The sequence below is a fragment of the Spea bombifrons genome, chromosome 4, assembly GCF_027358695.1.
Source record: "Spea bombifrons isolate aSpeBom1 chromosome 4, aSpeBom1.2.pri, whole genome shotgun sequence".
NCBI classification, from domain to species: Eukaryota; Metazoa; Chordata; class Amphibia; order Anura; family Pelobatidae; genus Spea; species Spea bombifrons.
Window position 1 is genome coordinate 96,201,113 of NC_071090.1, and position 72,089 is coordinate 96,273,201.

The window sequence follows — 72,089 nt, forward strand, 5'->3', positions numbered from 1 at the left end:
GTATGAGCGATTGTGTAGACTCTTGGTCCAAGATATATTTCTAGGTTACAAAACTGTACATATGTGACATAAACGTCTAGAAATGTGTAGTTAAACTGTGAGCTTGTTAGACTACTGTCTTGTAAAAAGTGATCATGCATGAAATGTGCACATCTGGACAGCAAATTTCCATATAGACGGCCGCATCACAGAGCAAATACAGTGTGACATATCTGGAACAGTACATTAGCTAAGTGAGGTCTATTTCATTATGTATTAGATGGCCTCCTATTAACCATTTCCTTCCCTGGTAACTGAATAGATCATCTTTTGTTAAGAGATGTTGAGTGAAACGCTCTGTAGGATGGTCTTTCAAGGAAGATACATGGGAATTTGAAGCAGGTAGGGATGAACATTTTCCAGATATAGTAGAAAACACTCAAGAAGTCTCTAAGCACAGATATAGGGCCCTCTGGCACGTTTGTTTGCAGTGCTGGGAAAGTGATGATGGTGACCTTCCAGGATGGACTAGGTGCCTCCTCTAGCTGGAGGGCCGCAGGTTGGACGCCCCTGCTCTAGTATATCCTTGCCGGCAGCTGTCTGGCATGGTTCCTGTTTACCTCTAGACAAATACCTATATCCAAGTAAAAACAATGGGGCATACGTTGGCTCAGTTATTGTTGAAGACACAGAAATGTATACAGCATGGAAATGGTGGAGTTGTCTATCATTAGACATTGTCTTATTCTAATATTTCTACTGCTTGGGTACGTCACTTCCTGGGCAATGGATTTAGCAAGATCAGCCGCTTCCACAGACTTCACATTGTAATGTCTTACCTCGGCTCACAGAAATCCTACCTCAACCTTCTACCCTTCTACAGCATCTACCAGTCACATTTCCAACCATGGTCCTTCTTGGATTCAAAAATGGCATCTTCACTTTAACCACAGGGAGTATCAAACAACAATATTTGTATTTTAACGTATTATTTGTGGAAGATTTCATAGATATTAGCAGATACATATTTGCTGGTAATGGGGGAAAATGATTCCTCTTCATACATACAACCTGATTGACAAGTCAAATAAAATAAATGTGTGACCAGTGTGAATGATATCCCTATATACTGTATATATAGAACACGGGGAACTCTATACTAATCTCACACATCATATTCTCTGACGGAGCATCTCCTCTCCTCGTTTGTCAACAAAGATATCACAAGGCATTGCTTGTTACCTGAAGGAAAAGATTATTTTTAATGAAAAAGGTTTATTCATTAAAGGGAGAGTTTACAGGAGAGCTGTGGTTTCAACTCTCACTTCACGATTCATTATAAAGGGAAAGCGGTGCATGTTTGTATAACGGCTTAATGCTTATTTCATCTATGCTAAACATGAGACTATTTAAATCTCAACACTCCATCACACAAATTATATTGCCGTTTCTCACTGATGGTGGCAACCAATTGGTTAGAGAGAGAAAATTATTCTGAACTAAATGACTTGTATTCAAGCAGGTGTTTTAAGCTGTGATACAACATAACTGGGATGCTCAGATATTGGTACGGGTATATCTTCATAGATTTTAGAATCCATTCTGTAAATTCATTTATTGAAACTTGTTCTAGTTTTTGATTGCCAATAAATGTTATTGTTATGGAGAGTCAGTATTACCCCATGAATTTCCCGTCCCAACGTTCTCTTCCTTCTCCCGTACAAAGGCTGCCTGAACCAATCAACAACAGTCAGCAACTTGAAAAGAGTGCAGAGATTGCTTAGTGATGAGGAACTATTCTGTACGTTCTGGAATCTTAAATTAAGACAATGTATTTTATACAGAAACAACATTGCATATGTTCATTTAGTCTGCAAAATGTAGGATAAGGGAAGCGGGACAGATGCTTTCTAAATCAGAGTAGCATTTGAGAAAGTCAGCTTCAGACCTGCTTCTTCATCTTCTGACCCAGAGATTAGTGAAAAGAAACCCTGAGACTTCCCAGATATGTTAATGGACAGATGCAAAAAAAAGAAAAACTATTTATTTATTTATTATTAACACATATAGGGAAACACTGTTGTGTTTGCACTAACAATGGCATATAGTACAAATGTTATATATGTACACTACATATACTGTTGGCTAAATGCAAAGTAAATTTATTGTATCCTCCCTATCCCTTGGAATAGATAACGTAGCAGACCCTCTCCTTGTCTCCAGTCCTTAAATCCCTTAAGACCTACTTCTTTAGGCTAGGTTTCCACTTGGGTATTTTTCCTGCGTTATTTTCTTGATGAAAAATGCGTTTTTTCTGGAGTTTTTTCCGGCATTTCTGTGGAAATTGCTTTTTTGACCTTTTTTGCCAGCCTTTACACGTTAGAATTTTCACCCAGCTAAAAGGGATTAGGATAAATGGCAAGTATCTGCCCTCTCCTGATGTCATTTCCTTGGTAGAGTTCTACTTAAACGCCCCGGCGGACCCTTTTTTCTCTTTTCTGTGGTTTGTAAGGCATGCTTTATTCCGAATGTCTGCTCCTCTAGGAAGATTGGCCCCAAATGATGGTGCAAATTGCAAGGGATACTCACTAGTTGAATAAGCTTGGACACATCAAAGACAATTCTGGGTGCCATGCTGCTAATAAATTACACAGAGACAGCACACAAGCAGATAAAAGTTTTACCACAGTACTGGGAAAATGGCAGCTCTTCCTCTTCCTGGGTCCTGCCCCTTTTTTGTAACTGTGGTAAAAACGCCATAAAAAACCCCAAGGCAAAACCCACATGGCGTTTTCATGGTTTTTTCTCTCTCCCATAGACTTCTATTGGAGAAAAACGCCAAGATTTCCTTGCAAAAAACGCCAGAGTGTCAACATGCTGCAAAAAACAGAGCCCCAAAAACGCCAGAGTGTCAACATGCTGCAAACCACAGAGCCCCAAAAAACAGTAAAACGCCAAAGAGGACTGAAAAAACGCCACACAGAAAAACGCCATGTGGATATGGCATTTCACTAATAAAACGCTGTGTGGCTGAATTGGCGTTATTATGGGCGTTTTTGCAAAAAATACCCAAGTGGAAACCTGGCCTTAGGAAAGCCTCTCAACTGACACGTTATCTACCCTGCTCCCACCTACCTCTGTCTCACCTTTCCCAGCCTCACTCCTGCTGTCAAGTGTCAACAATATTTAAGCTGAGATGCACTTGCCTGGCTGGTCCACCTCAAACAGTTGCACTGTGTAGTATACCCCAACCCCCTACTAGATTGTAAGCTCATTTGAGCAGATCCCTTTCACCTTTAAGTACAAGTTGTTGTGTGATGCACTACTTATGTTCTCTATCTGGATACTAGACGTCTGAATAGCATGTGACTTGACAAAATGTTATGTTATGCCAATGGAGCACTCTTTATCGGTTCACCATCACCAAAAAAGATAATCATATGTTTTGATCAATACATTTGGCTGGACTACGTATGGATGAAATGCTACATATCACACTAGGACAGCATTTAAACAGAGCTTTGGCTCTGTCCCTTTAAAACTGTTCGATGCTGTGTGAAATAAGAGAATATACCTGGTGCAAATTTGTAAACCGATACTGTTGTATAGCATTAATTCATTTTAATCGGTGAACCAGTTCTTGTGTGTATGCGTTTTTTTTATGCCTGTATATATATAGTATATATTTGTATGGTGGCATTAGATACAGACAGCCCTCTGTATGGATGTGGCTTTGACTCACAGATCTCAAGCAGGGCAAAGGAAGGACAGACTGGTGTAATCTCCGACATGTGAGTCTCAGCCTAAACCCAAGAGATGTGTTCTTCATAATCCTTGTGCCTGCAGAACAGTATGGCACTGTGTGCCCGAGCCAACTTGCCGCCGTGTCTGGGGACCTAAAGGGCCGGCTGTAGACTTCATAAGGTCCATCAAAGGGCTGTTGAGTTGAGCATGCAGTGTTTGATCATTCAACAGAAATCTGAGTTTAAATAAAAACAGCCAAGAACCCTTTGAATGGAAACAGAACAGCTCAAAGAGTTATAATAGCTTTTTGGTTGACATTCAAATTCCTGCTTATTAATTTACAGATTGCCGCTTCACTCTTTCAGTGTCTTACCACCCTATAACGAATGAAATATTGAAATATTAGCAAAAGAAGGGTGTTCAATTAGGAAAATAGCATGGCCTAATTGTGTCTCACTTGATTAAACAGCCTACAGAGGCTAAAACAAATTCCAGTTTCATTAAACAGGCACATTTGTATGAATCCATAACATTCTCAACAGGCTGACTATTTAAGCAACACAAGCATTATATCGCACTGATCTGCTCAAGGTATGTCTATTACCGCCAACACATTCTGCTACCGTAACATTCTAAACAGTTCTTTACAGTCAGGGCCTGTATTCTAAATATTTTTGTCCCTCAATACTGTTGATTCATCTAATATCCAAGGGGTGATGATGTCTTAAGTGTCCTTGGCATGCCTGGACTGCCCACTGGCCCATAGGAGTCCATACTTACCCGATCTGCCACTCACATTCCGTGAGTATATGAATGTAAGGTGTGACCATGTGTATCAAGCCTGTCGGCTGCACATATATCAGTTGAGGGTCGATGGCCTTATGGTGCCAGGGCCGCCTACTCATCCTCAAGCTGGGCCTGGGGCTACTATCTTTGGTTGTCCAGTGACAGTAGTCTTGATGCCACTATCTACTGGTTAGCAGTAGGGGATCTGTTCTACACATAGACCTTTATTCTTAGGCTCTTAGCTGGTCCACGCTTTGCTACAGACTCAGGGGCCGAGTTAAAGAAGCTTGTTCCAGTTACACAGAACATAAATTACACTCTCTTCCATGTTTAACAAAAAAACTATAGGAGATCTGTCATTTTATTTTAATCTTTATGGTTTAATAACATAAAAAAGCACAGGAACTTTTTCTGTTGCAGCAACCAGTGGCTGTTTCTGTGTAATCCTAGCAAAAATTAAGAATGAGACACATTTTTACAAGATTAAAGCGAGGTGGGGTTCCTTCTGGGAATGGTTTGGGTATTCAGCAGTAATAGGAGTGATGTTTCTAATGCTACATTCAGTGATAAAAGTGTTAACTTCGGCAGAGTAGGACACAAAGGAAGCAAAACCTTTGATTTGGTTGCTATACATTAACACGAATGGCTGTCAGACGGCAATAGAAGACAGATGTGTATACAGGGTGATAAATGGGACACTGGGGTGGCCCCAGGGCTTGGTTGTAGTCACTCTCTTGGCTTTCCTTATTGTTTGACACTTCAAGCACTGCCATTTTGCAGTTTTCATCAAGTCTCAAGGGATGACCTTGTGTCCTCTTCAGCACTGTAAATGGAAAGGTCTCCAAACATTTCTTGATGTTGACCTTGAATGTGTTTGTAGAAGGTTATAAATTTCCAGAGTAAACACGCCTAATTTGGCCAGCTTTTCTTCATAACTAAAGCCTTCCATTCATGTTATTAATTCTGTTGCCTGTCTTTGAACTTCTTCCAGCTTCATAATGCCTTTTTGTTAGCCGGTGCCCAGATGGCTCTGCATATTTAAAATGAGGTCTTTATGAAGAATCAAAAATATACTTTATTTCAGTAAGCCTATAACTCTTTAATTTTTTACGTCCTGGCTTTTACTGCCATTCAGTAGCATAAATAGGCAGTGGTGAGTTCTGGAAAATTTCCATTTACTTTTCCTTTTCAAAACAAAGTATAATAAATACATTTCTTCTTACCTTTGCCCTGCTGTTTCCATAACTTTACTGTTACCATGGACGTCCAAGGGGCAAATAAGCAGTCTAGATCCACATACCTGATTCTGCCTAAAGAAGAGACCTCCGAGATCCTGAAAGCTTGTGTAACTTTACATATTTTTCAACTTTGACTAAAGACACCCATTTTAAGTCATACGCTACACTTCTACATCTAATAAACTGTAGGGTGCTGTTGCGTGTATCTGGCAGTTGGCCAAACACTTTCTGGACGTATTCCTAGTCTGCTCCTTTATCCAAACATGTCACTGTTCATGTAATAAAATATATGTGCCAGCTTGGGCTCCAGATGATCTGGGAGTAGCCCTGAAACGCAGTGGTTGCACGGCCCTACGTTACTTTAAGTTTTCCTCTGGCTAAGTTCACTAGGACAGGACCTGCAAATGTAATTTTCCTATTTATCTCTGATTCTTTACCTTGTAGATAGACAATGAGGAACATTCAATTGTAAATTTTCTTATTTTCCTCCTTTTTTAGCCTATTATTTTCAGTATATTAGTTTCTCAAGATACTTTCATGACTTCACAGCAGAGAGCTATCTGTTTTATAGACTGCTAGACAGTAGTAAACAATTATTAAAATAAGGACTAAGAGCTGGTCTTCATGAAAACCATGTGGCAATACAAAAAAAAATGGATTCTTGGACCATTTGCCACTGCATCCCAAAATTTAGTTAGGCTGCCACAGCATAAAAGCCCAAAATAGCTAAATGCAGAACCAGTTGCTGAACCCCGATACTGAGAGGTGAGCTTGCAACTCTCCCATAACCTAAAACGTAAAAACCTTGAAGACACTGCATCAGAGAAAAGGGGAATATAATCATGGCCAACTTATACGTTTATGGAGTTCTGAGCAGGAGTATGTAGCTGTCTCATCTAGTGTAAGTTAAAAGTTGGCCTTGCATAGCATACCAAAAAAAAAAAAGTATCTCCAGAAATAGATGGAACGGGACCAGAACTTGATACCTCTGGCAACCTTAAACAAGGCCTAATATTCTTTAATGACACAATACCTAAAGTAAGTTATACATCAAAAGGTGGCAAAACTAGGATAGCCAATTCATTTCCTGCCCTCCCATCGTCTCATCAGACACGGTTTGTCTGAACAAAAAATCCAGGGGTATTTTTTAACCTAATCTTCCCTACATACAGAAGACAGAACAATTGTTAGCGTAAGCAATGTAAACTCCAAATGGAATTTGTGAACTGGGTCTGTGGACCATGTGGTTGTCCTTCAAATGGGGCAGGCTAGGTGGACCAGTTGGTTCTTTACCGTGATCATCACCTAACGTATGTGTCTGTGTATTGTAGACTGCTTGATCAGACCAGTGAATATTCTGTGTCCATACAGCTCAACGGCCACAAGTTGTGCTCTTCTTTCCACAAGCTGAAATTCTAATCCGGCAGCTGCAATGACCATTACGATAATAGATACCTAAGTCACTATTGCTCAAAGTACCAACTGGATCCCCAGAGACATTCTGACTCAAGAAATAAAGTCACAAACAAAACCAGGACTGAGCGACTGCAGAGTCACAGAATGAATTTCAGTTATGATGAAGGGTCAGGGACAGGAATCTTACCCCCCCCCTCCACATTAGCCACCAGCGGTATTTTAAACCTTTAATTGAATGAAGGTGATTTAGAAATTACACAGTAGATCATACTTGACATCAGTGTAACATTTCATACTGTCTTGAGCATTAGATGAGTGAGTGAGCATGCAACACATGATATGTCTGGTATGAGCTGAGAGGTTTTAATTAGTTAAATAGAAATACTTAAAATTGTTTTGTATTTAAAAAAGCAGACCCAGATTTTATATCTCAGCTTCTGGATTTTCATACAAGGTCACTGTACTTGTGGCCTGTTGGATGTGTCCTCCTTTAAACTGGCAAAGCTTCCGACACTCACCTCTTGAAAAGGGATCTGTTACGTTCCGGATTATACGCCATTGCGTTTCTCACGTCTGTTAAATGGCTGCCATGATATATTTGTGATAATGGCTTCACTGAGGAGATGAATTGATTTAAATAATGTATTCAAGAAACTCGTTATCTGTTAAAACAATGCAGGTAGAATCCAGGAAGCATGTTACTTCCTACGTGGACTAAAAGTAGGATTCCAGGGCAATTCATTCTGAGGGATCTTGGGAAATTAGATAACGATTGCATGAAAATGGAAAATATAATTCTGATGAACTGAAATATTAAAGGCAAGAATAATAATAATCTGAGAAGATTTAGCGAGGTGGTTGTGAGGGCAAGTCTAGCTACGTGGGTCAGTAATACTGCAGCCCAACACACATTTGCCACACAGCACATTTAGTATATTGTTATCCAGTCCTGTCTAAAACAACAGAACAGGAAAAAGAAAACATAAAACTCATAGAAAGCACAGGGTAAGTCCAATCACAATGTAACTGCTGACTAAAGTCCTTGTTGTTCTAGACACCCTAGTGGCTATACTTCATACTGCAAGTAAAACATGAAGAAGGGCTTGAGTGGTGCTCCAAAATCTTTAACTCAGGATAGTCCAAGGGACAATTGTCTCCCTTTGTTATCCCTCCTCTGCAAGTGACAGAGATTTTTGCAGCACTAGATTTAGACAGTTCTCTTTAAAGCCATTGACAAAATCACCCAGCTTTACTGAAGACAAAAGAAAGTCAAGAATCTACGTCCTACAGTAGCAAGGCAAAGGAAATGCACCCAACATTCAGAAGGCTAATAATGGCCAGACGTTGACCTTTAGAGAGAAGGACTGATCAGAGTCAGTGATTGTACCAGCGACACTCTCCTCTTTGTTAGAAGAACGAGGTGTGCGTCTGTATCCAAGTGCCTGACATACAGTTGTGAATGGGAGTCGTGGGTAGCAGGGAGATGTCGACTCGCTTAAGCTTCTTGTCTGACTGGGTTCGGCCCTTATTGTTCACATTGGCCGTGGGAAAGAAAATGAAGCCTGGCCAGAGACCGGAGACACATGGCATTATAAAGGTCATGCACGTCTTGGCAATAATGTAGCAAAAGGGAGTCTTCAGGGTGTCTGCAAATATACTCAAATATTGGTAATGCCACCCAACTAAGTCTCACTCAAGGAAAATAGTGTCCCCTACATTAGGAGACTGTGTCACTCCTAAGGTGTCTCACTGGACTGAAAACAGGCTCACTAGGGTATATAGTCAGTGCATAAAAGAGTTCCTCGGCCTTAAAAGTGACCAGAAAAGGTGTTTATGAATTGAATTGTGTATGTAAAATTATGGTTTACATAAATAGGTATCAATATATCTCATGTAATAGTCCCAGCCCTGCCCTAGTCACCACTCAAGCCACGCGACTAAAAAAGTGTCAATCTTTGGCCACATTAAATGATGGGTGATCTGCTCATCAATGGATGTGGGGTCTCTCTCCCACTCAGACAGACCAGACAGACGGACGTTTTTGGGGAAAAGTTGAAAACAGTCTTTCTCTTACAGAGTGGTATAGGAAATGTTTTGTTATCTAGCTGGATCATTTATGTGCTCCTTCTATTACAGTAAATGGTAATGTGTTTTCAGAGGGTTAATATATGTCAAATTCATTTTCATATTCAGAACATAAAAAGCGCTGGGGCGTTTGGCAGGACATGCCCTTCTCTGTACAAAAACATAAAAGCGAAGATTGTTCCTTAATAAAGAAACATTTTTTAAAGAATATTTCATAGATTACACGAGTCCCACTGTGTGCTATCTTTATGCCACTATCCCTTTAAAAACAAAATAGTATAGGCTTCCAGATTCCCAGACACTGTATGATGTCATTTAAGTTTAACTAAGCGGGACCAAGGAAGAATTAAATTTGACAAAAAAAACAGCAAAACAATAAAATGCGAAGAGTTTGAAGGGATGGCGTCTTTAATCCTTTTAATGTCAGGCTGACGCTCAGTGTTTCACCTGTAAAAATGATTGCTGACCAATGATGAAGATTAATTTGCCTGGATGTTCAGCTGACGAGAGAATTTTAGGAATTTTTCAGTTCTGATGCCAGAGATTTAATTTTTATTGTATGCTAATATGTTTTACCAGCTTAGTTGGCACAAGAATTTAAGCAGCCAGATCTGATAGCTACAATGAATATTTATAACCTCGGAGTCAAAAAAAAAAATGTAAGCAGAAAGTGAGCAATTAATTAACCTAAACAGTCCAGATAAATAAATTCCATTTTAAGGGTGAAATAAATTACTTTGATGTTAAACTATATTTAACCATTCTGAGGCTGGGGTAACCAATGTACTATTTAAAGTAGTACACAAGGAGTCTCCCTTCCGAATTTCTGCTCTGTGGTTCCTTAATGCTATTATCTGGGCTTTGGGGTCTTTGTAGAGGGTAGTCCTATGCAGTCTGTTGATGAGGAGTGACTGAGGATTTGGGAGGTTCAAGATCAAGTAATGTCCTGGGGCAATATTGTTCCAAAGGGCCCCATCCAATATATATAACATACCAATGCCAAGATAGAGTATTTGTTACTCAATAGGGTAACTACTTTTTTCTTCTGGAATGTTATGTATTAGTCACACAATTATTAATCACATCCTTGTATTCCTCAGTAGTTATATTTAAGAGGACATGAAGGGGACAAGAAGCTATTCGGGTTTTTGTTCCAGCAAATCTCCATTAAAGTTAGATTTCGCTAACTGAATGTCTAAACAAAATTAATCTTTCCATATGCCATGACACATATTGCTTCTTTCCTTGTGCTGCATAATCCTATCAGGAAACTTCCCAGGGTAGGTTAACCAGAGTTTCCAGAAGGATAGGGGCTAGCCATACACAGCCCCAGGCAGCCTTTTGTGGGTTAGTGGGGAGATGCAAGGAGTGGACATGGCCAAATACTGCTCCCATGCCCAGAGAAAGAAGAAATTGACCCAAAGACCCTGGAAAGCATGGCTTCATCCAGAGACTCCAAGTCAAACCAGGGGAGATCCCAGGTACGGGCATAATGCATATACACATACACATACGTACACAAGCATGCTACTGCTCAAGAGCAACAACCGCCTGCATTCATACAAAGACATCCCCACAAAAATACATATAAACATGCATATTCCCTGACTTCATACACATTGATTTGACCTCCTACCTCCCCAGGGTATCTCTGCTCCTGTGACTGTAGGCTGCTGGCTGTAGGAACATGACACAGTAACTTTTAGCCTTGTCTTTCCTCAAGTTAAAACCATTGACTTTCCATGCTTACTGACTGTAGCACGTGACTAAAAAAGCCTTCTAGTCATTGATTTCCTAATGTGTATCAAAAAAACCTTTTAATGTGGGTTATGTACAAGGGGCAATTTGTGAGCTAAACAAAAACAGTAGAGCAACCAACATGGCAACCAATGAAATGTCTTGCTGGTTCTTCAACTTTTTCCTCTAAAGTTGCATTGTAAACCTCATTTTTATTGTGTATATAGTTTAATTAACTATCCCTTCAACATTCCCACATTAAGGGAAATAAAACATTTCATTCCTACTACTGGCTCTATTTCTTTATTACAATATCTAGGGCTGCCATTTTGTTTTTTCAAAAATACTCCACTGTTATTTTAATAAAGTCCATAGTATAGCCAAGTTCAATTTATCAGTCTGCTGGTATTTATTTGGGAGCTCAGAACATTTGTGTAAGTACATCATAGGGGTCTGTAGCAATAAAACTAGTGTTAATAGAAATTAATGTGCATACGTAAAATACTTTGGCCTGGTTATAAATAACGTAAATCGCTATAAATAGCTACTTATGTCATCTAGAGATGTTTGATAAGGCCTCTGTCCCTAGTTTCTTCATCTTCAAAAAATGTTTCCCTCTTTAGCCATTTGAAATATTAAGTGGGATCATGTGTGTTTTATAGCTTACAAAAACTGGATTTTTTTTCTCACAAGCAATACACAATCCAGAATAAAAGGATATCAGAGTTAAAAGAAAATTCAAATATTTGAACACCATCTCTAAATAAATAAAAAAAAATGGATTTTTGTGGCAACCTCCAGAGGCATATACTGTACATATATATATATATATATAAAAATAAAACAGTATAGTGTAAAAAGCAAAATATTGCTTTTTACACTAGAAGATAATATTACTAGCCAGTGAAAAGAATTTACTACTCCACCTAGTATTAGTTAAATGGTATTATTCTCAAGCTGTCTCTTGGAATTCCAGTTCTACTTAAAACCTTCCCTGGGTCCCATTCAAAAATACATTTCCAAAAACACAAATATACCATAAACAGGATTATGGAAAGAAGGAAATTGCAGTTCAGTCCTCTTCTGGTACCATGACTCCATTGTCACCCAGAATGATCTGTTTGCTACTTCATTGGAAAGAATATGTTTAAAACCCTACACCTCTGCACAGATTTCCTTGATACAATGTGACACTATAACGCGGCCAAGACAATTAAACCATAAAAGCTATCAGGGCTAGGAAGCCATCATTGGAGAACAGTTAGTCACGCTGATTTCTCGCCACTCATCTTGGATTTATCACAGCTACACTGCAGATTCGAAGGGAAGGTGGCGGTCTGTGATTTCGCTTTTGGGATTTAAAGGGACTTATTGTACTTATTAAACGGGAAAATCTTTAAGGAAAAAATGAAATTAGACTGATAAAATCCTCTTCGACCAGGATATCACACTAGCCAAGACAGACCTGAATTGAAAAGGAAAATGCAAAATACGAATGCTTCCCACCATTACATGTTCTGTCTCTTTTTTTCAATAACCTGTAGCAACTGATATTGGCCTCTTTCTGTTTTTTTTTCCCCATTGCCACTGAAATAACCCTTATTTCTCACCTAAATCCCAGTACAAAGCCAGGAATCATACCAGGTAATGCCAATGTTGAGCCATTATCGAGAATGGGAGAGACTAAAAAGAATTCTCTTGAATAGGAACAAAAGAGAGGTAAGATGATACAGTGATAGTGGAACGACAGATAGACTTAATGTTAAATGAATGGATGTTAACAGGATGGCCTCATGGGATCCTAGAAAGAGAGGTCTCCGCATTGATCTAGTTAGACATCAGGGCGTGTGAAGTTGTTGAGTAGGGAACCAGATTCTCCTGTGATGTACAAAGCCTCATGGATCATTTACAGACCCTGCTTTGTATCGGTACAAACCGTTTATCACCATCCTGGACATTCCTGTCTGTCGGAGGTAACTTTATTACAAGCAGACATTCTCTTTGGTTGTAGCGTCAAATTATCAACAAGTGCAACACAGGACCTTTCTCTGGTAACTTCAAAAAAGGAACCTTTTTTATTGTAAAATATATTCATTCGCTTATAAAATTATTATATGATCAAACACACATCGATTTAATCAGTAATTGTTGGACTTACTATTGTATGGGGGTATGAAATCCCTGACATCCGATATTATGACTTTTCCTATTATGACTATCCCAGTAGCTCCAGAGAGATGTTTTATTATTCTTATTTATTAATGTATATAGCACAGTCATATTCCAGATTTGTACAATGGCTAAATAGGGCATAGCAAGCAGATTATTTATAAAAAAAAAAAAATAATAAAGAGAAAGAGAAAGGGGAGAGATAAAGAGAAAAGGGAAGAAAAGGAGAACGATGAGCAGAAACAGCAAAGGTAATGAGAAAGGAAAGTGATGAGGAGAAAGGAGAGAGATAATTGGAAAGGGGAGAGAGAAAATGTGTTTGTATTTTGAAAGTGTTTGTACATTAGGGCAATAGTGTAAGAGGGCAACTAAGTCTATGGCTGCAAGGGTAAGTATAAGACAGGATGTATGTGTGTAAGGGTAAGCATGAATGTGCGTTTAAATGTATGTGTGCATGGGCAGGCACATGTATTACATTACCTTTGTATGTGTTTGGACAAGCATTTAGATGTGTTTGTGTGTGTATCTGTGGCTGTTAGTGTGAATGCCTGGGTACCTTAGCATGTGTGTGGTTATGTAAGTGTTTGTGTCTGAGTATGTTAAATGCGTGTGCCTGGGTTTGTGTGTTAGATTTTGTGTCTGAGTGTGTGTTAGTGTTTGTGTTGGTGTGGCATGTGTGTGTTAGTGTGATTGCCTGGGTGTGTGAGTATCTGTGCATGTGTGTCTTGGTGTGTGGATAAGTGACTGTGTGTGTTAATATCTAGGTGTGTTTGTGTGAGTGTCTGGTTGTGTTAATATGAGTTTATTGGTGTGTGCATTAATGCGACTGAGTTAGTGTGAGCGGGTGTGTAAATGTGGGTTTCTGGGTGTGTGTTAATGTGACTGCCTGTGTTAGTGTGAGTGTCTGGGTGTGTTAGGCGTGTGTCTGGGTAAGCGTGTTAGTGTGTGTCTGTGTGTGTTAGTGTGAGTGTCTGGATATGTTAATGTAATTGTCTTGGTGTGTGTTAGTGTGAGTGTCTGGATATGTTAATGTAATTGTCTTGGTGTGTGTTAGTGTGAGTGTCTGGATATGTTAATGTAATTGTCTTGGTGTGTTAGTGTGAGTGTCTGGAGTTATTAGAGTAGTGAATTTTTTAAAGAAACGTGTACTTGCACCTCATTTGTTTTACAACAAAAGCACTGGGTATTACCTTAACAAAATGTATTGTCGGCTGCACTCGCACCATGGATGGCCACCAACCTAAAAGGGCCAGCACCACCTCACCGTCATCGCCCTGACTGTGTTTCCATTTACTGCTTCAGTGCTCTGTGTTCACTTCAAAGCTTTGTAGCGGACATTTGACTAAATGTCCCTCATGACAGAACAATGTTGAAAAGCTTTATTAGAACACTAGTGTCTGCGTACGGACATTTTGCTCACTCCTGGTACAAGGTATTGTGTCCAAACATCGTGTCTCTGTACGTAACATTATATGTGTGTTACTCATGGTTATTCTTTATTCACTGCGCTTCTGGCTTTCAGTGAGACCAATACACAGGGGGAAGTGGGCAAAGGGCTTTGATGCAATTTCTACAGTCATTTTACCACAAACTTCACGGTTATGTTTATTCATGTGTTTTCCTCCTGTATGTAAACATTACTTATACCAAATATGCATCTGAAACATTTTGCTTACATGTCTTACAAAATCTGTATTACACACACACACAGAGTGTTATGGGGTTTAAATGTTTGGAGAACGGTTGCATTACCTGGAACCACTGAAACTTATTAATTAACATTATTATTAGTATGTTTTATTTAGAGCACCAGCATATTCAGTAGTGCAAGGGGGATACAGTAAGTAACAATAGCATTTATATATAATATATCTATCTATCTTTACATATATCTATATAGATATCTAGATCTATATATATATATATATATATATATATATATATATAAAATGTTATATAGCGCTACAATATTCCACAGTACAATGGGTACACAGGACAGAATAAGTTGTGCATAATACAACAATACGACTTACAGAAACAAAAGGTAATTTTTACAATCTAAATATAATGTATGTAAAATATAAAACATAATTCCTCTAACACTAACACAAGAAGACATAAGTCATGGAGGACAGTCTATGGCTGTGAAGATCACATTGTTAATTCAGTGCTTATTATGTGATCCTAGATTTCTCTGTGATCCTTGAGGGTCAGAAGTAGACAAATGACTTCTTAGCTCATAAGTGAATTAGTTGCTTCTCAAATGTATCTGCAGCCTTTAATACATCAACATGCTTTTCAGGATTTTCCTTAAGACAATAAAACCTATATCCTCTTACCATCTTGCCATCTGCTTCAAGTTTAGGGAGCTTTAACTGCACTCGATCCAGTGCCCATATATATTAGAATGTCCTCATTGCATTGCTGTGAAAGAGTTAACAACGGCACGTCGGACTGTATGAGATTTCCTAACGAATATATTTTTCTCATAGCCTAAACAGACTTTGCTCTGTAATAACGCTGTACTTTTCCATTTAATTTAGCTTGATTCGTTTAAGACGCATACTATACAGAATGTGCCATTGATTTACTGGCCCGCATTTATGGGAAGTTGCTAAGTTTAGAATGAATTATCTGTCATTCATGCAAAAAATAAAAGGCATGCTTAACCCTGGTGCTTACTTATATATCTAGGCAACAGTGTTATCAGATGATTAGATATCATGCACTTTTCCATCCAGGTGAATGCAGCGTGTGTTATAGAATCTGCTGTTCTGGTGTTTGATCAGAGGGTTGTAGGACTTTTGAAATGTACAATGATCCAAGATTACAAGTGATTCTGGAAATTAAAAGGGAGAGGGAACAGGTGCACACTAAATCTTAAAGTGGATCTTCCACCCCTTTTATTCTCTGCGTACCATATTTAAGTCTTCGGTAGAGTGCCTAGCAATGTACGCTACGTAGGTTTTTGTTACTTGGAGAAGAAGAGCATTAAAAGTTACAGAAAGTTTTTCATGGGTATTCGTTAGTTCATGGTTTTCCCAGTGTGATTTAGATGTACTGGAGTATCTGGATTAAGCACATATATTCATATGGGTTAAGAGGGGTATCTGCCCCAGTTGTACTCTGGTTACCCTTTCAGAACATAAAATCTGCCCCAGGTGTCAGAAGCGCACTGGCGTAACTTCTTCCTGCCTCCTCATTTTGGTTCAGAACTGTTTAGAAGGGGCCCTTCTGACCCGGACTGCACCGATCCAAGTCGGAAAAGCCCCTTTCTAAACTATTTTGAGCCGGCACGGGGAGACACTGTGTGAGCAGCCGGATAGCAAGCTACGGAAGCAGTGAGGGGTAAGCGGGAGCGGGATATATGTGTTTGTGTATATATATATATATATATGTATGTAAGCATGAATGTGTGTGCGTGAGAGCATAGATGTGTAATTGTGTGCGTGAGAGCATGGATGTGTAAGTGGGGTGAGATGGAGTGTGTAATTTATGTGTTTACGTATGTTGTATGTTGGAAGGGGGGGCAAGGGGCAAAGAAGGCACAGACCAATTGTGTGGAGGCAATGGTGGCAATGGGAGTTTTCACACCAGGGCCCCGTGGTTTCTAGTTACACCCCCTGTCAGAAGGTGAGGGATACACTTGAGCCACCTAGATCCAGCGCCTCTGCACTACCTTGCGCTTCCCTCTACGTCTGTTAGAATGATGCCGTAGTCTAAAACCGGAGGGTCAGATGATTAGATGTAATGGAAAGTTTTACTTTACCAAGAGGGTGATAGATAAATGGAACAACCTCCCAGCAGAAGTGGTGGATGCTAATACAGTAAGGTATAAAGCTATCCTGAGTCTAAGACAAGACCAAGGACTCATAAAGGAAAAATGGGCAGACTGGATGGGCAGAATGGTTCTTAGGTGCCACCAAATCCTACGGTTCTTAGTTTTTGTTCCTATTATTGTGTCACATCAGCCTGAGCCGCGACCTTTGACCTTGTAAGCTTCTTACAGGGTCCCAACAGAACAACTGTGTACCTGGTTATAGACACTAAAATGAATGTATATGTAGTCACAGAACAAGGTGAACTCTGGCCAAAGGGTTGGGTCAGACAGCCCCTCTATTTTAAATAATTGCCGTTCTCGGCTTCTGACGAGCTCGACGCAGAGAACTCTCTGTCCCGCATTCCTTTCCAAGGCTGGGTCTTATTACATAACGTGTTTGACAAACAGATAAGGATTCCTTCTCTAACCTGCAGTGATATGGAGCCACCTGGAACCTTTCAGACCATTTCCTGGCTCAGGTGAGAATCATCCACTCGGGAGAAGAAATGATTCAGAGTGAAGCGTGGGCACAGCGACTGATTATTCTAGATTTACGGTGACTTGTGTCTGGACACGGTTATATGTTTACTAGTGTGAAACCCTAGGTGTAGCATGCAATGCGTCCTCCCTTAGTTTCTGATAGCAGGTTGCCCTTTTTTTCAATCAATAATTACCCTATGCAAAACGCATACTTCCTTAAGGGCAACTCCCTCGATTCTTTATTACTAGTATCAGATTCCAAATAAGTTTTCAGAAAACTCTGGCCCTTTTCTGTTTTTCTTGTCTTTCTCCATGAATCTGTCGATAATATTATACATACCGGTATTATGCGTTATAATAAAGCATTATTTAATGGCTAAAACACGTACATAAATCCAATCCATCTTTCATTATTACAACAATAAGATGCTAAGTTTTTATGGACACATTTTATTTGCATATTTTTTTTCATATATTCCTCTCACAGGATGCAGTTGCTTAATTTTACTTTGAAATGGAAATGGTTTTCAGGATATCTGGTGTTTGGTAAAAGACGCCGAGAGCAACACATTGCGCATTCACTCCAGAAATCAAAAAGCCATTGTGACATCAGACTTTACCACAATGAATTGCATGAATTTTTCCCACAAAAATATAGTTAAATGTAATACGCCTGCAGAAGAGATCTAGATCGTCTCAAAAGCTTGTAGTTTTTTTGGCCCTGGCATTTTAAGGCTGGCTTCTGCTTGATGCTTGGCGCCACGTTCCAGCACCCGATCTGCCACTCCAGTGGGGGGGTGAATATCACCCGTCAGTGGTAATGTCGGCCAGTGGCCCATCGGGCATTTGCCTGGTGTGCCAGATGGCCAGTCCAGCCCTACATACAACTTATTATACTTCAGTTAGCAAATCAAGGTATCATCTTTAGCAAATTTGTTCTAAATCTGCTTTTGCTACAGCATTACCATAAAAAAGCATGATTTCAAGTTGGAGGCTGAAATATCATGAGATAACCCGCTTGATGCTGTTATTGGATTTTATCAGATTTTTATCAGTCTGTGGGAGAATTGGCATTTAATTACTAGATGGTGTAGTACAAGGTATTAGCAGAGGTGTTAGCAAGTAGATGAGAGGACCAGACAATAGCCCATGGATCTCCATCACAACGACCTTTCCGCTAGGGCTGAACACCTTGGTTTTTTGCGTCCACTGGGATTTGATGGTAACCTATCTTCCGAGGTCTTGCTAGGCACAAACACAAGCTTCAGAATATTCAACTCACCTGTAATCTCATGGTTTAGCGAATAAGCTCCTTTGCAGGGATTCTTCCACTTGCAAGTCATAAAAAAAAAGTATGAGGATATAATTAAAAGGAAATTACCAAGTACTGGGGTCTGCACTGCCCGGACACACTGGTAGAACGCTGGTGAAAGCCCCACTGTAGAAAGTATTCTTAAGGGCTTAATCCTAGCGCACCCCACCTGAAACTTTTTATTTATGGTAATATCCATCTGATTCTCTTATATGCTCCAAATGTTTAAGGGTTTCAATGAAGCCAACTATTAAGCTTTCGCCATACCACCCTTTGGGATTCAGCTGCCTTTAGATTGTAAACTGTAGTAAACAGGGACCCTTACACCTTCTCTGCTATGTGTCATCATTGTATAGAGCTGTAAAGTCTGCAATATAAATAAATATGTGCGTTACCCAACATTATGACACAGGATGTGACGGGAAGGTTTTTTGACATTTTAGTCTACCTTTGTTTACCTATTACATTACATTTATTTATATAGTGCCAGCGAGATTCCCCTTTTACATGTATAGTGTACCCATTCAATTTAGATATCGGTCTTTAATTGATGTTCAACAACATCCTCCGAGTAGAATACCGTAATACCCCACATAGAACAATGGAACAAACTGCTTCCTTATGTAAAACACAATTTTCTTAATTTTTACGAGGTATTTGGGCACCTATTTTACATTTTATTCTAATTTCCTTAATTTTTTTAAGTAATATTATTATTATTTGTATTATTTTACTGGAGATCCTTGGAGGGGGAGCTTCTCAGGGGTTAAGGAGAGTCTGGATAGACCCTTTTTACACTAAATATTATTTCTGGCGGTGTCAGGACTTGCCTGGTAAGGTGAGAGAGGGGATCAGGCTTTTCCCTTCTGCCTCCCCCCGTGATGGGTTTTAATAATACTGGATTATGTTTGGGACGTGTTTTTTCCTTTGCTTTTGTTTCTCTCGTTTGTATTGTCACAGCGGCAGTGTTTTTCCTCCCTGGCTAGCACTTGCACGGCGCGTGAGCCTAGTGCTTGCCCAAAAGGGCTTGGGGATGCCCGTCCCGAAGACGGCTGTGAACGCAGTGGATGGACTTAGGACTCTTGTTGCGTTTGGTGGAGTAACTGCCAGCTGGGCCAGATAGGCCAGTCATTTAGGGTCATGTTATGCTATGCTATGTTCTGTTCTGCTGGTCATAGGGGGTTATGAATAAAGTTGTGGCCTAATGCCCTACCCACTCTGATTGGTCTCTTTTGTTGCCTGCGTGTAAGCTTTGGGGATCCAGGAGGCTATAGGCCTAGACAGTCAAGGATCTCAATACGTATAGCTTGGAGGAAAGAAGGGAAACAGGAGATGTGATAGAAACATTTAAGAACTTAATGTGATTTAACAAAGTACAGGAGGGAATTTTATTTCAAAGGAGGAGAAATGCTAGAACAAGATGCCATAACTTTAAACAGGGTCAGAGGTTTAGATGAAATGTAAGGAAGTTTTACTTTACCAAGAGGGTGGTAGGTAAATGGAATAGCCTCCCATCAGAAGTGGCTAGTACGGTGAGGGAATTCAAACATACATGGGATGGGTATAAAGCTATCCTGAAGTCAAGGACTGATTAAGATCTGAGTCTCTCCATCAGGAAGAAATGGCAGACTAGACGGGCCGAATGGTTCTTAACATGTTAATGTTTTATGTTTCTATTAAGAAATGTCACCTTACTCGTGTGCAATACCCATTTCAAATACAGTTCATACGCACAGCGGTCATGAGATGAGGATTCCTGAGATTGGTGGGATCAAGATGGCCAGTGCTCCAACTCACTTCAATGAAATATAGATAGAAAATTCCAAACTTATGTGTATTTAAAAGCAGAAAATCTGGTGACATAAAAATAAAGCAATGGGAGAGCTTGAATTTTATGTCTGGCTTAATTTTACACGTTCATGTGATAATATTTTAATAGATCTGCTGCATTATTTTGTGGGACGGTTGCCCACGGGCAATGTCACTGAGCCACACACTAATGAGATCAATGTCCTCATTCTTCATGTTATTGATTCTCCATGATGCCAGTTCAATGCCCTGATCTATGCAGAGTTGGCAGTATCATAAAGTAACATATTCCATAAAAGACGACAATACAATACATGTTGCCAAATAACCACACATATACCAAAAGGGTATTTTATTATACTAAAATAGTGTGGGAAAGTCATGAAGCACGCAGGGGAAAGTCATGAAGCCATCCTGGAAATAAGACCAAGTCAACATCCGAGTTTACATTTCTTCAGCAGGTAGAATAAATAGAACAAATAGTTCTTTATTTGTTGTGTTTCTGCATTTTTCATGTTGCACCATCCTGAATTGGTTTTCTCCTTTCCCTCTATGCCCATGACATAGCCATGAAGTTTCTTCAGGCTACAAAAACATCGTTTGAATGACACATGCTTTGCATTTTTTCAACCATTTACGATAAGTGGTTGGAAAAAAAATACTTTAAAAGAAACAATCATGTTTTCTTCCTCCTCAATCCCCGTGCTTTCTGCCCCTGGCAGCACCCTTTTGTGGTGGGATTAAGCTGAAAGGGGGGAGGCCAATCAGCTCGACACTTAAAAGGCTGTAGACCTTAAGTATGGTAACATTGCCCTATATAATATGGCTCACAGTCTTTAATTATTCTTTTTTTTCCCCCCACCCATTGTTCTCGGCACTGGAAGAATACATTTTATCTTAGAAATCAGTTCAGCTAAGGAATAAAACATGACATTTTGTGTGAAATTTCATATTTGTGAAATTTTATAGTTGGCATTTGAAGTGAACATTATTTTATGGGGACGTTCCAGTAATATCTATCCAGCTTCTCATTTGTGAGACATACCTCTTCAGTTTTTTCTGGACGCAGAACATTAGACCTGCAAAATGATTTCCCCCGTACACGGCGTTATTAGCAGAACATACCCCTCACAATAGGTCTACAAAGAAATACAAGACTAAATGTTGAGTAAAAAAAAAAGTATTTAATATCACAGGCATTTTAAATAACTAATAACCAGCCAATCACAATGACACAAAATTGCAATTAATTTACCATACAAATAAATTAAAACTTTAAATATTACCTTTTCTTTCAGTGCAAGATATACATTTAAAAGAACAGTCTAGTCCCGAAAATAGTCATTTTTGTATTGTTTCAATGCTTGGTGGAGTCCCTTTTGCGTGGACTCCGGCGCGTTTTACTGAATGCAGATTGGAGTGTGTATTCTTCAGTTTTGGAAATTTCAATAATTAGACCTACTCCTTTCCTGGCCGCCTCTACTGAAGCCCGGAAGAATTAAATACGTAAAAAATATCTTGCACATGCTCAGAATCACTGAATTAAGTCGGAACGGAGCTTCCATTGAAATCAGTGGGGGTAGGAACAGCAAATCGCATTTATGCTAGCAAAACATCAGTGTTTAGATAGCATGCATGTGATTGGCTGCTGCTACTTCCTTTTGACTAGAATGCGGAATCTACTGAGCATGTGCAGGAAGTGTACCGAGGAATTCTTCCTGCTTCTAGTAGAGGCAGCTGGGGGCGGAGTTAAATGACACAAAAGCCAAAATTTTCCAATAACGCCAGTAACTAAAGAATGCCTTCCCTGATTGGTATGCAACAAAGCACTGTCCATGCAAAACGGACAACGTGCATTTAATATGAAAATAGGGCTGGAGTGCTCCTTTCAGTAACCACGTCTAAAAAATGTCTGGGTTAGAGTACAAAAAGAAAACATTCAACATGGTGTTAGTAACGAGTACGGGATCTGTTCCAGGTTAAAGTTTGTTGGGTTAATAACACATTATAAATAGTTCACAATAATTTTTTTTCATATAATATTTAACTGCACTTTTCTTTTTTCCTTCCATCCGTTTCCGCAACCTATTGGTTAATGCTTATTGAGGATCACAAGTGAACTGATTACATTTTTTTTTGTACACTGTCAGTCAGGATTTGTGAGAATCTATGTCAATATTTTCGGAGTATTCTCTTTTATGTTAGGGCATTATAAACTTTTCTTTTATGATTAACCATTTGGGGGATTTATACGACAAAAATATTATCTGAAGATTCCTAAATAAACTTCAATGCAACAAACGTGAATTGAAGGTATTGGGCTATGAGAATCCAAACGGTGTTTTAACAAAATGTGGTTGTATATCCTTGCAACATGGTTACCCACCCTGCTGAAAGAAAGAAAGAAAGAAAGAAAGAAAGAAAGAAAGAAAGAAAGAAAGAAAGAAAGAAAGAAAGGGAAAAATAAAAAACAGCCATTTACCAAGTATCCCTGCGTAATTCACACCCAGGCCTGGACTGGCACAACAGGCAAATGCCCAGTGGGCCACTGGTTGATTGGGTTCTGCATACACATGGCCACACACTTTGCAAATTAAAAAAATAAAAGAAGTGTGACCACGTGTATGAAGACGCAGCGGCACATGCGTGACCAAGTGCCAGGGCCCAAGTCAGGCCCTGGTCAAACCTCTGTTCTGTTCTTATGGAGCAATGGCCGTGTACTTCTGTTAAAGAAAGACGGAGTCACTTCTGGCCATTCTTATTGAACGGAATTTCTCCATAGCCAGTTTTCTGCACTGATGTGCCGTAGCCCACCGCAGACCACCAACGCCTATCCCAATTTAACGTCCGTGTCTTTTGTAACTAGCGTAATACTTTTCAGGCTTGCTTACTAAAAACAAACGCTTAACACACATTTCATCTCGCATTCCCAAACCATGATGACATAATCACACCCTTGGTTTATTTAGGTCACGTGTAACAAACAAGTATATATTTATCTATAATGAATCTAGAACTCTCATGATGCTCAGCTAGCCATAAACACTTTTAGGCAGCTATACAAGCATCTTGTTGGCACCTCCCAATTTAACCCTTTCCTGTCCACTAACGAATCAAGAGCATGGTTTGTGTATTCAAGGTGCCGGCAACAGGCGAATACTTTTATGGTCGCACTATTCAAACATTTAAAGGGCGCAGTTCTCACTCATTCAATGGTTTAACACTATACATTTTCCCTAGATAAGAAGAGCACAAGAATGAATCACATACCTCTCTGGCACATGACAGGTTAAGTGAACCAGTCTCCTCTAACCATCATTATACGTTTGCTATATCTGCTGTTTTAAGCAGTATTCTACGTGAAAAAAAAAGAAATCAAGAGCCTGAGACACTCCATTACTGCTCAACAGTAGCAACTAACCCATCATTCAGGAAGGAAGGTCATAATATTAAAAATAAACAAGCGATTAGGATGGGAAGGTCAAAACATGGGGGGCGGGGCATTACAGTAGTTCAACTAATACGGAAAGGGTTAAAGTGTTGCATGGGGCCGAATTTTCAGGAAAAAAAAAAAAGTTTACACAAATGCACTATATAGGTAATTTCTGGTTAAAAATATAACACAAAATAGAAGTCCTTCTTTTTCAGGGCCAAATGCGGCTCCTGACAAGTTACCTTAGACATTACCAGGCTGTCTAGAGTTATCGAAATGCGAGCAGCATGGCATTAAAATGGTCCTTTGCAATCCACACGTCTTCCATCTTGAAAATAAAAATAATATGTATATGCTTCTCTATTTACTATTTTGCTGCCAGACAGGTCTGCAATGCATCCATTAACCACAAGTTGTAGACCTCTCTGGCAATAGAAGTTTAAGACAACAATCTATCTCAAAAAAAGATGCTTCTGTAACAAAATAAACCCAACGTGTCGGGTCGCAAGTCTCTCGTATGCTGGACTTTCTCCATAATCCACACAGAGTGCAAGAGAATACGAATATATTTGAAGTATATATTGCAGCAAAGCTATGTCCTTCTCACGTGCTTCTCGCTGTGCATGGCACATTACATATTGTTCCCATGTCTTTGGAAAGGTATGGTCTGCAGTATTTGTCCTGTTTGGAAGATGTGGCCAACAGTCCGTCAGTACGGGGCAGAAAACAATGAATCCTGTTTGCATACGATAGTCTGAGAAGATGTTCTGCAGCCGATGTGCTGTGGATTTGGCCAGGATGCATTGTTGTCCTCTTTCAGACCACTGCAGAGAGAAAGGCCATGTTAAAGTGGTGGGGTTCTATTATTGTGGAGGACTGCATACTATTAACAAGCAACTACTATTCAATAAACTTCTGCTGTCCAGCGACAATAGTGTGGCCTCAGGGAATAAGAAAAAGACAGACCTCCAAACATAATCCGATAAGGGATGTCTCATCCATGTTCCTTGAGCACAGGAACTTATCCTCAGCACGTCTAACTTTAACCATCGATGGCGTCAGTCAGAGGCCAAAACACTAGAACCCTGACGCTTCCAGGCCTTATTTTAGATCCCCAGACACAAAGAAACTTTGTGCAAAACCCCAGCTCCCTCAGCGTTACAATGGTTGAGTTATTTCCTGCTCGGTCGTTTAACGTTCCTTTCTGCCTGTGGATACTGTAACCTTTCAGTAATGCCATTCACGGTTTGTTGGCCTCTTTTTTAATGGAATTAGGCAGGAGGCCATGATGTTTGCAGCTACCGTTGCAACCCTTAAACCTACCTATTTTCTATCCTGTGTCTCTGCTTTGAAGCAAACATTTTTTGTGGCATATCGTAAACGTGTAAAAGTCCGTATGCTGAAGAATTTAAAGTAACAAATTCGCTAATACATAAAATATGAGTTTATACTATATCAATACTTTGGTAGGGCTGGTAATGAATCGCTATGGTTTGGATTACCTGTCTCAGTTTTGCAGCAGGAAGTTCCGCTGTTCAGGAATCCCCCCGATTTCTCGTGTCGGCAGAAAAAAGCCCGACACCATTCACACCGCTTTCTCAACCTACAACAACTGCAAAAGACAATATAAAAGGTGAGACAGGAGGAACATTACAAGCTACAGCAATATTAATGGATCCCCATTATATATAATGTGCATGTCTGACGTGGCAGCCTCACCGGCATACAGCCTCGTACGGTGCAGCGGTGGACTGCAGACCTGGACCTTACTGTGAACTTGAGCTCTCCTGGCAACCCTACTGTATGTTTAGAGATGGCCATGTCAGCTAGTTAAGACTAAAACCAAGATTAAGATGCCTCTTTAAAAACTGAGACACGTGGGATGGACATTTCACTCAGTCCACTCACTACCGAGAGGGTAAATTGAACAGCCTCCCGTCAGGAGTTGTAGAAGCTAATACAGTGAGGGAAGTTAAACATGGGATAGGCATAAAGCTATCCTGAATCTAACACAAGGCCAATGACTGATTAAGGTCTCTACATCAGGGAAACGGACAGGCTAAATGGGCCGAATGGGTCTCATCTGCCTCAAACTCTATGTTTCTATGACACAAAAGACATGCAGCCTTCTCAAACCATGGGTCAACATACAGTGTGACTAGACTACAGAATCCACTGTCCCTGTGGCTCCTTGCTACCCGTACTTACTGTATTAACACGCAGGTTATAATAAGCACCACGGTCGCAACAACCGAGACCACCACAAGTGCTGTGATTGTCTGTTTCTTCTGATTCGCAGAAACAACTGCCAAGAAATCTGCGTATTCACAGCGGCTCCCCATAAAGCCAGGATGGCAGCTACATTGAGAGAGAGAAAAAGATGCAAATTATTAGACCAATATTCTTTCGGGGTTATTTGAAGCTCAAATGTATGTTGATATAATAATATGTATTGTCATGGTGTATTTATAAGTAGCCGTTTTCCCAGAGAACTCACAGGTACTTTAAATCATGCTGTTGTTTCTCACAAAGCTGGGGGAAGACATTTTGCCCTGCACGTATTTTGAAGAGCATTTTAAGCCAATGGCCAACTGTATAACACAACGAAAAATGCCCTCCCCCTACTTTCTGAAAAAAATGCATTATTATTATTAAAAAGGTATGAAAAGATGTTTTAGACATATGAAGAAACATATTGAAAAACTATCAACTTTAGATAAAAACATAACATTAATGATCTAGTTAACGTAATGCTCACACTCTACTTTTTCCACGTAAAAGTTATTTTCAATGTTGGTCCATGACTAATCTTATCTGTGAAATATTGGTCTTTCCCCTATATTATCTATTTAAATTTAGCTGCCGGCATTCCTTACAAACCAACTGCGTCAGTAACCAAGCGAGTGACCCGGAATCCTTCAATCTTATCAAATGAGGTTAGTCTTTCCTAGCTGTTTAGAAAACCAAAGGTCGCTGGTTTTATTAGGGATTTATGAAGAGGTAACAAGAGTTAAGGTCACCAGGTGCAAAGACAAACAGCGTTTGTCCATAAACGCCACAATGAAAGAATAGAAATCATGTTTACTATGTTTTTTAGAAGTTCTTTATTGTGAGGCAGAACATATACACATAGTGGTATATATTTGTGTGCCTATGTGAGTCATTAAATACCCTTTTCGGTTTTCAAGTTAACCGCCTTGTACGGTTTGATATTATTGTAGAAATATTTAATTTTATTGTAAAAAATATTTTGGTTCATTAAATTAATTTGTTACCGTAGCATTACTTAAAGGGACACCCCAGCCATCACATGCACTTTAATGCATTTGATTGCCATCTCCTTTAAAATGAATATCTATACATTTGCTCTCTATTTACATTGCTGGACGCATCTCCTGTGCAGTTGTGAACATGATCAAATACCCATTTCTAGGCAGCTCAAGAGTGCCGTGTGGTCTAATAGAACCCCTGTGCGCATGCATAGAAATGGGATCATTTCAATGGGAACATTTTCTTGCCAGAAATTAGCTGCTTTAAACAGCTAGAACTGGTGCCAAACAAAAACAGCCCAGAAGCTGCCCCTTTTTCACCAGTGATGTCTGTTCTCTTGCCCCTGCATCATAGACAAAGTACTTTACAATAGATTTGTTGGTGGGGGTTATATGAGGCTTATTATTCTGGAGTGGTGCTGAGTTCAGCGGCAGTATTTGCATATTAAATCCTCACTTTCATACCTTCAAATAACCATCATAAAACCTAGTTGCCATAAGCACTATACATTTAGGGAATGACACTCCTCTTATAGTGCACCCATAATGAAAGTTCCAACTCGAACAGGGAGCTCTATGGCCCCCCAACTGGGTGATGGACCTTTCAAAATCTTCTCCAGCTTGGTGGGTGATCATGAAAAATTGTTGGTTGCTCACAGACATAATGATTATAATAGGATGAGTTGGTCTTATTTACTGTAAAGTACAGCCACTGGAAGTGAGGTTGACTCCAAAAATAAGCAATGAAGTACCAATAGATAAGGCTTCCAGACCTACAGTGGCATTCTTTCTAGAGACATACAGTAGCATTATTTCTAGAAAAATGGTGGCAACTTACATGCAGGCAGGTGTATCCTCCTGAACCAGGAACCTGCAGGTCCCGTGGAAGCAGAAATGAGTATGGGAGTCCGGGCAATCATTAAAGTGAGATACGACTGCGGCTGCCACCGGAGGATCTATCAATAAGAAGAGTAAATATGAGAAAAAGGTTGAAACAGTGGTCATTCGCACTAAATGCTATTGGGCCATCAGGCCGCTTAATTTCTTCTAATTAATTCTGTGCAACAATTGAGTTCCTGATGGGATTTTCTAAACGGCTTAAAGATTTTCTTTGTGACCAGAGCTGAAATAATTGGCTTATGCACAGACTCCATAATACATACTAGTGGAAAGCCGAGCAGCATTCTTCTTAATGGCCATAGCGTACTGCGTGAAGTGCATTCCAGGACCACAGTAGAGTTGAGATACCCATAATGATATGTTTATGAGGGCAATTCTGGATTAAGGCCAAAGTGTATCAGTGGCAATGACTTGTTGAAATGTTAGCCCTGAACCAAAGTGCATCAGCAGCCGTTATCTATGTCATTATAATAAGTCCTTCACCTATAATTAAATTGTATTAAGCAAGTTTATATCTTGAAACCAAAGAGTATCAATGTTACACATGTTAAAAATGGATCCCGTTCAAGAACACTAAGGGCAACAAAGTGCAAATTGGGTTAGTCTGCATTAGAATGTTGTACACAAATGACACTGTCCCTTAAAGCCAACATCTACATTAAAGTTCTTGCTGCAGACCTGGATGTCCATTGTCCAAAGCCACCCTTCTACCATGATATTCATGGGGTTCAGCCACCTTCCTGCAGTGTACTTGGCTCTCTTTGATGTTTAGACATTCTGCTTCTGTGGACTATGATCTTATTTTACTCATAGTCTACGGCTCCTTTTTGGTGATTAGTAGGAGGGATACAGAACATAGTACTCAGGCGGTGGTGAACCCCAACCATTATCAAAGCTAAAGGAGTTAAGATCTGTGCTCCTGGGATTTTTCCTTTACTGCCCTCTCCTTTGTCATAATGATTTATTTTACATTTTGCCTTTCTGTGTCCAGGCTTTAGGTAAAGTTTAGCTAGAAGCCACAATCCTTGAATACACGTTTTAAATGTCTCCTAAAGGATGCAGGCTCTGGAATGCACTTCTTCAACACAAGGTAAAATTAGTAGACTTAGGCTTTAAAGAATTTAATGTCACATATAGTTACAGCATTCCTATATATAAAAAGGGTAACTTAAGACATCCATGTTGGATTAAGAAGGAAAACAATTATCTAAATGTCATCTCGGTATAGCATCATCAAGAATTGGAATCTATGGACAAGATAACAAAGAATCCTCAAAAAAGAGTAGACCTTCCCGCCGGTGACCAATATTACAATATGGTAATAAATATAGTTAAATAGTTATAGTGTACACATGCGCAATGGCAATGGAGCTCATTTCTTAACACTGGTTCCCGATTCTCTGATTTGTAGAATTCCCCTGTTCATAATCTGTGCCTACGTCTTGTGGGGCTACACAGAGATGTATCTACAGACATCTACCATTTGTGATACTGTGCTGTTTATCCTTCAACCAACCACTCCCATTGGTTTATTCTCTAACAGGGTGGCATTTGCCCATTGAACAGACCACCTAGCAGGCAGATTCTTCTCCCTGCCCCTTCAATACACACTTGGATGCCTCGACAATGAGAAGACAGTGAACTTTTTGTGACCATCTGCTATAGAACGTCTTTGAACTTTATCACAGGTGGATGGCCCTTTGAAGATGACTCTCCCTTTACAATAACATCATCTGGCAAATTCCAATCAAGCAGTTAACCTCTCTGCTCCCGGGAAAGACGAACATAACACAGACTTCAGATGTGTAACTCGTGAGCACAGAAAAACTAAAAAGCAGTAAGCCGAACTGAGCAACGGCATTACAGACGTACCAGAGAGGGTTATTATTAAAAGGGGCAGTACATGGTCATGGAATAGCAAATATACCATTAGGGGGTTATTAAGGGGCTTTAAAAAATCTTCTATACATTATGCTAGCAAATGTATAGCTTGGCAGTAAGGTCATTTCTGCCACGTCTTCCTCTGCAGACATTCCTCAAAAGCACTGCTCGAGTTGCGTACGTCATGACGGGACTTCCAATGAATGCCTAGACCTTCCTCTGTTTGGAGATGCAGTTTTATGGAACAGAGGTCTCTTTAATAAACGAGGGAGGATTAAATACAGTGTTGCAGCACTTACAAGCAATTGCATATCCAAGTAAGAAAATAGATCAAAATCCAACTGGAACTTTGTCAATAGGAATCAGCCGATGAGACGGTCTACTGGTTATCTGCTGGGTATTCGATGGTTCTAGTCATCTAGTACTTTAAGCTTTTATCATTCTAGACGGGCCCAAAAGTTCTTTTACATACACCTTAACCCTATAAACACCCCGTTCAAAAAGGGATTTTAATTTCCAACAAAGCACAAGCGCCGTTTATCAATAAACCTGCCTTCCAGAGACCACTCTGAGGCATGGGACGCCCCAAACCTAAAAGACCTGGTTATTTCTCTGCCAGCAGACATATTTGCAGACGGATCTTCCAAAAGACACAGCCTGCTTTTCAACATCACCCTGTACAAACAAGCAGGGCAGCTCATGAATCGCTCTTTGAACCTATCGGAAAACGATTCGACTACAAACAAGAAGCACACACCTTCCTTGTTTCACCCTGATGCCATCGATTCAAACGCCAGAAAAACATACATTTATTCCCCACTCCCCTCAGGGGAAGCTGCAGGAAACGTATAGATGTTTAGCCAGCTCTTTTATTTTAATCTCTTTGAATTATGCACATTCATTAAATAAGGATGGAGGTGGGGGGGTGGTGGATGCAATAACCTCCTTACTTTTAGCAGGCGCCCTATAATCGGAAACACAGGGCGGTTGGGAGTTTCAGATTTCAGCTGCTGACTTATGAGCTGCGGTTTATGAATGAAGTCTATGATCGCTCTATGCGGATGAGAAATGTCACCTGTGATTATGCCGCAAAACCCATACACAATGAATATTACATGGCTAAGGGATATGCCCTCAAATACCCCAGTAGGCATCATTAATGAGCCGTATTTATTTAATACTTGCATTCATAGAGGGGTCGTTAAGAAGAAGGCAGAAGTATGTGCCGGAAAGCGGTCCTGGCAGTACGGAAGAATGTTTAAAAGGTATATGTGATCAGCAGCAAGACAGACCCAGTTACAAGTCAATATATGGCTTTTATAGGCAAGGGGACGGTATATCCATAGATGTTCATTCTATAAAACATGCTCAAACATTTAGGAGCCACCATTTATAATTCCAGCGGCCAACTGTATCATGCAGAGAAGACAATTATTATCTAAAAGGACATCTTTTGTGACATGTAACGTTTCACCATTACCCGTAAACCTAAGAGATGAGCCCTGAACACAGCCATAATAATACACACACCGGTGAAGATACCCATGTGCTCTACATGGCTACATCTTACTAAAAGTGGCCAAGAAACCCAGACAAGAACATGTATTACGGTAAATTCCCACTACAGAGTCGCACGAGTTTGTCGTTAGTGGTCCGTGTAGTGTTTAAGGTTGAATTTGGAGTTAACAGAGAGACGTGCAAATGGAAAGAAATATTATACTAAAACACCACTTATAATATAAGTGTATTTCCCATTAACTTTCGTAACACAGACAGCCCAGTGTTTGACGTCTCCTATGTATGCGGCTACAATTCTATCCTACAAAGTAACATTTCCATGAAATTTGAAATTATTTGAATATTTGCAAATGTTATAATATTTTCAATGCAGATTATTAATCATCCTCCCTTTTAGGTTATATTTTACATATCTGAAGTCGGCATCTGCAATATACCCAAAATATGAACTACAGAAGCTACCCCGGAACAAGTGGGTGAATAAAAAATACAGACATGTGTTTGTATGCTGGACACCAGGACTGAATTGGACGGTATAAGGAAAGGGTTGGCAAGGGGGGCAGTTAATTCATGGGCAACTGTCTGAAGCTTTTTGGTTTTACTTGCAGTTCCACATAAAACCACCAGGGAGTCTAGAGTACCAAGGACTTCAGGCTGCATTTATGCGGTGACCAGATTCTTTCTATGCTCCTTCTATGTGATCCCTGTGCATGCCTATTCTGTAAGTGTTTCAGACAGTACCAAATTATCCACCAAAATGGATTGCTCCCTGGTCAGTAGTTATACGATGAAAAGCTGGCACTGCTTTGACAAAAGAAAATATCCTGTATTGAGGTTAGATTTATGTTCATAGGAAGAAGAAACAATAGCTTCCTTTGTTCTATAATAAAAATTACATTTGTCTTTATAATAGTCTGGTGCCAAGTGTTATTTTGTGGGTAACCAGGCCATACCATCTACCTTGGGCATCCTTCCTACTTTGCACCATAATGACTTTTCATACATTAACCCCTTATGCCTGGGAGAACGGACAGCGCTGGTTTAGGTCACGTCTCCCTTTCTTGAGGACTGAGGCAGCTCACGCTATTTCAGTGCTCTGTGGCACACAATCATATAGAGAATATTTACCATATCTGTGCCATTAGTGCACTTTGATCCTATGTGCAACAGGCAATCGCTTTGATGTACTGCAATTACTTCCAATAGTTTTGCTTGCCGTCACATCAAATAGCACCGTCACCATTAAAAAATGGCTGTAAAACTCAGTACAGATCTCTGCACGCACCGGTTCAGAAATGCCAGAAGGCATGGATCCGGTGAAACCACAGAATGGCAAAGCCAATAAAGCCTATTCTAAAGCTGCACCAGGTGACTATCCAACGTGGTGTGATCAAAAAACAAGGGCACCCTAGTCACAGCTCGGACAATCACCACCAGATAATAGTCATGACATACCCTCTAAAAACAGCCCTTCTGTTTCTCGATTTATCAGTGAGAATTGCAAAACAGAGTCTGTTTTGGTGAACTTGTCGGCATAATGAATTTTATCCTCTGCCAATGTGTACACAATGTATGAAAGTGTTCCTACCCTACCTCTTTAGCAAACCGACTCGTTCTTAGAAGTAGCTTAAATGAAAAGGAAGAGAGAGGACGATAACATATCCATTCTGGAGACCTTATTTCAGTGGGGCAACAATTCATTACACACTTTGCAAATAAGGGTAATTAAAACGGTATATGCAAATATTGCCAAGGAAGTATTTAGCATAGAATGACACCTTGTTGTTTTTCCTTGATGCGGTATTAGCCAGTATATCATATATACAATATCTCTAATCATATATATAATCATATACTATATCAGGTCATCTATAAGACACCTTGATTTCTGTATAGTGGTGGAAGGAGGGGCGTAAAAATCTTTCATACCTTGTTACTAAAACTGCCTACACAGCTCTATTCATAACCCTGGAAATCCCCCCGCACACCAACGGCTCACCCGTTACACTCAATCTCTCTTAATCCGTGTTCTTAACATCTCTTCTCTGCCCCCCGTAAAAGTAACTTGCAAGAGGAGCAGAAATAATTTAGAAAGAGGAGATATGATGTCTTTGGATGTTCTAGTATTCCAAGGATTTAAAAAATATAACAGGAAAGCAAAAGTTGGTACGAAAAGAGGTAGGGAGGTTCAGGTCCTAAACGATAGAATTATGAACAGCAAGAAGAATAAAGAAACAATCTGAAAATATGGCATAAGTAAGCTATATTATATACCACATTTGCTCGATTATATCTTATATTCAGGGTCATCTTATAATCAGACCTCAAATAAAGGTCGGACTATAAGACTAAGATTCAGATCCCCCGCAGAGCTGCAGGGGATATGGATCCTCAACCTCCGCTTCTGCCGGGGCTTCTGTGACAGATCTTCGGGTGCTCCATCATAGAGGCCCCGGCGGAAGTACCGGCCACAGACGTCCCCCGGCTGCCAGAGAGGAGGATCCCCCGCAGCTCTGCAGGAGACCTGGATCCTACTCTCTGGCAGCTGGTAAATGGCTGCGCGATGCGCGCAGACAACCGCCACTGCTACCTGACACTTTGCCGGGGCTTCTGTGACGGAGCACTGGCGTGACGTGACCTGCCAGCGCTCAGTCTTAGGAGCCCCAGCGGAGCCCCACTTGACATCAGGGAGTCTGGAGCATGGGGGACAAGTCAAGGGATGCATCGGTAAGTCAGGAGGGGGTTAAGTCATATACAGGGGGGGCAAAGTAGCATATCAGGGAGGCAGAGTGACATATAAGGGGTGTAGGGCATTTCAGGGGGCACAGTAGCAAGCCGTGGGGCAGATGTGCATAACTGGGGGGCAGGTTGGCAACTAAAAGGAAATAAAAACAAAAAATTTATTTTTCTCAATAATAGTTTATTATTAAATAGTAAAACTTTTTTCTTATAGTGCAGTCTTATATTCATGCTTATTCTTTTTTTTCTAAATGAATATTCAAATGTTGGGGAGTCATCTTATAGTTGAGCAAATACGGTATATACAGTGTATATATACAGTGTATATATACAGTACACACATATACATATATATATATATATATATATATATATATATAGCTAAACAGAGGAAAACCTAAAGACAATAATAAATGTCTTTCTTGTTTTGGACTAAAACTCCCATTACTCTTAACCAGTTAATAATATAGCGAATAATGTTGTATGCCCTTAGATTCCCAAATCTGACAACTGATTAGAGATGAATGGTGAATTTAACACAGAAACATAGATTATGACCGAAGAAGAACGGATTGGCCCATGTAGTCTACCCGACTCCAGCTATAATTCAGCTACAGAAGACGGCGTTCCCGGAGGAACAGAGATCTAGCTGGTTAAACACGGTGAACAAACTCACATGAGATTCCGCCTTTCATGTGAGATGTCATTATTTGCTTGGTGAACTCACAGGTGACAAACTGTACCAGTTCCAAGATTAACCCCCTCTGTTTAGCTGCAGGGATCTAGTACGGTGACATTATTAAAATGATGGGGATATATCAAAGGGCCAGATCAAAGAATCAGAAATGTACCAACACAAATGTGTAAATATTACATTATAGAGCAGAATACGGGCTGCCCATCCTAAATGTTAACTTTATCTTATTCCTGGATTTCCCAGACATTGGAACTAAAACGCTATTAATTTAGTTTCTCTAGATCCAGCACTGTATATGAGATGTGGACCGTGACCAGTGTGCCTTTTCACTGTGCCAGAAGGGGCTTTTTTCTATGACATCATTAAAGCTCATTTATGAGGCTCACACAGCGAATGGGTTGGGCAGCACTGGATTACGGAACAGTTACGTTCCACGGAATTCCTCCTGATAGGGGTCTGCATCTCATCCCCGGTACTCGCTGTTACCGTTACTCTATAATTAGCTCAACTGTGCAGCCTGGCAATCCACGAACACTGACAGCGCTGACGTTACTGCCCGGTCCTGTCTGCCGAGTACATTCTTCTGCCCACCCTCTGAACCCACTGCCATCATGCCATGTGAATCCACATTCTCTGGATAGAGGTCTTTTTTTTAATCCCTGGATTGATACCCTGTTATGGTCAGGTGACAAGCTATATAATTCATCTGCTGAAGTTACAACTCCTATCACACCTAGCCACCAATGTCTTCAGAAGTAAGGGTTCCTGAGGTAAATTAGGAGTGAATAACTCATTATTTAAATCTACAAGTAAGAGGGATGAGACAGCTAGAACAATACGATCATTCAACATTTTCAGCTAAGAATAATTGTGTTTGCATGTATATACACATATCATATTTATTTATGAAAATATATAAAAGCTCCCCCTTTCATCACACCTAGTAGATATCGTGGGTGTTAATGGGAGTTTTTATCTTATCTGGGATTACAAGATAACAGTAAATAGAAAGTGAGATGCTGAAACGAGACTTCACTTACCATTTTGAGAAGATGTTGTGTTCTCCAAAGCATTGCAAGCAGCAAACAGAAAACCTATAATACAATAAAACACATAAATATATATAAATATATACATATACACCGGCACATAGCAACCATTTACTAGAAATATAATTTTAAAGTTTTCCGTGTTTGTCCAGCAGGATATGCCGGCCGCACGCTACGCAAACATAACAACGCGGTGTGTGGACAACATGAAAAAGGGACCACTCGGCTATCCTATACATTAAAGAGCATATGATGGCGGGAGTGTCCCTTTAAGGAATAAAACTCATTTAAACCATGTCATCTCCTTATTATTATATTTTCTACAGTCCGTCCTACACCGGAGCTGGAAGTCAAATAAGGACACTACAAACATTTTTTTTTAAAGATCACTAGACACTAAACGGCAGTGGTTTGATCCCATTCCAAAAAAAGTTCTTTGAAAGTTTCCCCTTCAGGTGGAGAAAATTCCCACACAACAAATTTGATCCCATCTTAATTTGAAGGGAAATTATGATGACATTTCTAAATTGCTGTACTTCCTATTTAAACAAAACCTCCTTTAAATGGAGACCTCAGAGTTTCCAAAAGCTTAGGGAACTTTTCATCTTTTTCTATGTTGGCCCAATAAATGGCATCCACCGAAGACTCCGCTTTCTCTTGGGCGAAATACGGCTATATCAATTGGGGCTTTGGGGCTGCAGAACACCGTGACACACTCTCATCCCACAAACATTCTAGGCTTTTATAAGAGATGGTCATCAGCGGAGGAAAGAGCGGCAGCGTGCTCATTAGGCCCAAACTTGTATTGCTTGTGCAGGGAACATTTCATCATTTTACGGCAAGCTTATCCCTACTTCAAAGATAATCTAACCGGGGCTTAGCTGGTTTGAGTACATTTACACCAGTAATTGATTTTAGCATAAGGTGTATATTTTGGGAGGCTTCACTGTCCCGGGTAACCGGTATCATCTTGTTAGAAATTAGCAAATTAATGGGAGTTCTCAAAACTAACTTTTCCTTAAAAGTGTTTCTTTTTAGGTAACATTTAAACTATCAAAACCTAACCTGTTAAATTTTGTAATATTCTGATCTGAGAAAGAACAGACTTATAAATAGCAAATTATTGTTTCTCTTATAGAATTGTCCATCTGGCAATTCAATGGTTAATACAGATTTTTACCTATGTGACGAGTTTCCTTTATTCCTACTAACTGACACACAACTTAGGAATCAGGTTTCTGTGCGGCTGATGACATCAGCTGAACCAAAACCAGGGAAAAAGTCAATGACTTGCATACGCTACACATATACCATCGCTGGAGAGCTCACTGCTTTTGAAGTGGTTTCGTCTTAAGCAGTTTGCCATTCTTCATATTTTCCAAAATACATATCCCAAAGGATTAGATTGCAAGCTTAATGGTCATACCATATGCACCATGCTCAAACGATACACTTCGGAACTCTCTGGGTTTGTTTCTTCATGTCTCTGGCTCATTAGCGTACCCATTCCCCATCTACATGCCTACTCCCTGCCCAGCTTCCCCTTCTCTACACCCAGTTGCCTCCCATTAAAGGCTGTCTGGGGTCAATGCCACCTCTATGCAAATCTACTTACCCCTAAAGAGGGCATTCTTCTGTTTAACTCCTCCCCCAGTCGTATCAATGGAAAGCTGGGAGCATACCACAGTATGCTTCCGGCACATGCTCAGTAGAACTCCTTTTCTACTAATTGGGCGCTGTGCTCCAAATGAAATCAACAAGAGCGGTAGCCAATCACATGTGCCATCTCTACACTGATGTTTTCTAGCATACATGTGATTGGCTGCTGGTTCAGTGACTTCAATGGGAGTGCTACCGTGCATCCCGATTTCCCAAGTATGTTTTTCTTTTTGGCGGGGGCTAAACCCATGTGCCCCGGAACCTCTGAACCGCGGACTGAGCGAAGTGCCTGAAAAACAAAACGCTTGGTAGCTGCGGGTTCCTACCTTGTTTAACTGAACTTAAACCACCCTCTTTCATCATATCTTTTATTATGTTATTAACACTAAGCACAGCCTAAGTTGACGTTAAACAGTTTTAAAATCAATACTGATGTCACATTTAATACATTTTCACCTCCGCAGAGACTAACCTTTTATGTGCAGTATTTAAAAGATCTATAATTCCTTGCACTAACTATTTATTCCAAGTAAGGTTGGGCCTCTGTAGGGTGACTGACAGGATATATGCTCGTAATCTGCATATATAAAATTATTTGTCTAACAAGTTCGACCATCTGCTTAGTCCCGATATTTTCAAAGGTAGCAATTATTTAAGCAATTCTCACGTGCAAACACACTGCATTATAGGTGACATCATAACTGCTGTCTGAGAATAATCTTTAGACCACAAAGCCAAAAGAAGAACATTAGTAGGAAGGAGCATAAAACAACAAAGAAAGCAACGTCGGAGCTCTTTTACTTATAATGATTTAACAGCTGCAAAATAGACTATGGAATTTGTTCTCGAAACGTTCTGCTGTAATATAATACATGTCTCATTCCTGTCCATTTTTCATCTAACTTAGAATCTCTGGATAACAAGTTTGTCAGAAAAAACCTCTAACAACAGAGGGCATTTCCTCTTAGATAAAAGGAAGCCTCAAAGGAAAGGAATCCTCTATAAGTGTAAGAAAGAAAAGAAAAGCTTATGAATTAAACTAAGGTGAATGAACTATAGTTCCCCCAGCGATTAGTGATCTACGGCTCCGTATTCTTCATTCTTTTTCATCTTTGGAGTTCAAAACCAACCTGGAGAGCTACCTGTTGGCTAATACTGTAATAATGTTACTAATATTAACAATGTCTGAAACAGGACTGTTCTGGAACAACTTCAGTTTAAGAACATATAATCCTCTAATTAGTGCCCAGCTACAGTTTCTATGATTTTCAGCTTATGTGAAGGTGGTTTGAGTGGTCTCAACCCCGGCAACAGACGGTTAGCCATAATTTTGCCAATCTGCTGTTAACCTAGCTCTAGATCGGAGAATGGATTACAACCCAAGGACAATATAAACACCAGTAGGTCCAGGAAAGACCCGTTATTTTTTCAGTGTCGTTCGTTGTGGTAGCGGATGTTGACCTTTCATCCCTACCATTTATAAGGGAAGGGGTTACTAGAATTGATATCGTGAGGTTATTCTAAATGTGTTCAGCGGTGTGGAGCCTGGAGGTGGAATTCGGCTAATGGCAGTCAGTTCACGCCTACTCCGGTGAGTCAGGCCGACACACACAGCCTCCTGCTCTCATTCCCAAAGAGGGGAGTTGTCTCTAAACAATGTACCAGGTCTTCCCCTCCTCCAAGACACGTGCTGGGAAGTAAAAGAAACCTGTGAGAAATGTAGACCTCGCTATTGCAGGAATGCAGAGTGATAGGTGAGCCACCAAGCACACTTGCATGTAAAAGTATGATGTTCTCAGTCGGTAACAATGCAAATAACTGTTTATGTTAGTTAACCCATTTGTTTCCCAGACTGGTCATCTCTTTACTTTGTCCCCAAACCATTTATCTCTATACGATATAATCATTTCAAGCTGTCAAATATTTACCACCTGGACATACACCTGCAGTCAGGTGGGATCCCCAACCACCTTCTCTGGTGGTGCAGTACACGCATGCACTACTTCTCTCCGACGACACACAACACATCTTTCTTTGATGCCTTAACTGCTTTATGAGCCTTATGATGTCACTATATAACAAATATAATACGTTCTTGACACCAGGTACAGATCTACATTTGAAACATGGACTTTTTTGTTTTTATGATAGGTGCAGCAAAACCCTAAAAACTATTTTCAGGGTTGATTGAAGCAAAGTTAGGGTCACAGCTACTGGGTGATGGATCTGTTGTGTTAAATATCCATGAACACTAGGATTAACAAAAACTCACCTTTATTAAACAACACTATGTAACAATATTTTGTTTTCTTTTTAAAAATTTTTTTTTTTTACAGTTTTTAGTAATCTGTTTTTCAGGAGCATGACATAGTCATTAAATCTCTAGTCCATAAGAGTAACCGCTCCCCCTAACCTCACATCTACAGATGGTAACTTCATTGTAACATCACCCTCCACCCCACGTTATTGGCCCATTTAGACTTTAATGGCCTTCTCTTATAAAACCCTGCCTGCTCTGTGCAGTAAACATAAAATGTACCATATAAACGTCTACGAAGTCATCCCGCGGTTAACTCTCTGTGCACCATCAATACTAGGTTACATTAGGTTACGGTGACCCAAGGCTTGGAGTTGGAGAACCACCACCATGCTTTTCCTCGTATTCAGATATTATATATGACTTAAAAATAAGAAAGGTGAAATTTGACCCTAGTTATTTTAAGTAAACAGATTTGTAAATGTTCCTTAAAAGGCTATAATGTCCCTTTATGAGCAGCAATAAAAGCAAAACATTTTAATACTTTAAATATTCTACTAGTCAATGTTTAATAGAAATGAGCTTCCATCCCACTAATGACCTGCGACACTCAGGGGTGGTCACAGAGCCTACCCCTCTATATCCTGTGCGTGCACAACCATGCAAAGATCCTGTGCTTCATCCATGATGATGTCACACTGAGTTCAAGTGAGGAGAATGATGACATCACTGCATGGGCAGAAGGGGAAAACTGAAATAATAGATCCTTAAATCTATTTAGTTTACAGTCACCTGGCACTTGTGATTAAGTTACATGTTCAAAGATAAATAAAACCTTTTACATGTTTTCAGATATAAAGAAAGGATGGGAATTACTCTTTAGAGTATAAGCTCTAGTGGACAAACATGTGTTTGTTAAATATATTTAAGCCATTTACAAAAAAAAAAAAATTAACCCTGTGCCTTTTTCCCCCAAAATAGGTGGCACCAAGAATGAATCATAAAAACAAAGATCTCCAAAAATGATTTATACATCGTGCTAATCAATTCCAGCTCCTACAGTAGCTGGAGAAGAACAGAACAGAATTGGAGGAGGGTGTGTGTTACTTTTTTGCTAACAATATCTCTAGCACAATGTATAGATCGATTCTGAAGATCTTTAATATAATATGTTTATGGGACCCCCGGTTTTGGATGGATTAACAGACCAATGGCGGAGTGCAGCTAAAACATTGCACGGGTTAATGTAGCTCCATCCAGAATGATTTTGCCAGATTTAATATCACCAAATTAAAAAACAAACAGGAGAGGGCCGCACCTTAAGTGTCATCCTCCTGTGTGTGAGTCACAGGAATGGGACCAAGAATTTGTGTGTGCCAATTCGCAGAGCTTTAACCAAGACACAAAAATATTACATATGCATATTCAGTCATTTCCATTTCTGTCCCCCCCCCCCATCTTTTGCCTACCATTAAGTAAGAAATTCCATCAGGAACCTCTGCATTCTGCAACAAACCTTTTAGGAATGGTTTACTGTCCCTGACATCCCCACTAAAGTAATTTAATATGCATTCTTAAATAATGAGAAAGAAAAAAAAAAAAAAGAATTTGCCTGCGGCAATAATGATAGAATGAGAAGTAGGGTAGGGGGCAAATGCATCCGGGGGGGGGTTCATGGGGTATTATTGAGGGAGGTTACAGGGAATGGTTAGGGTTATCAGAATACACAGATGAGGCGCTAGTTTGAGGAATTAGCAAACCCCAGAACCGTCTTCTATTGAATTGTTAAATATGAGTTGGCACAGTGTTACGTTCAGTGCAAAGACCGCATCTCATCACTTGGGGGTTTTGATGAAAATCCTAGTTCCCACAGAAGCCAAGGTGCCATCTTTATCTAACTTGCCTCGTGGAATCAGTGGGGTATACTGGCGAGGCCAACTATGTGCTGAGATGTACGGCGGCAGGCCTGGCCAGGGGCAGAGCAGTTTATTGATGCATGCTGCTCATTGGGGCGCGACCCACCCGGTTAGACAGTACGGTTACCCGGCAACGCACATCACGGTGGTCAGCACAAAGGAAGGCTGTTGAGGCTGTAAGTCTCGACGGGCGGCTGGTGCTCTGCCCAGGGTTAGGCCTAGTGCAACACCTAACCTAAATATACTGCTGGATGCAGTAAGTAAAGCGCCGAATATATCATGGGGTGCCATATGAGTGAGAATTAGAACTATGAAGAATAAAGTTATACAGGAACATATATTTATAAGTATAGGATCCGGCAGTGGTAGGAGAGGACTTCTAGAGGTTACTGGAACACTCAGCGGATAACAATGCGGAGTAGGTCAGAGGAAAGTTTAGAGGTAAATGTGAAATATACATTCTGTGGGCAACTAACATAGCTATTATCCGCTATTTAAATCTATTCTACATTAAAATGTTTTACTAAAGGGAAAAAATACACCTCAGTTCAGGTATACTGCTTTCCATGTGTGCCCCCTGGGCAGAATGACTGATCAAGAGCATCCAATACAGGCTTCTGGGCGATGTCATTTCTTATACATCCTGGTATAAAGTAATCATGTAAACCGGGTATGTGACAGCAACTTGGCCTGACCACAATCTGAACCACAGCTTCACTCAGCTATGCCTCCTTGCCTGGATCCACTGACAAATGAAAGATCCACACAGAGGAGGCAAACGTGTAACCACTGAAATAACACTGATAATGTCCACGCAACACCCCGCCATGGGACGGGGATTACAAACACTTACGAAATAGAAGACATGAAACAAATCAATAATAAAAAAAATGCAATAATGTTTTTCCGGCTACTATTGCGTGAATATTCCATCACTTGCTGTGAAGTTTGCAATTCTTATCTCACCAGCCATTCATTTCTATTTTTTGCCACTTTACTGAGCTACCAATTCCCAGGAAGCCTCCATATGACACTATTTAGTGAAGATTTTTAGGAATGCTTCAGGGTAAGAAAAACAACTAATCAAAAAAATAACACACACTTTCCCAACTTTGTAGCCATTAAGAAGATGGATGTTATTAAATGAACAGGTTATAATGTAACTATAAGCAATATTTACTTTCAATAATGTTCAATTATATATATATATATATATATATCTGTGTGTGTGTTATGATCACTTTGATTAACCCTTTGGAAGTCTGTAGGAAAAAATATGGCAAAAGGTTCCAATGTGCCAAAACATCCCCAAAGTAAAACCTACTTGGCATCGGACCTGGGCTCAGCAATTTGACCCCAGGCTTAATGCCCAAGCATATAATTCCAGAGATAAAGGAAAAGTTCAAGAAGTCCACGTTTCCGCAGAAAGCAGCGATAATATCTACTTTACCCATCAAAAGTGGTATTTGTAACTAATCAAGCTGGGCAATGAGCGGAGGTAGGGCAATAACAGCCAAGGGGTTTACTGACAGGTAAAAGAGGGGGCTGTAATGGATATAAAAATATTCTGGAAATTATAGATGAGGCAGTGACTTGGATTATACAAGAGAGAGTAAATGAAATCATATCGTCACTTCCACCGACATTCTAAATCTAGGTTAGTGGGACATTTCTTTTTATAATGTTAATATTTTTTTAATGTTCTTTTTAGATCTAACAGGTATAAGATTATTAGGATCTCCTACACACAGCCTGATGGATTCATACAGCACCCAGCTCCCCTCCCCATATAATCCGATGGCAGAACTAGCAATAAGGAACCCGCACACCCGATCCGGCAATCAGATGGTTAATTAAACACTCGATCACCCGGTAATAAATGGAAGGGGTCCTCGCACAGGTGACCCCACGTACCTAAGATCAGCAGCATGGTGTCCCTTGCAGGTGAAAGCAGCATGATGTCCTTCGCTCCCGGCGGCGGCTGCTCGTTGATAGCCAGTGGCGGAGGCGGCGACAGACGAGTCCCTTCGGCTGGGGAGGTGACAGAGTGACCCTTTTGACGTTCCGGTTACCGATCTGACTTTCCAGGCGGAAATCGGACTGACTCACCTTCTTCCCACACAGCCTGTTCACTCACCGGCTTTAAAGGGACAGGCACCCTGCTCCATGGGCCAGCGCGGCAGCTCGCAGCTGGCGGCGAAAACAAGTATTGTGAAGGCTGGCGCTTTAACGCTCAGCAGTCGTCCTTCCAGGGAACGGACTCTTAGTTATCTTCTCGTACTTTGCTTGACTTCTTCTTCAGGCTGAGTCTTCTCGCAGTAAACTCTCCATCATCACACGAGAACGCCCGCTGGGGTCTATCTTTACCGTCTTTACAATATCTTAATGAGAACGAGGCGAGAGAAGTAGGTCAATGATCACACGGGTCACTTGTATAATAGCAGACTGAATGGGGCAATCTCACCCTTATTTAATTCTGAGACCCAAGATTCCAAAACCTTTAAAAGTTCTTTAAATGCCTTTTTGGGGGGTTTTGATCTCCCTCCTTCAGTTGACTCTGATGGCCCTCCTTCAGCCTGCTGTCCCCTGTGGTGGCAAGGTGCTCCTGAGTGCCTGCTCTCCCCTCCTCGTGCCCTAGGTGAGTGCTTCTTGCCTGACTGTGATCAGCAGCTGAGTTCTTCTGATCCCTCCTCCTTCCCAAGCTGCAGCCTCTTGATCTCTTAATGTTGTGACTCCACTGTGTCTCAGTCATAGGCATAGAGGCAGTATTGTTGAATGGGAGCCTTATGAGTGATGAAATAGCCTGGGTCACTGCTGGGGTGGGACATAAAACACTCACAGCTTCTATGATATTAATATTACAGGAATCCATGGTGATTTTAGATATTTATACACATAATCTATGTATAATTGTGGTATATTTTTAGAATATGAGGCTAAACCATTACAACAAATCATTATGGGAAATTATAATCTCTATTTCCATCAACATACAATAGATATTATTTTTTAGATGGTAAGAGTAAGGCTATCTTGTATGAAAGGAGGAAAAATGTTAGAACATGAGGTCATAGTCTAAAATGAGTGGGTCAGAGACTTAGATGTAAGGCAAGGAAGTCTTACTACACTGGGAGGGTGGTAGATAAGTGGAACAGGCTCCCAGAAGAGGCTCTAGACTCTAGAGGCTAATACAGTAAGACAGTTTAAACATGCGTCGGATAGGTATATGGCTATCCTGAACCTAAGACAAGACCGAGAACGAGTTGTTACATCAGAAAAAACTAGATGGCCTGAATGGGTATTATCTGATGTCAAATTCTGAGCTTCTACCATTTTTTGTCTCTTATAAATATTGCACATTTTAAGGAATTTTAACAATAAATGTAATATAATTTTGGTAAACTGGAAATCAAGATTACTTTATTATTTAATTATTACTATATTTAATGCTCAGCCACTAAAGTCACTAAATTATATATTTTTATATATATTATATTTTATATAACAGGAACATTTCTATAAACCAGTCAAATTCTACCAAAAGGAAATTTCCACTGGTTATCGAAGAATGGGTTTGGCTGAGTTATTGTTTAGGTACGGCTGGGTGAATACAGTGTTAATTTCTCATTTTGTTTCAACTTGACTTGTTTGTTATTTATTATTGCTATTATTTCTTTAAATTTGACTGAGCTGATAGGAACTTTTCTTAGCCAGTATTTCGGCAGCTCTGTATAACTACACCGTTTTGCGACGTGGTAACTTACAAGACATTAGATACAAATGAGTTCCCTCTGTAGTTTTAGACCAGCCAGTTTAATTATTGGGTTAATTTTGTATGAAGTACATAGCCACAATGCACATTCATAAACTTAGGCCAGGTCGCCAACTTGATCACAGGAGACAGATGAAGCCATTATTCTGCTTGGTATCATCATCATCATCATCATCATCTCAATGTCAGACCTAGAAATAGGTGGCATTCTACTTCTGTTTAACATCAGACATCAAGTAAGTAATACTTATTTGCCTTTCTTGTAGGAGTGAGGTTGGGGTACATGGACTTTTAGATGAACACTACGCAGGTAGCTAATTGAAAAACATCTAACAGGCATTGATGGTTTGATGGCCTTATCTAAACTGGACGCTTGCACCCCTGAAACTTTTATGTTGCCCCAAATGTTGCAGCTCCAGAGCTTAAGATAAATCACACATTGAGACACAAGACCTGATAAATTTAAAGCATTTTAAAGTTCTTGCGTGTGATGTCACCCAACAGCTCTCATGATTCTCAGTCAAGGTTTGAATGGGAGATGTTCAACGGCGCCAGAGAGCTGCCAGCCACAGGGCTGTGTGTGTGTGTGTGTGTTGAGATACATTGTACCTCCTCATTATGTTAATACATTACAAGGTTGTATGAACTGAGAATACACTTCCAGACAGCTAATAATCAAAGCCATAGGCAGAGCAGCTATGATCATAAGGCCGATATAGCTGGTGGCCTAGGGTGCTCTAAGGGACTTGTATCTGAGACTCGGCAAGCTTTCAGATTATTCCACAAGACTCTAGACACTAGAGAAAGTTATCCCAGTTCGCCCATAAATATAAATAGTTAGAAATAAGTGGGGAAGTTTACATTAGCACCCGATAGGCTAGCTCAAAAACTAGAGCTGTCCTTAAAATACACTAATATGACTACATGTCACAGAGTGTCCGTGGGGATTTGGTAATTTTAACAAACGTCCTGTGTTGCAGAATAATTTAAAGGCACAGAATGGATGTGATAAATTAAATATTCAGTTGAAATGTATAAGGCCCAGCAGATTTAAAAGTAATGCTAGCATTAAAATGTGTTTTGTTTTTTTTATGGAGGAAAATGTGTTGTTTGCTGAACTTGCCATCTTTGACACCAGACTTGGGCAACATAGCAGCTCTGACACTTTAAGGCCGCTGTACGCCTGATGATGTAATTGACCCAATCTGCCAATGGAGCAACAGGTCGCGTGAGTATTGGTCGATGTCCGCCAGAGGCCCACTGGGCAATTGCATTCCATTTGCATGTCTTTTCTTTTACTTATCTCCACATAATCTTACTTTGTTAAATCCTTTCTTGATATAATTAGTCACACTTAGCAAATATTAGTTTCATGTAAATACCCAATAAGGAGATGATATTCTCAGAGGTGAAAAGGTGGAAAAAGAATGCTAATTCTATTGCTTGCCTGCCCTCTAGTGGTGAACCTTGAGTAATGCAGACATTTGGAATTGGCCTTTTATATATCTGAGGTGTTTTTTTTTATTCACTAAACAGGGTAGAACAAGATGATACATATCATTTCACATACTTAATTATGCACCCTTCTTAAATGTATATCCCTATAATATATTATGTTCCTTAATTTATGTATAATTAGCTATTTTCAATATGTCACCCTAAATCTTTTTGCTTAAGGCCCCTAAATACCTTGAAACACCCCTGCCTAGTTAGCCCTTCATGATTAGTTGCTCAGATGATGTGAAAGAGAGAGAGAAAAAAAGTATGTTTGTTTTATGTTTACTTTTTATTCCTGATGTTTAGTGGATGTTTCAGACACCCACTAAACTCAGACGAGTTACAACGACCCCAAACATACATAGAAACATAGAAACATAGAAACATAGAAAGTGACGGCAGATAAGAGCCAGAAGGCCCATCCAGTCTGCCCAACCTCTGAGTACTCTCCTTTAGTACTTGCCCTTATCCTATATCTAGCTTGGCATTATGCCTATCCCATGCTTGCTTAAATGACTTTACTGTATTAACATCTACCACTTCCACTGGGAGGCTATTCCATGCGTCCACTACCCTTTCCGTAAAGTAATATTTTCTGATGTTACCATTAAACCTTTGCCCCTCTAGTTTATGCTTGTGTCCTCTTGTTGTGGTTTTATTTCTTCTTTTAAATAAACTTTCTTCCTTTACTTTGTTGATTCCCTTTAAGTATTTAAATGTTTCTATCATATCCCCCCTGTCCCGTCTTTTTTCCAAGCTATATAGGTTAAGATCCTTTAACCTGTCCTGGTAAGGTTTATTTTGTAATCCATAAACCATTTTAGTAGCCCTTCTCTGCACTTTCTCCAACATATCTATATCCTTCTGGAGATATGGTCTCCAGTACTGTACACAATACTCCAAGTGAGGTCTCACCAGTGATCTGTACAGCGGCATGAGCACTTCCCTCTTCCTACTGCTAATACCTCTCCCTATACAACCAAGCATTCTGCTAGCATTACCTGCTGCTCTACTGCATTGTCTACCTACCTTTAAATCCTCAGAAATAATTACCCCTAAATCCCTTTCCTCACACGTTGAGGTTAGGACAGTACCAAATAGTCTATACTCTGCCCTTGGGTTTTTATGCCCCAGGTGCATTACTTTGCATTTATCCACGTTAAATGCCAATTGCCACAGCTCTGACCATTTTTCCAGCTTACCTAGATCGTTTGCCATTTGGCTTCTTCCTCCAGGAACATCAACCCTGTTGCAAATTTTTGTGTCGTCGGCAAATAAACATACCTTTCCATCAACACCATCTGCAATATCACTAATGAAAATATTAAAGAGAATGGGTCCAAGTACAGATCCCTGAGGTATCCCACTGGTAACAAGACCTTGTTCTGAATATACGCCATTGACTACAACCCTCTGTTTTCTGTCACTCAGCCACTCCTTAATCCATTCAACAACATTGGGATCTAAACCCAGAGATTGCAGTTTATTTATAAGTCTTCTATGTGGGACAGTGTCAAAGGCCTTACTGAAATCCAGATACGCAATGTCTACTGCACCACCTTGATCAATTACTTTAGTCACCCAATCAAAAAAATCAATAAGATTTGTTTGGCAAGATCTTCCTGAGGAAAACCCATGTTGTTTTTGATCTTGAAAGCCATGTAACTTCAGATGTTCAACAATCCTTTCCTTTAACATTGTTTCCATTAATTTTCCCACTACAGATGTAAGACTAACTGGCCTGTAGTTGCCCGACTCCTCCCTACTGCCTTTTTTGTGTATAGGCACAACATTCGCTACTTTCCAATCCCCAGGGACAACTCCCGTTACCAATGATTCGTTAAATATATCAGTTAACGGTTTTGCTAGTACACCCCCAAGCTCTTTTAATAACTTGGGGTGTATCCCATCAGGCCCCATAGACTTATTTGTCTTTACCTTAGACAACTGAAGTAAAACCTCCGCCTCGATAAACTCACATATTTCAAATGATTCAGTCTTTTTTCCCAACTGAGGTCCCATTCCATCATTCTCATCTGTAAAAACTGAACAGAAATATTCATTGAGGCAGTCAGCTAAACCTTTATCCTCTTATACATATATGCCTTTTGTTTTTAGTCTAACTAATCCTTGTTTAACTTTCCTTTTCTCATTTATATATCTAAAAAATGTTTTATCTCCATTTTTTACTGATAGGGCAATTCGCTCTTCTGCCTGTGATTTGGCAGTTTTTATAACTTTCTTTGCCTCTTTCTGCCTAATTTTATAGATCTGTCTATCTTCCTCACTTTGGGTATTTTTGTATCTACTAAAGGCTAACTTCTTGTCTTTCACGATTTTGGCCACTTCTGCAGAGTACCACAGCGGTTTCCTTAATTTTTTACTCTTACTGACCAACCTAATACAATTTTCTGTTATCTTCGATAAAACAGCTTTTACAAAATCCCATTTCTCCTGAACACCATTTAAATTGTGCCAGTCTGATAATGACTCCTCTATACATTTTCTCATTTTAGAAAAGTCAGCTTTTCTAAAATCTAAAACTTTTGTTTTTGTGTGGTGTGACTCAGTCACTGTTCGTATATTAAACCACACAGACTGATGATCACTAGATCCCAAACTTTCACCTACAGAAATATCTGTTAACAAATCTCCATTTGTGAACACTAAATCCAATGTGGCCTCCTTACGAGTTGGTTCCTCAACCACCTGTTTTAAAGATAATCCCAATAAGGAGTTTAGAATATCCGCACTCCTGGTACAACCAGCTACTTTCGTTTTCCAGTTCACATCAGGGAGATTAAAGTCACCCATGATTATAACATCCCCCTTCACTGTCATTTTAGCTATTTCCTCCACTAGTAGATTATCGAGTTCTTCTACTTGTCCTGGGGGTCTATAAATCACACCTACGCGAGTTACTTTACTTTTGCCAAATTGTACTGTAACCCAAACCGACTCTAAGTTCTCTTCACCAACTTGTATTAAGTTAGATTTTATGTTATTTTTCACATATAGGGCCACCCCTCCCCCTTTCCTGCCCTTTCTATCTTCAGTGTAAAGAAGGGGTGCTGGAAGTGATGGTGTGGCCCCCACAGAGCCCGATCTCAACATCGTTGAGTCTGTCTGGGATTACATGGATAGAGAGAAGTAACTGAGGCACCTAAATCCACAGAAGAACTGAGGTTAGTTCTCCAAGATGTTTGAAACAACCTACCTGCCAAGTTCCTTTAAAAAAACGAGTGTAATTAGAAGAACGTATGCTGTTTTGAAGGCAAAGGGTGGTCACACAAAATATTGATTTGATTTAGATTTTTCTTCTGTTCACTTCATTTGGTTAAATAAAAAACAAACAAACTATAAACTTGTCTATTTGTGAAAGCATTCTTACTTTACAGGATTTTTCACACCGGCCTAAAGCGTTTGCACATATACATACATAAAAGGCCACTCTTAGCATATATATATATATATATATATATATATATATATATATACACAAAACTTCCTGTAGTTTTCCTCACAAAATATGCCATTCCCCAAAAGTATAGATATATATATGTGGAAAGTATAGATATGGGAACGTATAGATATTAGATATGATGTAATACCATTCTGCATTTTAAATATCGAAACCAACAAGACTGATTGTATTTTTACAGAACATGTATGGTTTTCTCATGTATTTGTATAAAATACGATTGATATCTTTAAATTCAAACTTTAAACTTTAACTGCTAACTGTAATCTTCTTTTTGCCAAGCCTGATAATATACAAATGGAAACTCCAGCAGGGTATATCTCCTGCCTGTTTTAATTTTGGATGCACTGTGATATATTACACTAATAAAAAGCAATTATGTTTACTCTAAAATAAATATGTCGCTTGTCTTCAGTTAAGAAATCTAATATTGCTGACAATTTATGTTTTTTCCATTAAACCTGCAAAATGATTGCGTAATTAGACTTTACTAGGTATAAATATCCCATCATAATTATGTCTGGTATGAACTTGGTAATCATTTGTCCAGATAGGAAAGCATATGGTGATATAGAATGTCACCTCTAATCCTATAAGAAAATAAAAGGAAACTCCTCAAGAGTAATATTTGGAAAAAGTTGACTCATCTCACCCTCCGATGACCTTATACGAAAGGTAGCGTGAACGGAAGCTTTGTATGTAAAAGTAGAGTTGGATACTGTTTCAATCACACCTGCAATCAAAGCGTTTTCCAAGTCCACATAGCTTCATACAATAGGGACTTGCAGGATAATACTATATCTTTTGATTTCTTACTCAAGAAAGACGGCAATTTGAGATGCTTCCACTTTAGAAACTGAGATGGGCAACCACAAGAACTACAACCATTACCAGAGGAAGATGAAAAATTAGCTGGTGAGGCTCATCTTCTGTCCCAGACATAGCAGCTAACACACTAGTGTAAGAAAGTCAATAATTTTCAACCAAAACGTGATAAACGTGAATAAAAGGAAACATGAGTAACTAAAACGCATATTTTAAAACTTAAGTCATTTATTAAGTATATTTATACAGTCCCTGTATCAAAAGTAATCAACTTTTTAGGCTCAAAACCTGGTCACCCCATCTTGAGCAGCACTTCTTGTAGTTATAGACCAGTCTCTCATAGTACCGTTGAAACATTTTGGACCATGCGTAACTGTGTTAACTCTTGTGGTTTTCTTACAGCCGCTACTTTTAGGTCATGCAGCAATTTCTCAAGGGGTTTGGGTATGGATATTGTCTAGTTCATTAAGAACTTGAACTGTTATGTTCTTAAACAATTCTAATGTAGGCTTTCTGTTGAATGACCCGGTTGTTTTTTAGCTGACAGCTAGATGGCTTAACATTTTCCTGTAGAATCCTCTGATATAAACCAGAATTCGTGGTTCCTTTTAGTAGTGGCAAGTTGTTGAGGTACTGTTGCAGCAAAGAATGAAAGTACAGTATGTGTGAATGAGTATGTATCTATTTATGTATGCATGTAGAAGAGTGTGATACCATGAATGTGGATGGAGGGGCAAATATGGCACAGGCTGGCAGGGGGCAAAAATGGCACAGGCAGGATGTTTGGGGCAAAGATGGCACAGACAGGCTGTTTGAAACAACGATGACACTTCACACGCAGAAAGGAAGTATGTACAGAGAACTACACCCCCAGAGAGCTCTTCTACAGCCGATTCCATTACTAACCGCCACCCATCATGCAAACTCAGTAATGACTCAACCTTATTGGAAGCCAAAACGGATTGGATTCATTTTTACTTGACAATGGCTTTAAGATTTTTCTTGGAAAGTCCCTCGCGAGAAAGTCTAGAATTCTATTACTCTAACATTTTCCGTTATTTGTCACTAAACTCTTCTTCTTAAAGAGACAGTAAGTTCTTATAACATGACATTAAAGGTGTTTTTTGCATATGTGTATCTAGCACACACAAAAAAAAGCTTTACACTGAGACATACTGTATATTATCCTTTTTTAAAAAAAATGTATTAGCATTGGGCAAAACTCTGAGAAAACACTCGTATGACAAACATTTTAAGTATCTATCCCCTAAACAAATTGGGGGTGACTGTTACTTTAAACCAAACCCCAACTTTTTTAAGTTGTTTCCAGTTTGCTGCTTGTATGCTTGATGTATACCCATTGTATATCCATATGCTTTCTGTTTTTGTTCTTTGACATTCATGGTTATAGTCAATACAATCTGTCTGTAAAGTGGATTCACATATAAGTGACTATCTGTCTTAAATAGGTGATGGAAATCCACATATAACCATATTTTCATATCCATATTTTCCTTATACCATAGGAGCAGTCATGAGTTCCTTCAAGATTCCGGATTCCTTCAAGGCAAGTCCAAAGTTAAATACCATCTTTGTTCAGCTTTAAAATTGGCAAAACCACTTATTATTATTATTATTATTATTATTATTTATTGATTTATAAGGCATTCGCATTGCTGTACAACGTGATGTATAATTGTGAGTTTATGTGCTCGCTTTGCCCTGGTATCTGTGGGATATGACATAATAGACACCTTTGTAACAGGTGAACCACACAAGGTAACCCTCTGCCCCCAAATCACTGTGAGAACTAGCAGGAGCAGCGCTGGTGACTAAACAAATGTATCCTTACCCTTTGTCCACTTCTTTGCAATAGTTGTTCCCCCCCTTGAAATTAGATCTTCTGAGAACCCTTTTGATGAAGATAATGCTGTGCCCCTCCTCATTCAAGTGGAGCTCTCAACCACAAGAATGAGAAGATATCCCTTGTAACAATTGTGTCTGGTATCAGGTTCTCACGTCTTTTTTTTTTTTTTTTTTTTCCTCACTATAACTCATTCCAGAAATAAAAAACCTCAAGTATCTTCTATAGGAATGCATCTGATTTCATATCTACGGCTTGTAACAAATAGCCATATCAATCCAATAGGAACTTAAAACTATTCAACCTCGAGGTCATGAGTGGGTTTTTGACGGTAAAAATCCACCCAAAAAATAACCTAGCCATGTTTATGTTTATGAATTGTGTAGGATGTCTATCCATCCTGCTAAAAAGCACTTAATGAGTTGCGGTGATCTGAAAAATCTCATCTCATTGCGTTAGCTGTGTATTATGAAGTGTCAACACCAGCAACAAAGGATTGAACATTGAGTTAGATGGCACAAGGGTTTTTGGGTAGCTACTAGGTACGTGGACACCAAGACTAAGGTGACTGATGGTGATTAAAGGAGTTGCTTTGATTCTAGATGAACCTTGAAGGGGAATTGTCACACCTTTTGGCATAATTGAATAATTTCTTTAAGTTTCCTACAGCTTGTGCTTTTTGTTTGGAATTGTTTTAGATAAATTGAGTTCAACATTTACCCAACGGAACGTGAGATTGGCATTAGCCTGCATTATCTGATTTAAGTCGTGCAGATCTTGAGAAAATAAAGTTAAGACCATGGCAATTATTAGATATTTCTTATTTGAATATGTAAGCGCAATTGCACAGTTTCATTTAATGAATAAAACGGCGATTCAGGATTTTGGAAAAGTGTCACATTCGCTTTAGAGAAAAGGGTCTCTGTTTAAAACATTTTGACTGGTGACCACATTTGTACTTATTGCTAGGATGGTCTACTTGGAGCTTTACAGTCATGCTGCCCACCCACTGGCATTAAAAGAGTAAATATTCTCTCTCTGCCAAATCTTTGCCCTCTAACTTTCCACTTAGAGACGGGGGCATAGGGTCGGCTGCTTCAATTGTTGCCTTTCTTCTCCAACCATCCCACAGAAGGATACACACTGAGCTTTATGTTTCTTCCGGACCACCAAAGGTCTTTGGGTCATATTGTCAAAACTCCAATGAGGTCATTGCAAAAATACAATAAAATTGCGGTTGTGACCCCTACGTACCCCCGATCTGGAGCGCCAACAAAAGTTCAGATACAAATGACTGTGTCCTATCTGCGTAAAGGCCCTCGAAACTGTAACTCATTCCATTCACAGAAGCGGAGCTCTAAATGGTCTGATCTCCAGTGCCGGAACTTTCAATACAGCTGCTTACTGATTTTTACATAAGAATAATTCATATTTCGCAGCGGTAAATTAAATATTTTCTGGCATATGCAGAGTTGTCCTTCAATTTTGCAAAAAATTAAATACAAGGGAAGCCATGTTTTACAGGGCAACTGTGAACTCTTTTTAGTTTAACCAGATTTTACCTGAACTTCCCCTTTAATATGAGAAAACCCTCAGTTTAGTGGAGGTTAAACTGAATCAGATCCTGAACCAGCAACGTTAAACAGACTGCCGCTATACAGTACACACATTGGGGGCTAAGCAAATTATCTACCGACCATGAATCAGAGTCTGCGTGAAAACTGAAGTAATATGTGGCTGAAAATTAGACACACACACCCCTGCTCGTCTAGCGGGACCCAACTATGACGCACAAAGCTAAGCCGTTTGCCCGTTGCAAACCATTCTTGAAGACTGCTGAGGCTCGCTCTTGTGGGACACAGCATCACGGCCATGGTCTCCACGTCATATTAGACTCAGGGCCAGACTTACATCATTACTATATTTTATTTATAACACATCAGCAGGTTTTATAGCCGTGTTACAATAAAGGATAACAGAACATGAAAAGTAACATTAAAATTGACAATATACACAAGTGACAATAGCATTTACACGTTAGGACTGGAAAAAAGAAGCAGGCCCTGATCTTGGGAGCTTACAATCACTTGGGACTCTTGAGGACCTTTTAAACAGCCAAAAAGGGGCTTTTGGGAACTTTGTGGAAATATTCACAACAGAACACAATGTGGGTAGACAGCTTCTAAAATAAGGGACTTGCATATATTTGGGTCCTCTCTCTATCTATCAGGGGTGTCCAAGTTTTTTCTGCAGTGGGCCACTTCATCAGGATTGTATACGTGCGAGGGCCGCACTCATTTTTTACTGAGAGAAAATATGGCCTTTAATAAGATGTGCAGATTAAAGTAAAGTAAATGACACAAAACCTTTACTTTTCCTCTCACTGATTTCTGGGATTTCTGGGCCTACAAATTCAGGATTCTGGATAAGTAAAAATAAATAGTTCTATTTATTTTAGGGATGCACTAAAATGAAAATTCTGGACCAAAACCGAAAATTCAGGGTTCACTTAGCCAAAACTGAAAGTGACCCCCCACACACTTTTAATAAAAGTAAGTTACACACCAAAATTGTACAAAAAATTATATATTATGATTGTTAACAGCAATCTCAGGCATACCCAAATTCCAGCATGTACTTGTTGGCTGGGCATTGTATTTTTTGTCCAATTTTAGTGTGTAACCACACTTTTATTAAAAGTAACACACCACAATTGGACAAAAAAAAAAAACAACAATACGACTTGGCATGATAGGAGTGTGATTGCTAACAGCAAACACACTCTTTTTATACCCAGGCAACCAGTGAATGCTGGAACCTAGGCATGATGGGACTGTGATTGCTGTTAGCTGTTAGCAATCACACTCCTATCATCCCAAGTCAGCCAATACATGCTGGTACAGGGTGGCTGTAAGTGCAGACCCCATACTGCTGGCAGCATCACTGAGTGATACACAAGGGGGGGGGCAGCTAGCCAGGTTTCAGAATGTACTGGCTGACTTGGCATGATAGGAGTGTGATTGCTAACAGCAATCACAGTCCCATCATGCCTAGGTTCCAGCACTTACACATCCATGCTATCACACACACAAATCCATTCATTCACAGATTCATTCCCCCAATCAGACATACTCATTCACACAACTGGAGCAGAGAATAGACCCTCCCACAAGTAAGAAGCAGGGCTCTTGTGATCCTGGCTGCCGATCTCACGCGGGCCGCACCTCGAGGTTCCGCATGTTGGACGCCCCTGCTCTATATGTAATGAAAGCAATATCTGCAGTGCTGCGTTTTTGTTACTTTCTGGCCACAATAAGAATTCTGAGTGCGCATATTTGGGAAGGATACAAATGAAACAAAAGAAGATTACAGCAATGGATGAAAATCAGTCCAAGAACCTGCATTATGTAAACCAGCCATGAAGATGAATCCGGTGTTCCGTGGAGGCGTTGGATGAGCGATAGTGGGATGAGATGCGGGCCCCGCAGACGCATAAGATACTTAAAACATTGTGTTTAGGGGAAATCCATTAAAAAAACATCCAAAATCAAAAGTGAAAAAGAAAAGATATAATTAGATTTCCTCAGAAGTCATACAGAGAGACCACATGCTCATGAAGTCATCTATCTGATGTATTTCATGCACACCGCAAACTTAATTATAGGTCTATGATTCCTCATGGCCCACATTTCCTAACGCCACTGCATCATTTGGGAAGGATGTAAACAGGGTGGTGATGAAAAGATGAAAACGGATCCTTGTAAACAGTGTCAGCCGACATCATACTTGCAGATATGCTTGTGCTTTGCACCTGTAACTCTGAGTGGGAAGTAGTTATATTTTCAGAGCCACCAATAGTCTTAACGGGTTGAAATTGGCCACCAGCTCGATGCATTTCATCCCGGTATGTCTGCTGTGTATCTTCCTGTGTCCACCGAGATTCCATTTAAATTACACAGATGCAAAGCAGGCTCTATATTGCAGGGGGCCACATATATTAGGGGTCCTGCAAGACTTATTAGAACATGAGTGAGTATAATAACATTAATAATATAAGCTGCTACTGACAGCTAGCTCCTTTAACCAGTCTTTTATAAAAAGTGCATCATGCAGTACAATATCATAGAATTAGACGGCCGATAAGAACCATTCGGCCTGTCTAGTCTGCCCATTTTTCCTGATGTAAGACGTAGGTCTTAATCAGTCCTTGGTCTTGTCTTGGAGACCATTGTAGTTTACCTTTCTGTTTGATATCAGCCATCATTTGCATATATTTCTATTGTGTTCTTGGAATTAACTTCACCAAGCTACTAATTTTGCAATAATTATCTCCCGAGCCCCCATAATAACTGATAACAGTATAATGAACCAAAACAGCATGAAGTTCTCAATATAAATTAACTTTTATTTTCAGTTTCAATAAATGAATGTCCTTGTATTTTTTTTAGTCAGCCTACAGCTCTGATTGGGCTCCATATACATTCTACAGCAACCAGACTTTAACTAACAGTTACATAGTGACCAGATCCTTTTTTGCACCTCTTGTGCATTTTCTATACAGTCCCTTTTATTAAATATGTTTCGGATAGGACGGAATAGTGCATATTAAGCTTGTATTCTGTTATATCTGTTTTGAGCAACTTGGCTGAGGTTCTCCAGGGGCTCAACGTTAGTTACCCCACCCCTGGAAATATGTACTGTAATATAAAACCTGGGTGAGCTCTGTTGCTGTGCCGTATGATATACAATGCTGATGTCCTTCACAGGGTTTGTATGGAAGGCTCAGGCTACAACAGAAACTGTGCTGTAATGTGATGTCAGTGCAGGGTGGGGTGACCACATTGCCCATTTTTTTGGACCATTTTTATAGTACATATGTCACATATAGCACATACTGCCAGATCATATTACATGAACCCACTGTGTTCCTGCTTCTGCTGGTTGGACTGGCCTTTTTGAAGAGTTTTGGACTGGCTTGCGGGGGAGGGAGTCAATTGCTCTTGACCCTGCGATATGTGGACATACTAAATAATTTAATTACTCGGTTAAACCTTACAAAACGGACAGACTTTCATCAAACTCCTTTGTTTCTGTCCCTGCTAGTTTGGGATAACTCCTGGAAGTGTAAGATACATTTTGTTCCTTTTGAACTGTTAACTAATTCAATCATAATGGTATAAGACTGCCGCCTTGTGGTGAGTATTAGGTATTACCGCATCAAAGAAATACACTGAAGCTTCGTATTATGCTTTAACATCTTTTACTACTCCCAATAGCAGCAAACCAAAAATAGACAGCAACTGAATAGTTAAAACATTTTGGCAGAGAATCTCAATTTGAACCAATAATATTACAACAGAGTATATATATATAAAGCTGCTCCCAGAAAGATAAGTAATATTATATCCTAAAACACTTCTGAGATTCCCTTAAAGAGAAATATTGCTCCAGTAATTTCCCAGACCCCTCTTCAATCAATTCCTTGGGAAAATGTTAAACATGAAATCTAATCAGGCACAGCCTTACAAAAAGGCGACAGTGTGACGGTCGTGCAGCCTCTATTAACGAAAATGTCAGACTTAAATAATTTACAGCCTCACAGGAGCAAGAATTTTAAGACAGCCATTGAACCGTATTGACAGGTGTGTTTCAAAATCACAGTAAGGCCCTTATCATGAGGAAGACTTGATTAAGGTCAAAAGCCTGTTTCCTTTTATAGCTCTTTAGACAGTGATTCGGATAAATCTTTTTTCTGTAAGACTGATAATGTTTCAGACTCTTTATCTGCAGATGATACTATTCCAGATTAAGAGCCATTCGAGAGGGAGGTTGAGACAGGGCCGGGAAAGTATATGCCAGCTTTAAGCAGAAGCTGCTGGAGCTAAACACCTTAACAATTTGATCCATGAAACAGACCCATCAAGAGGAGTTTTTTTGGAGGAACAGAGGAGGAAAAGGATCCCTGAGATCCAAGTCTTCTTCAGGTAAGATTAAAGCCTTTTTGTTTTCTGAAACCATCAATTTTTCCATCAGTGGTTAGAAATGACTGCAGATCCCTGGATACTTTACACAATTCGGGGTTTTCTAATACTTCTGGGCAACTGGATGATGAAAATAGATGTCAAGGATGCATATTTAATTTTACTGATATCTAACCTTCATCAGAAATTATTTCAGTTCCTATGCAAATGAGTAAAGTAGCGGTTCACCTGCCTGCCTTTTTTTAGACACCTGAATGATTTCAGCAATTGAAAACTCCACAAGACAAGTTTTTAATCAAGTATCTTTAATTTAGGGACTATTCCACATGGTCCTCGTTAATTCCCAATTACAGAGGTTCTTAACCTGAAGGCCAGATCCAGAAGCTCTAGCAGTTGGTGCTTTTCTCCAACGTTGGTCTCAACAAATTAATAACGCCTTCCCACCCTTCTTGAGGATCCCCACAGTTGTTTCCATGGTCAGAAGTGAGTAGCTTCAGCTCTCATAACTCTGTTTTAGCCAACTCAACGATGGTATATACTTTCCTCCAATAATCCCATCTTTCCCAGACATTCTTCTCAATCCTCTGGGAGAAAAACATCTGTTAGACCTGGACTTGTCCCTTGTCCTGCTGGCATGACTGATTTCAGAAATCCCTTGAAGGACTTTCAAAACTGGCTGTGGACTTTTTATCCGACAGTCATACACCAAGTAACAGGACTGCTTATGGAGCAACCTGGATGGCATGGTCTAGCTGGTGCTCGGAACGTAATCTGGATCCTGTTCAGGCAGCTGTGAAGAAAGTAACAGATTTCTTGGCTTCCCTTTATGACAATGGAAAGGCTTACAGGACCAGTAATTTGTACTGCTTTGCTATTTCTGTAGAACACGCTTTAGTGGATTCCTTTCCACTTGGAAAACATTCCTTAACATGTCAGGTTTTGAAAGGAATTAAAATTAAGAAACCCCCAATGCCCAAATATCTACGAACATAGGATGTTGATAAGATTGTTCATTTTGTTTCATAATGTCTGGCTAATGAATCATCTCTAAAACAATTGCCTGCAAAGCTTACTATGCTTTCCCGTCTTATCTCGTGTAAACGTCTTTCAGATGTCCATGCCCTTGATTTTCATAATAAATCTTTTGGTCCTACCGGTGTCACGCTTTTCATTTCTAGGAGAACTGTTATAGTCAATCTTTTATTCTAGTTTTTTTTTTCTAACCATCCTAACTCGAGTGATGTTAAATGCAGCATTATTCAGATAGGAGAGCTATGTTGCCCCAGCCTGCACGATCAAAGCTTTTAATTTCTTTTTGTAAGCCGCACGCTCCTGCTTCTTCTATGCCAGGTGGATTAAATGGGACTTGGAAATGGCAGGTGTTGTTGTTACCTATTTGAAGCTCATTCAGTCAGCGGAGATATAGAATCTAAGGCATTCTCCTCTGTAGCTAGACTTGAGGATATTAGGGCACCACATTAGTGTAGATTATCTACATTTCAAGAGTTTTATTTTAAACCTGTTTCACGTTAATTGATATATCTGCTTTTAACTTGCATAATACAAAGCCACTTGTCCTGTGATAAAATTGGGTGATTTTGCTAACATAGTGACTAAAGATAACATAGAGACAGAAGGTGAATATTATCTCTTCCCAAAGACTGTTTTTCTAATCTTCCCTGGTTTCTATTTTCTTATAGTTTCCCTTAGATTAAAAATGGATCGCATATCTTCGAGGCGAGAGGTTGATTGTTATCACTTCCTCCAGATCGCGTTTTCCAGTTTCTGCGTTCCGTTGATTTACACATCTAATTTTACATGATTTCAGTTGTCATTGGAACAGGTGAAGAAAGATGATTTATGGACATTTGGAGGCTATATATATATATATATATATATATATACTTTCTTTTAATATTATTGGTTGAAATGGAGATTCTATAACTGTCAAAAAAAATGTAACTACTCAATTGATGTATAGTTCCTTCTTTGCTGCCATTATAGAGTATTTTTAGCTAAATCTATTTGATAATTGAAGAAAATAATGGGTTGTCATTTTTTTTCTGGCAGAAATTATGTATTTGTAAGAAAGAAACAAGATACGTAAAGAAAACAACATACATAACATGCATTATTATACATTATAGCACATTTATTTATATAGCACCAGCAGATCCCATAGCGTAAGTGGACAGGCATGTCTTACTGCCTTTGCTTGCCCACCTGTAGGTGAGGAGTTAGATGCTCAAGTGGAGGGTGCGGGATTTGGGTCTCCATCTTCTAAATAACACAGGCCTCAGAATCAAAACTAACACAACAGCAGAACAGATCTTCCTTAAATCTATCCTTTATTCCTTACACTAACAATGAATACAGTATTAATGAATTACTGTAAACATGTCTGATTATATAGCATCAAATACATCAATGCACCAAGAGACAGGAGATGACTAATGTGTTCACCAGAATAACTTGGTTAGACTTTCATACTCTGCAAAGGTTTGACCAGGACTGAAAGCACTTCTGTTCCCTTGACAAAGATGTTTTTTTGCCAAAACGTTGGTTTTAGTCTAGTTTAGTCGGTTATTATATTTGCATGCTGTTTGTATACTGATATATTTATTTTGATTTATATACATATTGGGAGTGCTGACCTTTCTTTACATTTTGCTCTCATTGTATATTCATGAGGTGGAGTTGAGTTCTAATGCATTAATATTACTTTTCTGGTCCTTCATGACCAAGGGTTTTTCTTAGTTTGTTAAACCATGATTCCCTTTTTTCATGTTTTGTGTACCCACAAAGGTAAGATTTAACATTTTTTTTTACAGTTGGTACCACTACTGATTACAGTTATACCCCACTAGACAGACTGGTATGTTTTAGAGGGACACTTTACTCCCTTGCATACTACCCCATTTGCACTCTTCTATACTCATCGGTTTAGGGGAAAACATTCTAATACTTCTAGTGGTAAGGGAGAAATAAACTTGTGCAAACAGAAAAAGTGCATTTTGTTGTGATCAGGAAGCACGGCTCCACATCCCTGCATTGCTGTTGGTAATGTGTGTCATCAGCATGAACGAAGGGTAATCGGTGATCCCAGTTAGGTCTGGCAAGACCTGCAATGAGTCTCTACTCTCTTCAGTCATTTCAGTGGGTGTCAGCATGGAAATGGAAATGGCAGAGGTCTTGGGGATTCAAATAGCGAAGGTGTACTGGTACTGACACTTCGAGCTGTTACACCAGAGGTGTCAGCATGGAGCCATTTTGACAGCCTGATTGCCCTGCGGGGCAACAGAGAGATCCCCCTGCCACCGTGAAAAACGATGGATGTACAATTAGGTCCAAAAATGAATCTTGACACCTTTGTTTGTGGAAATAATAGTACTTCTGTTGGAATTTTAAGGTGTTAATCTGTAATTACTGTGATATTTGTTTATTTTTTAATGCAATTTACTGTACTGGCAGCTGCTGGATCTTCTGTTTCACTTTCCTGACCTATCATCTAATAAATTGCCCAAATTAACTTTTTGTTCTGCATTGTGTGGCCTGTGCATGAGCATCTTAGTCGTTGGCTAATTTATATCCTTCATCCCTATAAATCTCAAAACAGTTTAACAGAAATAGCCATAATATTATGGTCTATTATGATGCCCTGCCGGATATCTACTTAGAACATTGTTGGCTAACGTGCAATTTGTGTTCTTTCTTTAAATGGCAAATCATAAAGTGTTTATTAACCACATCCGCTGGCAAAGTTGGAATCTGGCTGATAACTTGGTCCCTCAATCCTTCTATTAATCTAACAATCCAATTAGTTTCTATGAATATTTTTTACATAATAACAACAAGTGTAATGTACTATAATACACTGTTATTCTTTTGCTGGTTTCAATGTATCACTATGTATTTGTAACAATTTATGTATGTATATATATATATATATATATATATATATATATATATATATATATATATATATGTAGTATATAAGCTTGTATTAAATTACCTTTCATTTTTTATATCAACGTGATGACATTTAGCCTCAGGGTTCCTTCTACGAATGTACATTATCACATTAAGTCTAGGACAGTGGTTATTAAATTGCTTGTATCTGGGGACTAATTGAAAATGTACAGGATTTGAAGACCTAGCTACCACATGCTTTATATCATATTAAAAAGTAGATATCATGCTACATTAAATTGAAAAGAAAATAATTAAAAAAGTTCCATCCTGTTCTGTTTCCATATTGTGCACACACATTGTTTTCTAAATCTATACCCACTCTCCCATACACATTGTATGATGCTGAGAATCACCTTGATTGTCCTAAGGACAGCCAATGATCCTTGTATCATCTCAGAAACACTTCCCTAGATTATGTCTCCTCACTTATGATTTTAATGACATGGATTTCTCCAACCAACCGTAACAGAGCAAATCATGTGTATCTTGATGTAAAATATGAATAACTATCATAATGGAGCCTACAAGAGGGAACTTAAAGAGGAACTTGGCTTTCGGACACCCCATACATGAAGCCATGCATTTTTGAAACTAAAGCTGTATTTTGCGTAACTTTTTTCTAAGAGAATTATTGGAAAACCTGGTAAGGCCTCCATTTTATGATGATATTTTTACACCTATTTTAAAATGTTCCTTTACTACAAATCTTGATACCAATAAGGGACCAACAGCTTGGAGCAGCATCCGGCTCCGGGGATGGTGGCGAGCCCTTTGTTTAGTCCAATTCTGTCATTCCTCAAAGGGGGCTTCTCTTTGTTGAATAACTATGGTTATGCTGTTAGCCACAAGAGACCCAAGGAATATGTCATCACAATGATACATTTAAGGGTAGGAACTGGAGGAACATGGAGAAGCAGACTGTCTGTGAATTTCTCCTTATGGGACACCTGTCTCATACGTTAGTAATTACAAGGTATGTCTGTCACATAAATATGAACACTTTTGGGACTTTTCAGGTATAATTCCGGTCTAGAAGACTCTTAGGCAGTGAGCTGGGACAAGTGAAGATTCATCTTACCTGGGCTTCTATTTAATTTAGGTTTAAGATGGACACTTTAATGTGATATACATTGTATGTATTTTTATAAGATGATTTATCAAACTAATAGAAACATGATTTATTGGATTTTCTTGTATTTATATATAAAAAACAAAAATGAAAAACAAAATAAATATATTTTTATTTTATAGTATTATAACTGCAACTATATAATTCAGAATGTTATTATCCTCATTTAATATCATGTATCTAAATTATTATTATTATAAATATTCTAAATAATCATTAATAATAAAGAGGAAAAAAAGAGATGTGATTTAACAAATCACAACTTTGTAGACAGCGTTTGATTTGGCAAAAGCAACAATTCATATTATATTTAGGTGCCAATGATAGTAGATTAGTAACATTCCATTTTTGGGAATGATAGGAATTGCAGTCTAGAGCACCCAAAATGCTAAAGGTCACACAAATCTGGTGTTCTAATTGTACCTATTTTGTTTCAATAATTATATGCACATTTTGTATCTGCAATACAAAGTCAATTAAAATTAGATGTAGGTAATTGGAGAACACTGTGGTCAAAGTTAAAGTTGACCTCATTACTCTCTGTTGCTACCTTAATTTCAGAACTATTATGGTCTCCTCTAATTGCATCTAATTGACAGTTCCAAGAAAGTTCTGATTCTGTGCACTCAATGAATCCTCAGATGTAATCTCTCAGAGATAATGAGTGAGGACAGTGAAGAGGTGATAATTCTCCTGGAAATGATCATAGCGCAAGTAAGTGAGAACAGCTGAGAACATGTCCAGTGAATATGTGCTCTGTCGCATATTCCTGAACACATCTTACTAAGTATATATGATGAAAATGATACAATAAGAATGTTGTGTCTTTAAAGTCCCCCGGGTACTTCTGTCTGGCAGTCTAGACCATGAAACAATTCAGTTTTATCTTTAATTAGCACTTGAGGTCATTTGAAGAACAGAACTATATACCTTGGAAAATGTATCTATCTGAACCAGTCCACCTGGGGAAAATTACTTTCCTGAGACCATTCTGTTCCAGTTAAGGACTACTAAACCATTTTTTAAACCTTTACTAAGCAAGACACCATTCAGATTATTCACATTTATCCACAACACCAGGCTTTTATTCAACATATACACTCAATATCCCTCTTAGATGTGTTGTAAGAAAGATTTACTCAAGAAGGAGGGTGGTAGATGAGCGGAACAGCCTTTTTTAAAAACAAAAATTAATATTTCTATATTAGCCCAAGGTAAAAATAGTGTCGTTACGTGATACCTTTGATTGGGCCAACACTGAAAAAGGGATAAAGCTGTATTAGCTTTCGAGACTTTAGAGGTCTCTTCTGCAGATGGAAACATTGGAACTGGGATGACCTCATTAATGGAAAGAATAGAGAAAAGCAACCTTGCTATTCCAGACATTGTGTATCCAAGAAGCCACTACATACTACCAGAGGTTTCCAGAGTTTGTACCATTAAACCAATTAGTAAAACTACTGTGTGATATCCGTTTTAGTCCCCTTTATGCCCTCGGTACAGGTACACAGGGGGTCTTATGACTAGGTCACCCTGGTTCCTTTTCATAATTAAACCAACATCAGATGAGAAAATCCTGTGCAGTGGGGCTCTGCTATGAATCATATCTCAAGGTCAACTTATCTGCTCTGCATATCTGCCCTAGAAATCAATAACTTAATGGAATGGCATGGAAACGCTATACAGACAGCCCTGACAAGATGGTCCTGACAGATACACTGATTGATCAACTGACGTAATGAAGGTCATGTGTGAATGTGTGAGATAAATACTAGTTTTATCAATGTAAACACATCTTTTTAAGATGGAAATACTATTTGCTTTGGTGCTCTATGATTAGCATAACTAAGCCATTCATTGAAAGTCAGGTTTTGTATGTGAGTGTATCTCATAAAACCATACTTGGGAACGCTCAGGGTAGCTTCTGAGTCTCATGGTCTTTACTTCAATCTTATTTCTAATCTGCACTGCTGTGATCATATATAAATTTTCCAATTGTCTTGCTACCAGTATATCATGCTTGAATGCAGGAGACTCAATGATGTGTATCTTTAAATAATGACAAGTCAAGGTTTACCTGAGGGCCGGTATTTTGATTAACTCATTTGATGAGTCTCTACATAGAATCTTCACAATGGACTATTAAAGGGTTGATGTTTCAATAGTCTCAGGGTCAGCTTATTGAGAAAGTTCCCAGGTATGCATATAATGGTCACAAGGCTTGCTGTTGTTGACCCTGTGGGTGACAGTGCTGACCATGCCTGGAGACTCCATCTCAATGAGCTCTGGCTATTTTATTAACTTGCAACCTAATCATTAAGATTCTCATACAGACCAGTATCTACTTTTTCCATCAACGTCCTACATTTGCTGGTATATTGAAATCATTTGGGCAGTCAGGCCCCCAGTGTCCTGCTGCTCCATGGGCCAGTTACAAAGGAGATCTTTGATCCCGACCATTTACAATATAGCACAGCTCAGCCTCCGTAGTCTGCATTAAAAGGCACTGCTCGCCTTTAAGACACTGAATACAGGATATGATGTCATATCCCAATGTGTGTTGCCTTAAAAGTGTGGAAAAGTAATTTTTGGTTTTGGATGATGTATCAAAAAATGTCTCACTAGCAGCGTAAGTAGGTAATTTCTAGAATTCTCAGTGCATGTCTCTTCATCTATTCACCTCTTATTTGGTGCCTCCTTTTGACCTTATGTTGATTTATGTAGCACGCATTGATCTAAGATGATGGCTTTAGCCCTCATTGACATCATACTTGATTCTAGGCCTTTTGACCTCAGAATATGACCTGGTTTAAGGTTATAGACTCCCTGCTTTCACAACAGACATTAGCCACTACATCAATCTGTTCTCTGGATCTGAATCATAAATTTCATAACTGTTGGTTCAGCTTTGGTCGGGATGTAAAGGCTACACAGAGAACGAAATATATTTCCTTATCAAACAAAAATAAACAATACTGGCTTAGAAGTTAAAAACATCAACACAAACATGAGCAAACATAAAAGTGACATATTGCCTGTATTGGAAAAGCGCAGGCTAATTAAGCTGCGCTGTAATAGTTCATTGCTGGACATTAGACAGGTTAAGGGGTCATTCAGAGGGCATTTTGGTTTTAGCGGGCTTTTGCAGCTAAAACCAGTGTTGTTGTTGCCAGGCAGGTAGGGCAGGTAGCACTGCTGATTGGTTAATCAGCCGTGCTGAAGTACGAGCGCTTGTGGCGGGAAAATGTGCGCAGCTGATTTTGAATTCAAATTAATAGCAGCGCGCAAAGGGTTGGTTTCTTACCTCAGATGAACTGGCGAAGAGCTGTTCCTGAATGAGCGTCCCACCCGTCCCTCACCAAAATTTTATGTTATACTGTCGTAGTTATCATAAGGGTAAAGGTCGCCTCTGGTTTGGGGTGGACAGAGACTTGGTTAATAAACAATCTGGCCAGGGAAGGGCGGATTGTATTATGTTATATTTATTTGTGTGTTATTTAAATTAAATGGTTATTGTTTGTTAATGCCTCTTATTCGCTCTAATAAAGCTACAGCCATTTGTTACCCAATTTAAACTGTGTTTGTGTTTTTTTAATTAGCGTATTAGGTTTAAGATATATACGGTACATGCATTGGACAATGAGCTTCAGTTGTGGTAATAATCACAGTTAACATCAATTTTCCTTAAATCTTATTCGACAAGCACTGGTTTAGACATGGACTCAATGCATGCTGTCTATGATTATTAGATACTCTTGCTAAATGTGTACATGTATTGGAGAAGTTTTAGAGATGGTTTTTTGTGGATTTGTGCCCTGGGTGTTGAATTGCCTATTTGTGAGCATGGTTTTTACTGTGAAACCTTTATTTTTAGCAAATCATAATCTATCATACTGATTTGGATGGCAAACAATGTACTTGCTTTCCCAGCTGATGTCTTTGAGCAATAAGTATGGGATTAAGAAAATAAATAATAGCACTAATTACATTGATCATTTAGAGTGATCTCTTTTCTCTTGTGTTTAGAAATCGAGAAATTAGTGGTTTGTTAATCAAGGGGGTATTTTCTTTAATACTGATGATTTCCATCATGATACAGGGAAAGTTAAATAACTAGATTTAACAAATGTGCAAACCTTAAACAGCAAACTAGCATAATCAGCATAACAAGTGACGTGGAACTGATTATGTTTTGGGTAAAGGCAAATCTAATGAGTACGAGGTGAGAGTTACTTTGTTTTATACTGTATTAGGGGCTATTCAGATTACGGTTTTAAAGCTCATGATGCCACCCACGGTTTACTTTACAGAATTACAGGGTATGAGACAAGTGGAGCAATTACCAATAACATTAAAAATAAAACTGAGGTCTTATAGGGTTTGTCTCTTTCCTTATTATTATTATTAAATGCATAAATGATATATAATTAATGATGCATCCTTAGCAGCACCCTTTTAATTTGTAAAAAATCATACTTGACATCAAAATAAAATGTCCAAATTATATTCGGTAAATCAATAGTAATGGAGACCTGTTTCTAGACATTCTAGAATATCAGTGATCCCGACCCTTTTATCCACACATATAACTTAATTTATTTTTGAAAATTTTAGTAACATTCTAAAATTGACCTAAAGTATTTTGCATGGTTCTGCTTGTAAGAGCTATAATGTCGCATTATGTTTTGTGGTTAACCCTTACATACATGTGATAATAAACAATTAAATTAAATGTAAACAACATTTAGCTCTGGAGAATCAACTAAATTCTAAATGCTAAAACAACGCAAGACTAAGACCTTAATCAGTCATTGTCTTAGTTTCGGGATAGCTTTTTGCCTACCCCTTGCATTTTTAAACTCCCTCACTGTTTATCTACCAGCGTATGTGTAAGTATTAAGTGTTAGCATGAGTGTGTGTGTTGGTGAATGCTGTTGGCCTGTCAGTGGTGAGCCTAGGGTTGGTGATGGGGGAAGAGAAGGAAAGGAGATAGTGTATATATCTACATGTAAATGTATGGGTTTGCGTATTAGTATGTACATGCATTTTAGTTATGTGTTAGGCAGCATTGATTAAATACTGTGCCCAGGTGCCACTTACCCTAGGCTCACCCCTGTATATATGTTAGGACTGGAATACCTTAATAACATAAAAAAGAATGTTAAGGTACAAATAATAAACATGGTAGATGATTTTCTATGTTGCAATTCAATAATACTTTTACCTCAGACATAACCATTTCCTATTAACACGAACAGGTTCCACAGACTAGTAACATATTAATATGCTTAAAATGCATTTAAAGGGTCTTTCGTTGCAATGGTAATACATACATTCTATTTAACTTGGCCTATTGTGTTTGAACTATTAAATGAATAATACAATATACAGAATAATACAGTATCTAATTGTAATTCACTCATGAATATTTCATGATATTAATGTGTGTATTAAATATTAATTGACAATAACATAGTGGTGTTATTGACCTCAGTTTGTTCAGTGTCACCTTTCGGCTATTAATATAGTTATTAGATTGACCATACGAGGCAGGATAACTGCTGCCCGGTCATCCGACTTCTGCATCCCAGAAATAAGTCGTTTTGATAGCTCTGAATTAATTAAATGCCAGTGGAACTCTTATTATTAGCTTACATGCTGTTAAGGAAAGGGTAGGAGGTCTTTTCCTCATCTTTTTTCCTTCAATATGATGAAAACTTGGTCTTTGCCATCTGTTTGCCATTATACAAATCTTGTCATGCTCTAGACCATCTCTCTCTTTTTGGAGGCCGGACTGGAGATGAAAGTGCGGTCCTGGCCCTTTAAGGCCAGTGGCTGCTTAATGAACTAAACGTTAACTAACCAGCCGATGTGCCACGTGTGCCAGATCACCAGTCTGGGCCTTACCCTCTATAAGGAGAGGGTGGCAACTTGTTTACTGTGTGGGTTACAAATAATGCACAATTCTAATGCAAACTTTGAAGAGGGGTCTTATGAATGAGGTTTATTCACTAAAGGGAGTGTTGACAGGCGAGTTAGTAAGAGAATTGTGTCTCAACTCCTTTATCTCAATATTTACTTAAGAACCAAAACCATTATACAAACTTGTCGGGGTCTCCTACATTATCAGCAGCAAATGTGAACTACAAAGGATGAGGGTTCTACTAGGCAGACTAGATATGTCTAGATTAGAAGGCCATTATAGAACTGGTTGCTATGGGCAGCAGTGGGAGGGGCTTGGCATTTGCACCTCCCCATCACAATATGTCCACCCATTTTGGCCATACTCCTCCCACTTTCCCCATTTCCATGCTACACTCATACTAACCATTTTCATGGGCCAGACATCTTTGTTCTTAGGGCTCCTGCAATCTAAATCTTTGTATATATTGTAAATAAATATTGTATCTAAGACACAGACTTTAGCATTCACCCTTTTTTGACACATTAACATAAGAAAAACACAAAATAAGAACTATCTGTCCCATAATTACCCTTATTAATATTCCTTTCTACCACCAGCATGTCAATACAGTCACATACAAGCGGTCATTAAATTCATTAGACGCATAGAATTTGACGGGTAGATAATATCCATTCGGCCTATCTAGACTGCCTGAAGACCTTAGTCAGTCGTTGGTCTCGTCTTAGGTTCAGGGTAGCTTTATGCCTTTCTCACACATGTTAAATCCCCTTACTGTATTAGCCTCTACCACTTCTGCTGGGAGGCAGTGCCACTTCTGAAGTATGAACGTCAATGATCCAACCATTTCTATGCTGGACACAGCTATAAAGAGGGTTATTCACATGTATGTTGTTATGATCAGAGTTATAGTAAGCTCTGGGGATTCAGAAAGACCTCATCATGGCAGATAAGAGGAATGATCCCTTGAGAATGGCTCTTCTCCTTCCTGTCCACATAATATGGATAACATGGATAATCTTACCTGTCTAGTACGCTTTGATATGTTATCGAGGATGTCCTTTTTGACTTCAATTATGTTTCCATGCATTTTGGAATTGTGGTCCGCAGGTTACGCTTGTCTCAGTTCTCAGTTATATATATATTTTAATAAGCCTTGGAGTGCTCGTCTTTGCCTCCTGAATTTTAAAAATGTCCATTATGTGTCTGGTAATTATGGACCTTGCTGACCTTTTTGGTTTTTGAGGCCAAAGAGCTATTTTGAACTCATTTTATTTAATGCATATTGAAGGCCATTTTGCACAGAATCCATTGTATTTTAATATATGTAAATTGGTACATGTATGTATGTATTGAAGTTAAGAAGTAAAACTTAGTTTTCCTCCTAATAGCTTTCTATAGAAAGTGAGAAGCTTTCAGCAATTTGCATGCAGTAAAAAAGATTATCTTATATAACATCTACTTTACCTTAAAAAAAAATTTTGCTTTTTGCCTTATTATGCTTTTTTTCTGCATATTTCTTCACTCTCCTTGCTTCTTCTCACTTAACATCGGCAGCTAGGACACATTCCCCGTGAGAAAATGTTTATTTATTTTTTTATTTCGTTTTTTCTTATTTCAATTAGCATGTGCACTTTTTTTCAAACTAATTCTAAGTCCTGGCATTGACTCAAACTCTTTCCGCTGATCCAGCAGCCAACCTCCAGATACAGCGTGTTAAATGTATGCAAGCGATGGTGCATGTTATAGTCA

General features: G+C 39.2%; 1 protein-coding gene across 1 annotated transcript; it reads right to left on the minus strand.

Moving 5' to 3' along the window:
- Positions 1 to 23,079: 23,079 nt before the first annotated feature.
- Positions 23,080 to 44,349, minus strand: TGFA (transforming growth factor alpha). Its single transcript, XM_053464111.1, has 6 exons — positions 43,808 to 44,349; positions 36,053 to 36,106; positions 28,116 to 28,233; positions 26,217 to 26,366; positions 25,511 to 25,620; positions 23,080 to 24,832 (listed from the first exon to the last, which is right to left on the minus strand). Exons 1-6 carry the CDS (start codon positions 43,848 to 43,850, stop codon positions 24,825 to 24,827), a joined length of 483 nt encoding a protein of 160 aa, XP_053320086.1. The 5' UTR covers positions 43,851 to 44,349; the 3' UTR covers positions 23,080 to 24,824.
- Positions 44,350 to 72,089: the final 27,740 nt, after the last annotated feature.

Bases quoted from the DNA above. Each gene is read 5' to 3' on its own strand.
- TGFA (XM_053464111.1), bottom strand. From the start codon at position 43,850: ATGCTGCTTTCACCTGCAAGGGACACCATGCTGCTGATCTTAG. The intron at 26,367-28,115 runs GTAAGTTGCCAC...CTCTCAATGTAG, and splicing joins GAGGATACACCTGCCTGCAT to CTGCCATCCTGGCTTTATGG. The intron at 25,621-26,216 runs GTAAGTACGGGT...TGTCTTTTGCAG, and splicing joins ATAACCTGCGTGTTAATACA to TTGTTGTAGGTTGAGAAAGC.